General features: G+C 48.2%; 3 protein-coding genes and 1 long non-coding RNA gene across 4 annotated transcripts in view; 2 read left to right on the top strand and 2 right to left on the bottom strand.

Annotated features, from left to right (window-relative positions):
• Window positions 1-2,000, top strand: part of LOC140422526 (uncharacterized) — a 9,768-nt gene extending 7,768 nt beyond the window's left edge. Inside the window, exon 2 of the mRNA XM_072507549.1 lies at window positions 1-2,000. This exon is cut by the window's left edge and continues 268 nt beyond it. Within this exon, the coding sequence (XP_072363650.1) occupies window positions 33-911 (879 nt within the window). The 5' untranslated portion in view covers window positions 1-32 and the 3' untranslated portion in view covers window positions 912-2,000.
• A 21,680-nt stretch (window positions 2,001-23,680) lies between these two features.
• On the bottom strand, window positions 23,681-27,466 carry LOC140422529 (uncharacterized). Its single transcript, XM_072507552.1, has one exon. The coding sequence runs from the start codon at window positions 26,337-26,339 to the stop codon at window positions 25,497-25,499; it is 843 nt and encodes a 280-aa protein (XP_072363653.1). The 5' UTR covers window positions 26,340-27,466; the 3' UTR covers window positions 23,681-25,496.
• Window positions 27,467-30,465: 2,999 nt separating this feature from the next.
• On the top strand, window positions 30,466-38,503 carry LOC140422555 (uncharacterized). The gene is made up of 2 exons (XR_011947521.1): window positions 30,466-30,759; window positions 34,361-38,503. It is a non-coding gene; the product is annotated as an uncharacterized lncRNA (long non-coding RNA).
• A 21,795-nt stretch (window positions 38,504-60,298) lies between these two features.
• LOC140422540 (uncharacterized) lies at window positions 60,299-68,596 on the bottom strand. Its single transcript, XM_072507566.1, has 2 exons — window positions 68,300-68,596; window positions 60,299-66,090 (listed from the first exon to the last, which is right to left on the bottom strand). The coding sequence occupies exon 2, from the start codon at window positions 65,498-65,500 to the stop codon at window positions 64,871-64,873; it is 630 nt and encodes a 209-aa protein (XP_072363667.1). The 5' UTR covers window positions 65,501-66,090; window positions 68,300-68,596; the 3' UTR covers window positions 60,299-64,870.
• Between the last annotated feature and the right edge of the window lie 3,493 nt (window positions 68,597-72,089).

Raw genomic sequence — 72,089 nt, 5'->3', positions numbered from 1 at the left:
ACATCACACCATTCACATCGGGGAGAGACCGTATGTCTGACCTGGAGAGACACAAGGGCACCCGCACCATGGAGAAACCGTGGAAATGTGGGGACTGTGGGAAGGGATTCACTCAGTCATCCATCCTGCTGAGACACAGTGTCACTCACTCCAATGAGAGACCCTTTAAATGCTCTGACTGTGGGAGTTCCTTTAAAAGCTCTCAGGTACTGATGGTACACCAGCGCATTCACACTGAGGAGAGACCGTTCGGCTGCTCTCACTGCACAAAGAGGTTTCAAAGGTCATCCCACCTGCGGGTACACCATCGAGTCCACACTGAGGAGAAACCGTTCAGCTGCTGTCACTGCACAAAGAGCTTTCGAACCTCTTCCCACCTGCGGACACACCAGCGAGTTCACACTGGGGAGAGGCCATTCACTTGCTCTCAGTGTCAGCAGGGATTCACTGATTCATCCAGCCTGCGGAGACACCAGCGAGTTCACACTGGGGAGAAGCCATTCACCTGCTCCGTGTGTGGGAAGGGATTCTCTCGGTCATCCCACCTGCTGAGACACCAGCGAGTTCACACTGGGGAGAGGCCGTACAACTGCTTTCAGTGTGGGAAGGGATTCATGGATTCATCCGGCCTGCAGACGCACCAGCGAGTTCACACTGGGGAGAGACCATTCACCTGTTCTCAGTGTGGGAAGGGATTCATGGATTCATGCGGCCTGCAGAGGCACCAGCGAGTTCACACCGGGGAGAGGCCATTCAGGTGCACCGTGTGTGCAAGGGGATTCTCTCGGTCATCCAACTTACTGAGACACCAGCAAGTTCACACCGGGGAGAGGCCATTCGGGTGCGCCGTGTGTGCAAGGGGATTCTCTCGGTCATCCCACTTACTGAGACACCAGCGAGTTCACAAGTGATGACAGGGGTTGGATTCTGCTGTTATTGCTGCTGTTAATCACATCCAGGACTGAACCATGTTCATTCTGACACTTGGTGAAGTGGGAGGGTCGGAGGGTACCTTTCTGCTGGACTGGCCGGTCTCACAACTTTGCTTCCTGTGGCTGATGCTCTTTGACCCTGGGAGAGCACATTTCCACTAAAATGATCCACAGAAGCTGATGAAGGACGTTTATTTTATCCTGGATAGTACATAGTGTTTTTCTTACCACTACAGGTAAATCTAAAATAAATACATAATATTGCCAGATGGCGAACGACTAAAACATCCACAAAGCATGATGGGAAAAGTAACCAATCTGCACAAGACTGTGAAAACAGCTGTAATTGCAGAACCGGCCTGTTGAGTTCGCAGGGTGTGATAAGATGTACTCAACATGAAACTGCTGCAGCTGTGATGACTGCTCGGCAAGGACAGAGAAGAAGAACAAGAATACCAGATGTGTCCCGTTTTTGCATCTGGTAATGTACAAACTGATGGCCTCAGACCATGGGTGTACGTGACTAAGAACATTTTGATGCTCAAAGAAACTGGATGAAAAGATGGAGGCCAGGAGCCTCCACAGCAAAGACCTGCAGGAACATCCAATTTATTAGTGAACCCTCGGGCTGGGAGTCCGAGAAGAAGACGACCCATCGAAGGGAGACTGATCACCTCACCTTGCAACGTGTAGTACTTTCTGCTTTTAAAAATAATTTCGAATACCCAATTCATTTTTTCCAATTAAGGGGCAATTTAGCATGGCCAATCCACCTACCCTGCACATCTTTGAGTTGTGGGGGCGAAATCCACGCAAACACAGGGAGACTGTGCAAACTCCACATGGACAGTGACCCAGAGCCAGGATCGAACCTGGGACCTCGGCACCGTGTGGCAGCAGTGCTAACCACTGCGCCACCATGAAGCCCGCAACATGTAGTACTTGAGTCCAAGCCGTGAGTCTTCTGATTCATTTAAACCAGTAATTAGTACTTCAGCAAGTGGAATAAAGATCAGTTCCGTGTTCATCTTGTGTTTTAAGCATCAATAAAGAATGAATTGTCAGAAATATTTTTGTTTAAGTGTTTCTTTGTCCGTCATGTCAGTTTATAGCCTAGCCTGAGGATCAACATTTGGCGTCCCTGGGCGATCACCTTAATATCAAACTGTGTCCGAATTAATGATCCCAGATTGGGAAAGGGTACTCTGGGATTACCTAAATGACAAAAGGCTTAAATGGTTTGAATATGCTGAGAAGACAAGGACCCAGGTCTTTGAGGGTCCAGGACCCTCTGGACAGGAGCACGAGGAAGAGGCTAGAAGGGGAAAGCGAAATGCGCCTCCAGGTGAGAAAGACTCCAGTGAAAGCTAGTTGGATGGATGTGAGAATTGTATGAGAAGGAGGTAGAGAATGCAAGATTGTAGCAGTTGACGCTGCAAAACAGGAAACTGACACACGGCGTGTTCGAGCCTTAGAAACTGAACAGAGGATTGAAATGCAGGCATTACAGATGAGCCAATTTCTGACACTCGGCGCAATTCGACCAAAATGTTTCTAAAAGAGGTGGTGACGTAATGATGTACAACTCAAAACTTTTACTCTGCCCATTTTTCAAACGAGCAGGGAATTAACCCTTGCCTGTTAACAGCTGAAGATGTATTTACATTTTTGCAGGAATTGGGAATTATAAATTTTATGTTTGAATTGTCAGATATGTTCCAATTAATTAACCCATTTTGCCCCAAACAGAATGAGTCTTTTGTGTTTTACTTTACAGGTAACTGCAAATGGAACAGGATTCGCAGTAGCTTCAAGAGTTTGACAATTTATTCATAGATTTTTAATTTTGCAGCAATAGTCGGCCAATTTAAAATTGAGTGAAAGGAGGGGCAGGCATTTAGTGAGAAGTTGTAAAAGGCGGAATAGATGGAGAACATGAGGTCGCATTTACCAGTCTTAGGTCCGAGCAACAGAGCCGGCATTCGGTTTGCCAGATTTTACTTGCCCCCTTCCAGATACATGACCATAATAATGGGAATTATTACATTGCTGTACTGACCCAACAATATGCGGATGATTTTTTTAAAAATTAGTTTTTTCCAATTAAGGGGCAACTTAGCGTGACCAATCTACCTACCTGCACATCTTTGGGTCGTGGGGGTGAAACCCATGCAGATACGGGGAGAATGTGCAAACTCCACACAGATAGTGACCCGAGGCCAGGGTCAAACCTGGATCCTCAGCGGCGTAAGCAGTAGTGCTAACCACTGCACCACCGTGCCGCCCCAATATGATGATTATATGTGACTTGTAGTCTATTGCTGCAAGAGGCAATCGGCAGTTGCTGTTCGATATAGGAAATCCATATAGAACACCCCTTAGTGCAGATTCTGATCGTGGGAAGATTGAAAAATGATCTCAGATGGTTGAAGGGCTGAAGGGTGTTAAGTAATGGATTAAGAGACATTCCAATTAGTTGTCTCATTTATGTTAAGTATCCAATAATTGACACTGACATGTAAAGAGGCTTCAGGTGGCCTTTGTGTCAGGTGATGTGATGATAGAGTTTTGTGCAGACTCTATTAAAGTAAAATAAAGGTGTTTGTGAAAAGGAGCAGAACTTTTGACTATTTATACAACAGCAGCTAAATGTCTAACAAATGGTAGCAGAGGATGGTTGCTGTGCAAATGTGAAGGGTTGAAAGATACACCTTTTCCAGACAAAACCAAGGAGTGAGTGGGAAGAAAAAAAAACAACATATGGCTGAACCTAGGATAAAGATGGCCGGATATGTCTATCCCCCTTATTTTCTGAAAGGGGATCGTACGACCAATGAAGAAGGGCAGTAGTTTTGTGGACGAAGGTAACTGCTTTGGGAAAGAGAAAACAAGGTATGGCATTGGCTCTTTCTTTACCATATGACATTAAAATCCGAAGCAAAGTGTTTCCTGAGCTGGAATTGGCAGAGTTAGACTCAGAAGAAGGTCTAGAGACTCTATTACGTTATATGGATAAGATTTATAAAAAGGATGACTTGTTAAGTGCGTATGAAGCATGGTCTGATTTTGATATGTTCTGGAAAATAGAGGATATCTCCATTGGAGACTATATAATGGAATTTGGCAGACTAAAGTAAAGGCTGCAGAAACACAACCCGGAATTTCCACAGTCTGTGTTGGCCTTTAAATTACTTGACTGTGCTAGAGTGAGCAACATGGATAGGCTCCTGGTTTTGACAGTTCAGTTGCGGATAAGGATACCTTATTCAATCAGAATGCTGAAGCTTTAAAAATGTTTCTGGGGAAACATTAGATTCCGATGGTTCTGATGACCCAAATAGGTCAGTCTGCAATAAAGCAGAATATGGAAGATACGGAACTAACAGGATGGTGAAATCGTACGGCTGCGAACAGGTTCCAAGACTATAGAAGGAGATCGGGACCCGGAAATTATGAAGACAGAAACACAGTTCGAACCTACAATAGGAAGATGAACCCCAGAAATGCACGCGTATGATAAATCAATGTTTTCAATGTGATTCGCAATACCATTATGCTTTCAACTGTCCAACACGTTATAATAGATTGTTTGAAGCGACACATGACACGGAAGAGTCAGAAGAGGAAAAAGATAGGAACCAGAAAGAAGGCATTGTCTTATTAACAAGCAGTTTTATGAGGGTAATGAGGGTGTTGGTTGCAGAATCCTTCAATTGTGCTGTATTGGACAGTGGCTGCACATCTTCTGTGTGTGGAATTGACTGGTTAAAATGTTACCTGGACTCCTTGAATGCTGAAAATCGTAATAAGGTTAAGGAATTTGAAAGTGCCAAAGTTTCGGGTTTGGGGATGATAATACTCTGAAGTTGCTGAAAAGAGCGGTGATCCCTTGCAATATTGCCAGAGTGAATCATTTCATGAGCACGGATGTTGTATCAAGTGAGATACCTTTGCTTCTGAGCAGCCGTCGATGAAGAAAGCACACATGAAACTGGCTAGGGAACAGGATAAGGCAACAGTTTTTGGAAAGACGGTGGACTTACAATTTACACAGTCAGGGCACTATTTTATTCCATTACTGACAAATAATATTTCAAGTATAGTTGTTCAGGATGTGTTAATGGCAGTTGAAAATGTGACTTTAGCTGCAAAAAAGCTTCTTGTATTAAAACTGCATAGGCAATTTGCACATCCGTCTCCTCGGAGGCTGAAAATTTTATTAAAGGATGCAGGGGTAAGGGATGAAGACTATACTAAGCTGATAGAACAGATTAGTGAAGTTTGTAGGAAGTACAGAAGGACACCAGCACGACCGATAGTAACCCTACCTTTGGCCAGGGATTTTAATGACATTGTGGCCATGGACCTTAAGATCTGGGATAAAGCCAATAAGATAGTTATTTTGCATTTTGTCGATTTAGCAACCAGATTTAGTCAATCAACGGTTGTACAAAGTAAAGAAAAAAGAGTAATTCTGGATCAAGTCGTGGAAAAATGGATAGGGACAGGAATGGGCCCACCGGCAAAATTCCTTTCGGACAATGGGGGAGAATTTGCTAATGATGACTTTAGGGATATGTGAAAACGTGAATATCACAGTTATGAATACGGCTGCAGAAAGCCCATTTAGTAATGGTGTGTGTGAAAGAAACCATAGATGACATGCTCCAGAAAATTTTGGCAGATAGACCAAACTGCAAGCTAACTTCAGCTTTAGCATGGGCAGTACATACAATTAATTCATTGCAGATGGTTGGGGGCTATAGTCCCATCAATTGGTGTTTGGTAGAAATCCTAAAATTCCATCTATTTTGGATGACCAGCCTCCAGCTTGGGAAGGGACTACAATTAGCTCTGCCTTTGCTGAGCATTTAAATGCATTACATAGCAGTAGAAACGTTTTTTTGGAAGCAGATGTTTCTGAAAGAATTCGCAGAGCTTGAAGGCATAATGTACGGCCATCAAATACCATTTTTCAACAAGGAGACATAGTATACCATAAGAGAGACAATTTTAATGAATGGAAAGGCCCAGGGAAGATCATAGGCATGGATGGCAAAACAATTATTTTGCAACATGGCAATCAAACTGTTAGGGTCCATTCATCAAGGATAATGGGTACAGATTACAAGTTTTCAAATTTAGACTGAGCAGACAGACATGACGAGGAACCAGGGGCATCTGGTATGCATGTGTTACAGAACAATGAGGACCAGTTAATTGATATAGACAGGGTTTCTGTAGAGGAACGCAACACTTCTGATGAATTAGAACAGGCCATTTTTCCGAAAGGACAATTGCCAAAAGTTGGTACAAAAGTGACATACTTGCCTGAAGGGTCTAGTCAATGAAAGGATGCAACTGTTATTAGTGGAGCAGGGAAGGCCACTGGAAAGTATAAACACTAGTTGAATGTACAGCATTCAGGGAGGGAGTCAAGACAATGGATTGGGAACATGAAGTTCAAAAATAGAGGGCACAGAAACGCAGTGCCAGTTCAGATAGTACATCGGATAGTGTACAGTTCCCCAGGAAAAGGTCCAGAACAATTGAAAGGACATCCCACAGCAGAAGGAAAGATCAAGCAGTAGCAGTACAGAACAAGATGCCAGGAAGGAGAGTAGTTTATCAAGGTCTTGGAACATGAGTAAGACTACGAATACCAATAGGAGTAGAAGCCCACATGCACGTGATTTTGGTGGCTTCCATTAAATTAGATGAAAAAGTTATCAAAGATGCCAAACAGCAAGAACTGCATCGTTGGAGTGAATTTGGGGTATACACGGAAGTACCGGATAGGGGACAAAGAGCTCTATCCCACAGATGGATTTGTACGGAAAAGGTTCTTCTGGATGGAACTTATAAGGCAAAGGTCAGGCTTGTGGCAAGGGGATTTGAAGGAAACTTGGATGATCATGATTTAAGGATAGAATCACATACGGCAGGAAAGGTTATTTTAAAGATCTTCTTGGCTCTATTAGCCACAAAGGCAAGGGAATGCAAATCTATAGATATAAAAGCTGCCGTTTTGCAGGGGCATCAGCTCCAGAGAGACATTTGTCTCCGTCCTCCTAAAGAGGCAGCTAACACAGAGGGGTACTCTGGAAGTTGAACAAATGTGTATATAGATTAAATAATGCATCTAGAGTCTGGCATTTTTCGTTAAGGTCAGATTTGTTAAAGTTAGATTGTTACCAGTTGAAAGCAGATCCGGCAATGATTTACTGGCACTACAAAGGAAATTTTTCTGGCATCTTTATATGATGCATGTCGATGATTTTTTGTGGGGTGGGACTAGTGATTTTGAAGCTATTGTAATCTCTGGTTTGAGGAAAGAATTCAGGGTTGGAAGGCAGGCTTCCAGTGCATTTAAATATATTGGACTGGAAATTGGACAGACTACGTTAGGGGCAACTTTACGTCAGCAATCTTATTTAGAAAGCATCAGCGCAATAGCAATTAGTCGTGGCCGGGTTTCACAAAAAGACACAATTCGTACAGACTGGTCCGGAATGACGAGAGCGATTCAAAATCACACCATGCAGTTCAAAATCACACCATGCAGCACCATGCAGCCCTATCAGCCCTGATACACTCGCGAGTTTGGCATCCGGGAGAAGAGGACGACTTTGAGTCTGACTCCCAAAACGGGAACCCCTTTGCGACCCTGTTCGCAACCGATAACTGAGGTGTCCAGATGATGTTTTAAAAGGAACCGCTTGGGAGAAACGGTGTCCTTTCTGATGGAACCTGGAACGTGTTTTATGATGTTTGTAGTGTATTGTTAAATGTTGTATGTCAGACCGGAATTTTTTTTTCCACGGCCCCACGCCACTGGCAGTCAGAGAAACTAGTTTGGCCAGATGCTAGTTCAGAGGAACTAGTTTGTCCGTAGACACTTGTAAATGTCCCAGACGCCAGTTCAGCGGAACTCGTCTGTCGACAGATACACAGATCCCCGTTCATAACTGCTCTTCTGGTTCGAGGGAAGAACCACTATGGCAGCCCCCCACGATGACTACATTTCTTGCCCGTTCTTGTCGGTTGCTCAGGCAGTGGAGAAACGGCATTGGGACCCGCCCTGCCTGGGAACCCCCCACCTCTGGTCAGCTACGCTCAGGTAGGGCACACACGGCATTGGTCGCCGTCCTACCCGGGGAATCTATCCAACTCTTACCTGTCGCGGCTCATATGCACCTCATTTTGGAAAATTTGGTTCAAAAGGTTTTGTTTTGTTTCAGGTAACCCTTAGGTTGCCAACCCTCTGCTATTTACATCCTGAAACATTTAGATGGTAAACCACACAGTCTGTGAGACGGTTCGCACTGGTCCATTATCTGTATGTGTGTCTTGTCCTGAAATTCGGTTTTTGAAGAAAAGAAAATGAGGGAGTCACACATAGTGACCAATTATAAAGGGAGTAATTGGCACTAAAGGACAGACAGGCTGTCGTACGAGATATTAACACAAGGTAGTAACAGACACTATGCTTGATCACACAGAACTCCAGAAGCTCCAGGACCGGGGACGAGAAGTGAAAGAAGAAGAACCATGAGGACATCCTCCGCGTGGCTCATCGTTATAATGGACATTTGGTTGCGCGCGAACGCGAACCCCCTGACCTCACCTCCCCCAGCCGTTAATGATTCACTTCCCCACAGTGCCCAGTCACAAGCGACACACCATCTTGGTGTGACAGGTTTATAACCTGGTACTCCCTGTCCTACTTGATAGAATCCCTTTTGGTATTGGCGATATTCTGCTGCATCGTGCAGACTATTCGTCTGAGGAAATGGAGAAGGAAAGCTGACCGCGCTCGCACACCGGTATATAGAATAAGATCCCCTATTTTCGGATACGACCAGACCCCCGACCCCCGCGATCTATAATAAAGAGCATTCATTTGCGTTTTGTTGTAAATCAAGAAATGTTCATGAGCAATTGTACAATCCTGAGCTTGACTGCCAAGCCAGGAAAATGTGTATAAAATTGCTATGATTTTGTTTGTATGGTTTAGGAAGTTAGTGTGATGAAATATTTGAGTGAGTGTAGTTTATTAAGGATAGTTAGAGGTTCCCATTTTCTTGTTTTGTAATGCATGTCCCTGTTTGACACAGCGCCCCTCAGAATATCAGTTAAAATTTTCTTGCATAGTTATGGTCAGTGTAGAGGCCATCGAAGAGTGCTCGCCGGGTCAGGGAATGGAAAGCAACGCAGTTATGTGATCCTTCACGCTTCGCGTTAGGATCACAAGGAGGGTGTGTAGCCACCTGAGTTGGCCAAGTCCCGATTTTAAAAAGGCGAACGGCAAAGGCTGAAGGAAAATTTAGCCAACACAGGCAGAAACCAGCAGGTGCAGGTTTGCTGTGTATTTAACTCTACAAAGGCCCAGACAGCGTTGATACTAGCAGCCATCTGCATAATAATATAGCAACCATCTACATACTAATAAGCAATCCCCGGGAACAATAGCAACATTTGGGACAAACAAAACCAAGCCAGACTCCCCGACGCCAGCAGGAGCCAACACAAAAGAGGTTAACGGACACCTCAAGACTGCCCATCGATCAGGGAACCTCTCCACTATTGGAGAAATCGAACCAAGCGATTGGAACGAAGTCCAATCACCTAGAACCAGGCACAGGGTCTGCCCCGAAAGGTAGGAAGCCCCTGGGGACTATAAAGGTAAGCCCCCAAGTTCAAATCGTTCTTCTTGACTGGGTCACCCAGCAACGCGAACCAAAATTGACCGTGACCTGTTCAACTGCCGCCGAGAGATCATAAGTCTTAAGTCAACACTCGCTACGAGATAGGCGCTCCTAGCTATCAATCCGTACCAGCTTCGAATCTCGCAGACTCAGAACCCGAACAAAAGGTCATTTGTTCCCCTGACCTGGTGGGCCAGTCCGAAGTTAAGTACAGGCCTGTTAGTCGTAGAAGTAGCTTAGACGTAGAATTTGCGCATGAGTAGCGATTACTGTGTATAATAAATGTGCTTTGATTTAAATCTTACTAATCGGTGTATTGAGTTATTGGTCATTACTCGAACTTGAACCTCGTGGCAGTATCATAAAGATACCTGGCGACTCGAGAGCAAAGGTTACAAAACAGAGCCAAGTGAACCAATCAAAAGTTAGCAACAGTGGGTGGGAGGGTTGGGGGGAGGGGGGCTGTGTGTGTTAATGGTGGCTACGGGTGATTCCTGATTCCTTTTTGTCATTTGTGTGAACATGCGGGCTAATCTTTGGGATTTGGTGGGAGGATGGGATCATTGTTATTGATATGGGGATTGACATATTTGTTACTGATTATTGTTTATTGTTGGTGGGTGTAAATTAGGGAGAAAATGTGAAAAAGGAGGGGAATAAAGAAATATTTTTTTTTTAATTAAAAAATCCGTCTCCCAATTACTTTAAATCTATTCCTCCAGATACTGAGCTCTCTGCTGTGGGACATATTCGCTCTCTCTGGGCCCCTCAGTATTACACACAGCTCAATTTAATCTCCTTTCAGCCTCCCCTGTTCCAATGGAAATAATTCCAGTCTCTCCAACCTTTCCTCATCGTTGTAATTCTCTGCCCTGGGTACCATCATTTTTTCGGTGATGAATCCAAAAGAATGACTCGACACTCGGGTCTGTTCCAATCTTTGAACAGTTTATTGATTTAACACCGATGGGGAGCGAGTCACTGGGCTCACCATGCGCTTCTCCACTGAACAAAGAAAATCATCAATATTTATAGTTACTCAGCCCACCCCGGCTGCACACAATCCAATCCTCACGGTTTTGGATTATACATATTACATATTGATCCAATGAAATTAGACACTAGAATCGTAGAATTTACAGAGCAGAAGGAGGCCATTCGGCCCATTGAGTCTGCACCAGCCCTTGGAAAGAGCACCCTACTTAAGCCCATGCCTCCACCCTATCTCCGTATCCAATAACCCCACCTAACCTTTTTCGACACTAAGGGGCAATTTAGCCTGGGCAATCCACCTAACCTTCGCATCTTTGGACTGTGGGTGGAAACTGGAGCACCCAAAGGAAACCCACGCAGACACGGGAAGAACGTGCAGACTCCGCACAGTGACCCAAGCCGGGAATCGAACCTGGGACACTGGAGCTGTGAAGCAACCATGCTACCCACTAGGCACCTACTAGGCACGATGGAGCTACATGGTCAGCTCATGAACAGGTTGAGGACTCCCTCATGATGTTTTCCAGACCCCTTATCGACCATCCTTGGGTCTTCACAAGCCCGAGTCTCCCTTATCTTAACCTTGTTTATGCCTGGTATCGCAGTCAGCATTACTCAGGGGCAGCTGCCTGTGGGCGGAGGATGATAAAGGAGGCCCTACTGAGCGACTTGTTCTCTGTGTCTCTGGAACTGGCGTGCTTCAAGAATGTAGTCAAGTCAGCTTGTCAGCTCAACCCCGTGATGCCTCATATATACTCAATTTTAGCTGGGATCATACGTTACTAGTGGCTTCATAGAAAAAAATATGCCTGTAGTTATTGCAGGGGAGTCCGACTTGGGCTCACTCCAACGATCATAAATCCCCTCTGCAGCCCCTCTCATGTGATCACATCCGCCTGCAATGTGGTGACCAGAACTGTCCGCAGTGCTCTGGCTGTGGTCAAACTGGTGTTTGATACAGTTCCAGCACAATCTCCCTACTCTTTCGAACATAGAACATAGAACGATACAGCGCAGTACAGGCCCTTCGGCCCACGATGTTGCACCGAAACAAAAGCCATCTAACCTACACTATGCCATTATCATCCATATGTTTATCCAATAAACTTTTAAATGCCCTCAATGTTGGCGAGTTCACTACTGTAGCAGGTAGGGCATTCCACGGCCTCACTACTCTTTGCGTAAAGAACCTACCTCTGTCCTATATCTATTACCCTTCAGTTTAAAGCTATGTCCCCTCGTGCCAGTCATTTCCATCCGCGGGAGAAGGCTCTCACTGTCCACCCTATCCAACCCCCTGATCATTTTGTATGCCTCTATTAAGTCTCCTCTTAACCTTCTTCTCTCACCTACGTCGCTGAGGACCTGGGTTCGAATCCCGGCCCTGGGTCACTGTCCTTGAGGAGTTTGCACATTCTCTCCGTGTCTCCGTGGGTTCCCCCCACAACCCAAAAGATGTGCAAGGTAGGTGGATTGGTGACGCTAAATTGCCCCTTAATTGGAAAAAATAATTTCTTATATTCTATTTCTTATATTCTAAGTCCTTGGTTATTAAAGGAAATTAACCCGTCTGCCTTCCTAACCACTTATCAACCTGTGCTGCTACTTTCAGGGACCTGTAGACAGACACTCCCAAGGTCTCTCTGTTCCTCTACAATTCTCACTATCCTGCCATTTATTGTGGATTCCCTTTGCCTTGTTAGCCTTTCCCAAATTCACCACCACTCTTCTCCAGGTTGAACTGCATTGGCCACTTTTCTGCCCACCTGACCAGTCCATTGATATCTTCCTGCAGACTACAGCTTTCTTCATCACTATCAAACCCACGGCCAATTTGTGAATCATGTGCAACCTCCTGAATCATGACCCCTACTTTTTTTTAAATTTAGAGTACCCAATTATTTTTTCCAATTAAGGGGTAATTTAGCGTCGCCAATCCACCTACCTTGCACATTTTTTGGGTTGTGGGGGGGAACCCACGGAGACACAGGGAGAATGTGCAAACTCCACAAGGACAGTGACCCAGGGCCGGGATTCAAACCCAGGTCCTCAGCGCCGTAGGCAACAATGCTAACCACTGTACCACCGTGCTGCCCATGACCCCTACTTTTAAGTATAAATCACTGATAAACACCATGAACACTGCAGGACCAGATACTGTTACTGCTGGACCCAAACGATAACAGCCTTCCATTCACAAAAACATCCACCCACCCTGGACGAATTGTACAGTTATAAATAACAATGAAACAGAACACCTGGAGGCCTTGTTCATCGTGGACGTGGACTTCAACAAGGCCAACCTCAAGAGTGTACTGCCAAAATTCCATCAGCACATCTCCTGACCCACCAGGGGCGACAATGCTCTCGACCACTGCTACACAAAAATCAAAGGTGCCTACCATTCCATCCCCCGACCGCACTTCGGAAAATCGGACCATAAGACATAAGAACATAAGAATTAGGAGCAGGAGTAGGCCATCTGGCCCCTCGAGCCTGCTCCGCCATTCAATGAGATCATGGCTGATCTTTTGTGGACTCAGCTCCACTTTCCGGCCCGAACACCATAACCCTTAATCCCTTTATTCTTCAAAAAACTATCTATCTTTATCTTAAAAACATTTAATGAAGGAGCCCCTTCTGCTTCACTGGGAAAGGAATTCCATAGATTCGCAACCCTTTGGTTGAAGAAGTTCCTCCTAAACTCAGTCCTAAATCTACTTCCCCTTATTTTGAGGCTATGCCCCCTAGTTCTGCTTTCACCCGCTAGTGGAAACAACCTGGCCGCATCTATCCTATCTATTCCCTTCATAATTTTATATGTTTCTATAAGATCCTCCCTCATTCTTCAAAATTCCAACGAGTACAGTCCCAGTCTACTCAACCTCTCCTCGTAATCCAACCCCTTCAACTCTGGGATTAACCTAGTGAATCTCCTCTGCACAACCTCCAGTGCCAGTACGTCCTTTCTCAAGTAAGGAGACCAAAACTGAACACAATACTCCAGGTGCAGCCTCACTAACACCTTATACAATTGCAGCATAACCACCCTAGTCTTAAACTCCATCCCTCTAGCAATGAAGGACAAAATTCTATATGCCTTCTTAATCATCTGTTGCACCTGTAAACCTACTTTTTGCGACTTATGCACTAGCACACCCAGGTCTCTCTGCACAGCAGCATGTTTTAATATTTTATCATTTAAATAATAATCCCTTTTGCTGTTATGCCGACCAAAATGGATGACCTCACACTTGTCAACATTGTATTCCATCTGCCAGATTCTAGCCCATTCGTTAGCCTATCCAAATCCCTCTGCAGACTTTCAGTATCCTCTGCACTCTTCCAGTATCCTCTGCACTTTTTGCTTTACCACTCATCTCAGTGTCATCTGCAAACTTGGACACATTGCCCTTGGTCCCCAACTCCAAATCATCTATGTAAATTGTGAACAATTGTGGGCCCAACACTGATCCCTGAGGGACACCACTAGCTACTGATTGCCAACCAGAGAAACACCCATTAATCCCCACTCTTTGCTTTCTATTAATTAACCAATCCTCTATCCATGCTACTACTTTCCCCTTAATGCCATGCATCTTTATTTTATGCAACAACCTTTTGTGTGGCACCTTCTCAAAGGCTTTCTGGAAATCCAGATATACCACATCCATTGGCTCCCCGTTATCTATCGCACTGGTAATGTCCTCAAAAAATTCCACTAAATTAGTTAGGCACGACCTGCCCTTTATGAACCCATGCTGCATCTGCTCAATGGGACAATTTCCATCCAGATGCCTCGCTATTTCTTCCTTGATGATAAGATTCTAGCATCTTCCCTACTACCGAAGTTAAGCTCACTGGCCTATAATTAGCCGCTTTCTGCCTACCTCCTTTTTAAAACAGTGGTGTCACGTTTGCTAATTTCCAATCCGCCGGGACCACCCCAGAGTCTAGTGAATTTTGGTAAATTATCACTGGTGCATTTGCAATTTCCCTACCCATCTCTTTTAGCACTCTGGGATGCATTCCATCTTGGCCAGGAAACTTGTCTACCTTTAGCCCCATTAGCTTGCCCATCACTACCTCCTTAGTGATAACAATCCTCTCAAGGTCTTCACCTGTCATAGCCTCATTTTTATCAGTCACTGGCATGTTATTTGTGTCTTCCACTGTGAAGACCGACCCAAAAAACCTGTTCAGTTCTTCAGCCATTTCCTCATCTCTCATTATTAAATCCCCCTTCTCATCCTCTAAAGGACCAATATTTACAAAGAACAAAAACAAAGAACAAAGAAAAGTACAGCACAGGAACTGGCCCTTCGGCCCTCCAAGCCCATGCCGACCATGCTGCCCGACTAAACTACAATCTTCTACACTTCCTGGGTCCGTATCCCTCTATTCCCATCCTATTCATGTATTTGTCAAGATGCCCCTTAAATGTCACTATCGTCCCTGCTTCCACCACCTCCTCCGGAAGCGAGTTCCAGGCACCCACTACCCTCTGTGTACAAAACTTGCCTCGTACATCTACTCTAAGCCTTGCCCCTCTCACCTTAAACCTATGCCCCCTAGTAATTGACCCCTCTACCCTGGGGAAAAACCTCTGATTATCCACTCTGTCTATGCCCCTCATAATTTTGTAGACCTCTATCAGGTCGCCCCTCAACCTCCTTCATTCCAGTGAGAACAAAACCAACTTTATTCAACCGCTCCTCATAGCAAATGCCCTTCATACCAGGCAACATCCTGGTAAATCTCTTCTGCACCCTCTCTAAAGCCTCCACATCCTTCTGGTAGTGTGGCGACCAGAATTGAACACTATACTCCAAGTGTGGCCTAACTACGGTTCTATACAGCTGCAACATGACTTGCCAATTCTTATACTCAATGCCCCGGCCAATGAAGGCAAGCATGCCGTATGCCTTCTTGACTACCTTCTCCACCTGTGTTGCCCATTTCAGTGACCTGTGGACCTGTACTCCGAGATCTCTTTGACTTTCAATACTCTTGAGGGTTCTACCATTCACTGTATATTCCCTACCTGCATTAGACCTTTCAAAATGCATTACCTCACATTTGTCCGGATTAAACTCCATCTGCCAGCTCTCCGCCCAAGTCTCCAAACAATCTAAATCCTGCGCTATCCTCTGACAGTCCTCATTGCTATCCGCAATTCCACCAAGCTTTGTGTCGTCTGCAAACTTACTAATCAGACCAGTTACATTTTCCTCCAAATCATTTATCTATACTACAAACAGCAAAGGTCCCAGCACTGATCCCTGTGGAACACCACTGGTCACAGCCCTCCAATTAGAAATGCATCCTTCCATTGCTACTCTCTGCCTTCTATGACCTAGCCAGTTCTGTAGCCACCTTGCCAGCTCACCCCTGATCCCGTGTGACTTCACCTTTTGTACTCGTCTACCATTAGGGACCTTGTCAAAGGCCTTACTGAAGTCCATATAGACAACATCCACTGCCCTACCTGCATCAATCATCTTAGTGACCTCCTCGAAAAACTCTATCAAGTTAGTGAGACACGACCTCCCCTTCACAAAACTATGCTGCCTCTCATTAATACATCCATTTGCTTCCAAATGGGAGTAGATCCTGTCTCGAAGAATTCTCTCCAGTAATTTCCCTACCACTGAAGTAAGGCTCACCGGCCTGTAGTTCCCTGGATTATCCTTGCTACCCTTCTTAAACAGAGGAACAACATTGGCTATTCTCCAGTCCTCCGGGACATCCCCTGAAGACAGTGAGGATCCAAAGATTTCTGTCAAGGCCTCAGCAATTTCCTCTCCAGCCTCCTTCAGTATTCTGGGGTAGATCCCATCAGGCCCTGGGGACTTATCTACCTTAATATTTTTTAAGACACCCAACACCTCGACTTTTTGGATCTCAATGTGACCCAGGCTATCTACACACCCTTCTCCAGACTCAACATCTACCAATTTCTTCTCTTTGGTGAATACTGATGCAAAGTATTCATTTAGTACCTCGCCCATTTCCTCTGGCTCCACACATAGATTCCCTTGCCTATCCTTCAGTGGGCCAACCCTTTGCCTGGCTACCCTCTTGCTTTTTATGTACATGTAAAAAGCCTTGGGATTTTCCTTAACCCTATTTGCCAATGACTTTTCGTGACCCCTTCTAGCCCTCCTGACTCCTTGCTGAAGTTCCTTCCTACTTTCCTTATATTCCACACAGGCTTTGTCTGTTCCCAGCCTTTTAGCCCTGACAAAATGCCTCCTTTTTCTTTTTGACGAGGCCTACAATATCTCTTGTTATCCAAGGTTCCCGAAAATTGCCGTATTTATCCTTCTTCTCACAGGAACATGCCGGTCCTGAATTCCTTTCAACTGACACTTGAAAGCCTCCCACATGTGAGATGTTGATTTGCCCTCAAACATCCGCCCCCAATCTATGTTCTTCCATTCCCGCCTAATATTGTTATAATTAGCCTTCCCCCAATTTAGCACATTCATCCTAGGACCACTCTTATCCTTGTCCACCAGTACTTTAAAACTTACTGAATTGTGGTCACTGTTACCGAAATGCTCCCCTACTGAAACATCTACCACCTGGCCGGGCTCATTCCCCAATACCAGGTCCAGTACCGCCCCTTCCCTAGCTGGACTGTCTACATATTGTTTTGAGAAGCCCTCCTGGATGCTCCTTACAAACTCCGCCCCGTCTAAGCCCCTGGTACTAAGTGAGTCCCAGTCAATATTGGGGAAGTTGAAGTCTCCCATCACCACAACCCTGTTGTTTTTACTCTGTTCCAAAATCTGTCAACCTATCTGCTCCTCTATCTCCCGCTGGCTGTTGGGAGGCCTGTAGTAAACCCCCAACATTGTGACTGCACCCTTCTTATTCCTGATCTCTACCCATTTAGCCTCACTGCCCTCTGAGGTGTCCTCCCGCAGTACAGCTGTGATATTCTCCCTAACCAGTAGCGCAACTCCACCTCCCCTTTTACATCACCCTCTATCCCACCTGAAACATCTAAGTCCTGGAACGTTTAGCTGCCAATCCTGCCCTTCCCACAACCAGGTCTCTGTAATGGCAACAACATCATAGTTCCAAGTACTAATCCAAGCTCTAAGTTCATCTGCCTTACCCGTAATACTTCTTGCATTAAAACATATGCACTTCAGGCCACCAGACCCGCTGTGTTCAGCAACTTCTCCCTGTCTGCTCTGCTTCAGAGCCCCACTGTCCCTATTCCCTAGTTCCCCCTCAATGCTCTCACCTTCTGACCTATTGCTACCGTGCCCACCCCCCTGTCATACTAGTTTAAACCCTCCCGTGTGACACTAGCAAACCTTGCGGCCAGGATATTTATGCCTCTCCGGTTTAGATGCAACCCGTCCTTCTTATATAGGTCACACCAGCCCCAGAAGAGCTCCCAGTGGTCCAGATAACGGAAACCCTCCCTCCTACACCAGCTGTTTAGCCACGTGTTTAGCTGCTATATCTTCCTATTTCTAGCCTCACTGGCACGTGGCACAGGGAGTAATCGCGAGATTACAACCCTCGAGGTCCTGTCTTTTAACTTTCTGCCTAGCTCCCTGAACTCCTGCTGCAGGACCTCATGCCCCTTCCTGCCTATGTCGTTAGTACCAATATGTACAACGACCTCTGCCTGTTTGCCCTCCCCCTTCAGGATGCCCTCTACCCGTTCGGAGACATCCTGGACCCTGGCACCAGGGAGGCAACATACCATCCTGGAGTCTCTTTCATGTTCACAGAAGCGCCTATCTGTGCCCCTGACTATTGAGTCCCCTATTACTATTGCTCCTCTGCGCTTTGACCCTCCCTTCTGAACATCAGAGCCAGCCGTGGTACCACTGCTCTGGCTGCTGCTGTTTTCCCCTGATAGGCTACCCCCCCCCCGACAGTATCCAAAGGGGTATACCTGTTCGAGAGGGGGACAACCACAGGGGATTCCTGCACTGACTGCCTGCCCTTTCTGGTGGTCACTCATTTCTCTGCCTGCACCTTGGGTGTGACCACATTTATATAACTGCTATCTATGACACTTTCCGCCACCTGCATGCTCCTAAGTGCATCCAATTGCTGCTCCAACCGAACCATGCGGTCTATGAGGAGCTCCAGTTGGGTGCACTTTCTGCAGATGAAGCCACCCGGGACGCTGGAAGCCTCCTGGACCTGCCACATCTCACAGTCAGAGCACTGCACCCCTCTAACTGACATTGCGTCAATTCATTAAAATTAAAAGTTTAAAATTTTTTTAAAATATATTTTTTAATTTTTTTAAAGTTACTGTTAACTATCTGTTTCCTAGCACTAGATTTCTAATATAAATGCGAAAGCTAAATATAGTACTCTCCGATCTCTGGCTTAGATACCCCTCTAAATTATAATTAAGTAATTATGTTTAATTCGTTACCAATGCTAAATTTTTTTAATTTAGTGTAGATCCCCAACCAGCCACTCAGGTCACAGCTTTTCTGTGCTGTCACTTCAGTTTCCCCCCGACACACACAATTTGAAAAAGGTATAAAAGTAAAAGTGAGTAAAAATCAATTACTTACCTTCTTACCTTCTGAGGGTCTTAGATGTTCTCAGGTTCTCCCCCTGACAGAGACTGCTCCTCCTCCTCCGAACGGCTCCTGAAACTAGGCCGCGATCTTTTAAAATCTCCGCTCCGACTCGCAGCTCCCGCGCTTTTTAAATCTCCCACGCTTTTTAAACCTCCCGGCTCTCTTACCTTCACCACTCTTTTTTGTTTTATATATTTGTAGAAACTTTTACTATCTGTTTTTATATTCTGAGCAAGTTTACTCTCATAATCTATTTTACTCTTCTTTTATAGCTTTTTTGGTAGCGTTCTGTTGCCCCCTAAAGATGTCCCAGTCCTCTAGTCTCCCACTAATATTTGCCACTTTGTATGCTTTTTCCTTCAATTTGATACTCTCCCTTATTTCCTTAGATATCCACGGTCCCTCTTTCTACCGTCCTTCCTTTTTGTTGGTAGAAACTTTTGCTGAGCACTGTGAAAAATTGCTTGGAAGGTTCTCCACTGTTCCTCAACTGTTTCACCATAAAGTCTTTGCTCCCAGTCTACCTTCGCTCGTTCTTCTCTCATCCCATTGTAATCTCCTTTGTTTAAGCACCAAACACTAGTTCTTGATTTTACCTTCTCACCCTCCATCTGTATTTTAAATTCCACCATATTGTGATCGCTCCTTCTGAGAGGATCCCTAACTATGAGATCGTGAATCAATCCTGTCTCATTCCACAGGACCAGATCTAGGACCGCTTGTTCCCTCGTAGGTTCCATTACATACTGTTCTAGGAAACTATCACGGATACATTCTATAAACTCCTCCTCAAGGCTGCCTTGACCGACCTGGTTAAACCAATCGACATGTAGATTAAAATCCTCCATGATAACTGCTGTACCATTTCTACATGCATCCGTTATTTCTTTGTTTATTGCCTGCCCCACCATAATGTTACTATTTGGTGGCCTATAGACTACTCCTATCAGTGACTTTTTCGCCTTACTCTTCTTGATTTCCATCCAAGTGGATTCAACCTTATCCTCCATAGCACCTATGTCATCCGTTACTATTGCCCGGATGTCATCCTTAAATAACAGAACTACACCACCTCCCTTACCATCCACTCTGTCCTTCCGAATAGTTTGATACACTTGGATATTTAACTCCCAGTCGTGACCATCCTTTAACCATGTTTCAGTAATGGCCACTAAATCATAGTCATTCACGATGATTTGCGCCATCAACTCATTTACCTTATTCCGAATACTACAAGAATTCAGATAAAGTACACTTATGTTTGCTTTTTTACATCTGTTCTGAATCTTCACACCTCGATCAGTAACCTCTCCTAAGTTATATTTGCTCTTAACTTTTCTCCTAATTTTGCTTGTCGTTGAACCCATATCTTCATGTAACAACCTGCTGCGTCGCTTACCATTAATGTTTTAACTTCCCATTTTATCCCTTTTAGTATTCCTGGTCCTATTCACTGAGCTCCCCTCAGTCACTGTACCTTGTACTGTCGCCCTTTTTGATTTTTGGCTATGGCTTCTCTGCCTTACACTTTCCCCTTTACTGCCATTTCCTTCTGTCCCTGTTTTACTACCTTCCAACTTCCTGCATCGATTCCCATACCCCTGCCACATTAGTGTAAACATTCCCCAACAGCTCTAGCAAACACCCCCCCCCCCCCCCCCCCTAGGACATCAGTTCCAGTCCTGCCCAGGTGCAGACCGTCCGGTTTGTACTGGTCCCACCTCCCTCAGAACCGGTTCCAATGCCCCAGGAATTCGAATCCCTCCCTCTTGCACCATCTCTCGAGCCACGCATTCATCCTATGTATCCTGACATTCCTACTCTGACTATCTCATGGCACTGGTAGCAATCCTGAGATTACTACCTTTGAGGTCCTACTTTTTAGTTTAACTCCTAACTCCCTGAATTCAGCTTGTAGGACCTCATCCCGTTTTTTACCTGTATCGTTGGTGCCTATGTGCACCATGACTGCTGGCTGTTCACCTTCTCCCCCCCCCCCCCCCCCCCAGAATGTCCTGCAGCCGCTCCGAGGCATCCTTGACCCTTGCACCAGGGAGGCAACATACCATCCTGGAGTCTCGATTGAGTCTGCAGAACCGCCTGTCTATTCCCCTTACGAGTCCCCTATCACTATAGCCCTGCCATTCTTCTTCCTGCCCAGCTGTGCAGCAGAGCCAGCCATGGTGCCATGAACCTGGCTGCAGCTGCTTTCCCCTGGTGAGTCATCTCCCTCAACAGTATCCAAAGCGGTATATCTGTTTTGCAGGGAGATGACTGCAGGGGACACCTGCACTGCCTTCCTACTCTTGCTCTGTCTTTTGGTCGCCCATTTTCTATGTCCCTCAGTACCTTTCACCTGCGGTGTGACCAACTCACTGAACGTGCTATCCACAACGTCCTCAGCATCACGGATGCTCCAAAGTGAGTCCATCCGCAGCTCCAGAGCCATCAAGCAGTCTAACAGGAGCTGCAACTGGACACACTTCTTGCACGCCAGGGAGCCAGGGACAGTGAACGTGACCCTGAGCACCCACATCGCACACAAGGAGCATGACACGGGTCTGAGATTTCCTGCCATGTCTTAAACCTTAGGTAAACTTATACAACTACAATTCCAAAAAACGAAAGAAAAAATAAATAAATTAGACAATGAAAAGAAAAACTACTTGCCAGTCACTTACCAGGATAAAAAGCACCTCCTCCCCACCCAGCTTTAAATTCCCACCTAGATTCAAATTCCCAAACTCACTCTTTGCTGTCTCACTTTGGCTGTGTCTTCTCTGGCTCACTGGGAGAACTCACTGGGAGTGAGTTACAAGTTGCTCTTTTTAAATTGGCCTGAGATGACTCCCCCCCCCCCCCCCCACCTGCTTTTAGATCAAATTAGATTAAAGTGACTGACACTTAACTGCCAACCAGTTATGTGAGTGGGTGGGGCAGCCCTTGTTAACCTACACTGCACAATTCTACACTGCAGCCCTTGTTAACCTACACTGCACAATTCTAGATTAATTTAAATTAATATAAACTCCTGAAATTTAAAAGGAGCTGTCTTACCAATTTGATTGGATTCAATTCCCACCGAGATTCAAATTCACAAACTCACTCTTTGCTGTCTCACTCTGGCTGTGTCTTCTCTGGCTCACTGAGACGATGCTCCTTCTCCTGGCATGCAAGTAGAAACTTAAGCAGCAGAATCTGGTTAAGACGGTCGCAAAGTGCTGGTCCAAGGCAACAGAACAGTTCCTATGTGACTGCTTGGAGTCAGTGGGCTGGCCCATATTTAAGAACTCAGCGACCAACCTAAACGAGTGTGCCACCACCGTCACAGACTTTATCAGCAAATGTGTAGACGATTGCGAGCCAAAGAAAGTAGTACGTACGTTCCCTAACCGGAAACCATGGCTTAATCGGAGGATTGACTCCCTACTGAAAGCCATGTCTGAGGAATTCAAGTCAGGCATCCCTGACAAGAAATCCAGTTATGACCTCGCAAAGTCATCAGGGGTGCCAAGTGACAATATCAGACCAAGCTAGAATCACAGATTAACGTTAGTCTCTTGTCGGTTGTGGCAATGCTTAAACAACATAACCGGCTACAAAGTGAACTAACTTCACTTCATTCACAGATTAACACAGCAAACACTGTATTTGAATACATGTTATTAACTGATCGAATTGCATGAATTAAGGGTCAGATTAACTGTAGCAAAATAACCCAGTATCAGATAGGTCTGTTTATTGATAATAATGTTTTATTGTCACAAGTATGAAGTTACTGTGAAAAGCCCCGAGTCGCCACATTCCGGCGCCTGTTCGGGTAAGCTGGTACGGGAATTGAACCCGCGCTGCTGGCCTTGTTCTGCATTACAAACCAGCTGTCTAGCCCACTGGGCTAAACCAGCCTCTAATACAGAAGAGTTGCACCCAATGCCAATATTACAGGTCTCTGAGGCTGTTGGACGCCTAGTTTCACTGTACAGTTGACAAATCCACAGCTTCAGTGAACCCTTCTACTCAGCGTCTGTTTCTAAACCCTCATCACAACATATTACCTGGTTAGCTATTTATATATGGTCATCATGGCAGGACAGCTCACACAAAGCTCAACCAGAAACTACGGTTCTTCTTTCTACTGATTCCAGCTCCTACAAGGGGGTCACATCCTTTTCCCTGATTGGTTGGAGGTCCATTTCCCAATCAGTCCTCCAGAACCGTCCTGTCTCTCTATCAGTGCGACGCCCATGACAGCTTCCCAACGGAGCCTCTGATGTTCAGCTAAATTCAGCCCTCAGCATTGTCACCTGGCTCTCATTGACATTAGCAATAGAGAGAGACCGAAAGGTGCCCGAGGCTCAAGTGGGAATTTGAACCTTGTGGCTCTAAACTAACTGTTAGGATCTCTGTAAAGATCAGTAACTTGAAAAAAGAAATTCTAAACCCAGGGAACAAATTTAAGAGGCACAAGACAAACTTCAGGTTTTATGATTTTTACTGCAACAAGCAAGCTAGAAGCAACAATAACAAAACACAACTTTTGTAGGGAACATATCCCTTAATCAAAAATAGAACGTTTCCCGTTTACTTTTAACACAACAAAAATCACCCTCCATGGTTACGTCCCTGAAGTTGTCACTCAATTCTCCTGGAACCAGTTCAATCTGATTCTTCGTTCCTGGGTTTACTTCCATTCTGTTCCTTTCCCTGGCTGGAAACTTTTAACTTCAGAACTGTCTTTTGCAGTGAAGGTTCTCCTCGAGATTCTGCCTCCCACTGAAGTTAGGCGAATCTGTCAGCCTTGCTTTAAAGCCTCATGAATTAAGTCTTTCCAATTGAGTGTGTGTGGTCCCACAAACAGTCCTGCAAGATGAATAGAATTTCAGCCTCTCTCAACTCCCTCTCACAGGTCCTGATCTGTCTACAAAATCCAGGGGTAACTTTCAGGTGAACGGCCCAATCCAATCCTACAATGACATCGGAAGCATTGTTCCCCTATCAAAGTACATCTCCATGGTAACGTGCATCAAATGGGCCTTGTATTCAGGTAGACATTTTGATTAACTGTCATTTAGAGTCTAAACGTCATTCTATCTTGAAATTAAGTATATAATTAAATGAAAGCCATTTACAAATTCTGATGTTTTAACACTTCCTGGGGCAGTGACAATCAAATGTCCAGCCACTATCAGCACAGATGCCTTTGCCCTTGTTTTCATTGTCTCCCCAGACAAATAACCCGGATTCAGTTTAATCTTTAACCATCAAGCAACCCAGGTTTGATATATCAGCAGATTTCAGAGCAAATCACATGACCTCTGCCTTAATTCCCCCATTTTACCCCAAATTGCCCCAAAACCTAACAATCTCATAAAATATTGTAAGATTGATGCCCATTACAGGCACATAGAACATACAGTGCAGAAGGAGGCCATTTGGCCCATCGAGTCTGCAGCGACCCATTTAAGCCCTCACTCCACCCTATCCCCGTAACCCAATAACCCCTCCTAACCTTTTTTGGACACGAAGGGCAATTAGGCGTGGCCAATCCACCTAACCTACACATCTTTGGATTGTGGGAGGAAACCGGAGCACCCGGAGGAAACCCACGCACACATGGGAGAACGTGCAGACTCCGCACAGACAGTGACCCAGCGGGGAATCGTACCTGGGACCCTGGTGGTGTAAAGCCAGAGTGCTAACCACTATGCTACCGTCTGCCTTACTATGTTTATGATATTTGTCAGTCAAATCCATGTCATTTATTCTGAAGGTTTTATTGTTAGATTTAGGCACTGGGACCTGAGGAGAAAAGTAAAACCCTATTGTCCGAATGCCAACATCGAGGGACTACTGCACTGTCAGAGATGCCATCTTATCACTGAGTTCGCTTTTTCCTTTTTTTTTTTAAATTTAGAGAACCCAATTTTGTTTTCCAATTAAAGGGCAACTTAGCATGGCCAATCCACCTACTCTGCACATCTTTGGGTTGTGGGGGTGAGACCCACACAGACACGTGTGAATGTCGCAAACTCCACATGGAGAGTGACCCGGGCCCGGGATTGAACCCGGGTGCTCGGCGCCGTGAGGCAGCAGTGCTAACCACTGCGCCACCGTGCCTCATTATCACGGAGTTCACAAGCAGAGGGTCCATCTGCCCTCTCAGGTGGATGCAAAAAAAATGGTACGGCGAATACTTCCAGCATTCCCTCTTCATCAACTGTCAGAATGAACATGGTTCCGCCCTGGATGTGATTAACAGCAGCAATAACAGCAGAATCCAACCCCTGTCATCACTTGTGAGCTCGCTGATGCCTTAGCAGGTTGGACACCTGAGTGAATCCCTTCCCACACTGAGAGCAAGTGAACGGTCTTTCCCCAGTGTGAATTCTCTGGTGTTTCTGTAGAGTGGATAACTGAGTAAATCCCTTCCCACATTCAGGGCAGTTGAACGGCCTCTCCCCAGTGTGAATTCGCTGGTGTGTCAGTAGATGGGATGAATTTATGAATTCCTTCCCACACTCTGAACAGGTGTACGGTCTCTTCCCAGTGTGAATTCGCTGGTGTGTCTGCAGGTGGGATGACAGAATAAACCCTTTCCCACACTCAGAGCAGATGTATGGCCTCTCCCTGCTGTGAACACGCTGGTGTGTAAGCAGGTTAGAAGACTGACTGAATCCCTTCCCGCACTCAGAGCAGGTGAAGGGCCGCTCCCCGGTGTGAACTCGCTGGTGCATCTGCAGGTTGTATAACTGAGTGAATCCTTTCCCACACTCAGAACAGGAGAACGACCTCTCTCCAGTGTGAACTCGCTGGTGTGCCAGGAGTATGGATGACTGAGTAAATCCTTTCCCACAAACAGAGCAGGTGAACGGCCTCTCCCCAGTGTGAACTCGCTGGTGTAACAGGAGGGTGGATGAATTAATAAATCCTTTCCCACACTGGTAGCAGGTGAAAGGCCTCTCCCCAGTGTGAACTCGCTGGTGTTTCAGCAGGTTGGATGACTGAGTGAATTCTTTCCCACACACAGTGCATGTGAATGGGATCTTCCTGTTGTGAATTCTTTGATTATTCCGCAGGGTGGACGAATCACTGAATCCCTCCCGAAACTCGGAGCTGGTGAACGGCCCTTCCATTGCGTGAGTTCATTAATGTATTTCCGGATGGGATGAACCACTGAATCCCTTCCCACACCTGGAGCAGGTGAATGGCCTCTCCCCGGCGTGAACACGTTGATGAGTTTCCAGCACAGATGGATCTGAATTCCTTCTCAATCCACACATGTCCAAGGTTTCTCCATTGTGCGGGTGTCCATGTGTCCCTGCAGGTTTAATGATCCACTGAAGCCTCGTCCACACACAGAACACAGGTAGGGACTTTCCCCGCTGTGAATGGTCTGGTAATTTTTCTGGCTGTCGCTGGTCAAAGCTCTTTCCAGCCAATTCACTGGAACACTCTCACTCAGTTGTCCGTGTATCTCGGTACTTTTCTAGTCACACTGAAGTTTATAATCTTTTGAAGAAAAACAACAGGCAAACATTCAGCCTTCAAGATTCAATGGCCGATGATATTCAGGTCCAGAAGGATCAAGTGATTCGGCCAGGTCCTGAAGTGACATTTGGTTTGAAATTTCTGTCTGTAAATCTCCATCTGATATCCTGTAAAAGGAATTTACAAAAGTCATCACTGTCAATACAGGATTTTAAAAAATCAGAAAAGACAATTCTAGTGTCTATGGAAATTTTTTTCCTCTCTCATTCTCCAAAAGCTGCAAATCTCCATCCCACACACTCTCCCTCCATTCTCACTCTGCTGTATCTAATATCCACCCTCCCAATTCTCCTGAAGGTGCTGATTCAGGCTGATTGACAGATCCCTGCTCACTGCTTCCTGTCCTGGACACAGAGGCCTGAAAATCTTCATGCAGACTGCCAGACAGATATATGTCCAGATTACTGAACTAAAAATGTATGTAACATACAGACTGGATTCACTTCCTTTCCCTTCAGTTGCTGCAAGTCACCAATTGAAGGTCAGAATGAGATAAGAAATGGAAAGGGGGAGATGTTGATTTGCTCCCAGATGTTGCCCAGAGGAGGAAGTTTCAGTCTGAAACTCATTGGCCAACCACCACATCGTGACGTCACAATGGAGCCCTCCCTGAATTAGCCAATAAGATTCACTCTGCTCCGCGATGACGTCTCCGGGCTCGAGTGCGCAGACCCGGCGCGGACAGGGCAGACCCGGCGCGCCCCAGCCCCCTGTTCCCCCTCTCTCTGCACAACCTCGAGACAGGGTTTCCAGGCAACCGGCTGCGGCCAGAGCGAGCAGCCGATTGGTGATCTCCCCCCGGACTGCGCTGACCTTCCTGCTGAGGTGTTGACCAATGAGAGGAGCGGGGATACCCGAAGGACGCTGGTCCTCCAGCCAATCAGAGCGCGGGCCTTGTGTGAATGACGATTGAGCTTCACGCAGACTGAAACTTCCTCCTGTCTCCAACATCTGTGAGTAAAACACTTTCCTTTCTCCCCCCTTTCCATTTCTCATTCTCACCTTCAATTGGTCACTTGCAGCAACTGAAGGGAAAGGAAGTGAATCCAGGGAGGGTGCAGACTCTGCAAAGCTTGGCCCAGGTCTCTCTCTCTCTCTCTCTTAAAGACATTGACATCCTTTGCTCCCTCAGCTTGACACATTTATTTGTCTGGCTAAAAGGATGGTCTCTTTCCCAATGTTCACAATTAAAGGGGTGGTTTCCCCAGGAGATGGCTGACATTTAAGGGGACCGTAAATTAATATCGGACAGAGATATTGTTTTGTTATCTATAGAGATGGTAATCTGTGCTACTCAACTCAGTTACAGTAGACGCTCTGGAAGAAGGAAGAAGGCTAGAAGTCGTCCAGAAGTTTGATAGAAGGTTTATTGAGCAACACAACTTAAATAACTGCTTGAGCTCTTACTTAAAGAACTGCACTAGTAAAAAAAAAAACTAGCTCACTGGGCTGAATCGCTGGCTTTTAAAGCAGTCCAAGGCAGGCCAGCTGCACGGTTCGATTCCCGTACCAGCCTCCCCGAACAGGCGCCGGAATGTGGCGACTAGGGGCTTTTCACAGTAACTTCATTGAAGCCTACTCGTGACAATAAGCGATTTTCATTTCATGTTTCAAAGGTTACAACATTTCTATGCTCTGCAACTAGGCCTGACCACACCAGCAGCCCTGAGCTAAATTTCTGTTCCTGTTCTCCTCACAGCCAAAGAGAGGGAAGGGATGTCTGCGTCTCACTTTTATACACGCCAGTGCTGCCCCCTGGTGGTCTTTCCATTACCCATCAGCCCCTTCTGCACATACCCAAGTAAGGATCACTACAGATATGTCTAGTGTTTGTATATGGTACACATTAAATATATTATTGACAGTTCTATAATAAAGTACATTTATTATTTCTAGTTTTGTGAGATAGGACCGTAGCTACGCAATATATCCCATCATATGGTCATTACAGTTCAGAAACAGTATATTCGATAACTCGAGTCCATATCAACTCTCTGTAGAACAATCCAGTCAGCCCATCCCCTCTCTATCCCTGTTCCACTGCAAGTTTATTTCATTCAGATAACCATTCAGTTTCATTCCGAAATTATTGATTGTTTCATTTCCACCATCTCTTCCTCACATTCCCCTGCGTCTCTGAATAAGTAATGCAGTCTGTATTGCACACATTTCTTTAATCCAATAATCAGCTGCGAGCCTACATGAAAATTTTCAGGTCCTTATTTACTGGACAGGAAGCAGTGATCCTGTATCTGTCAATCAGCCTGAATCAGCTCCTTCAGGAGAATTGGGAGGGTTAATATTAGATGCAGCAGAGTGAGAATGGAGGGAGAGTGTGTGGGATGGAGATTTACAGCATTTGGGGAATGAGAGAGGAAAAAAGGTTCCATAGAAATAAGAATTGTCCGTTCTGAATTTTTATTTTGTACTGTCAATCATGATTTTGTAAACATCTTTTCCAGAATCTTGGAAAGGGAGGATTTTCATACAGAAATCTCGCACCAAACATCACATCAACATCTGACAGTCATTCGATTCATTGGGACCTCAGTCTCATAAGCCTTTGAATCTAGGAGGAGAATTGTTTGCCTGTTTTGTCTTCTCCAGAAGTTTTTAAACATCAGTGTGACTGGAAAAGCACTAAAACGCACACACCCGAGTGAGAGCGTTCCTGAGTACTGACTGTGGAAAGAGCTTTAGTTTCACATTCTGCCCCAGTCACAGCTGGGTAAGACCATACACGTGTCATGAGTGTCACCAAGGTTTGAACTGATTGTTGAACCTGGAGCAGTACGAGGACACCCGCACATGCAGAAACCATGGAAATGTGGGGACTGTGGGAAGGGATTCCTCAGCCCGTCAGCACTGGAAACTCATCGACGCAGTCACACGGGGGAGAGGCCATTCACCTGCATTAAATGTTGGAAAGAATTCACTCAGTTATCCCACCTGAAGACACACCAGCGAGTTCACACTGGGGAGAGGCTGTTCACTTGCTTTGAGTGCGGAAAGAGATTCAGTAAATCAACCGCCCTGCAGAAGCACCAGCGAGTTCACACTGGAGGGAGGCCTTTCATCTGCTCTGAGTGTGGGAAGGGATTCACTCGGTTTTCCAGTAGTCAGATCCACCGGAGGGATCACATGAGGGAATGGACGTTCACTTGCTCCGAGTGTGGGAAGGGATTCAGTGATGCATCCACCGTGCGCAGACACTGGTGGGTTCACACTGCAGAGAGGCCGTTCACCTGCTTAGAGTGTGGGAAGGGATTCACTCAGTCATCCAGCCTGGTGAGACACCAGCGAGTTCACACTGGGGAGAGGCCATTCACCTGCCCTCAGTGTGGCAAGGGATTCACTCAGTCGTCTCATGTATTGAGACACCATGTCACTCACACGAATGAGAGACCCTTTAAATGCTCTGACTGTGAGAATGCTTTCAAGAGCTCTGTGGAACTGATGTCCCACCAGCGCAGTCACACTGAGGAGAGACCATTCGGCTGTTCTCACTGCACAAAGAGGTTTAGAACATCGTCCAACCTGCGGAGACACCAGCGAGTTCACACCGGGGAGAGGCCATTCACCTGCTCTGACTGTGGGAAGGGATTCACTCAGTCATCCCACCTGCTGAGACATCAGAGAATTCACAAGGTTTTACAGGGGTTGGATTCTGCTGTTATTGCTGCTGTTAACCACATCCAGGACTGAACCATGTTCATTCTGACACTTGGTGAAGTGAGAGGGTCGGAGGGTTTCTTTCTGCTGGACTGGCCGGTCTCACAACTTTGCTTCCAGTGGGCTGTTGCTCTTTGACCCTGGGAGAGCACATTTCCACTGAAATGATCCACAAAAGCTGATGCAGAACATTTATTTTATGCTGGATAGTAAATAGTGTTTTTCCCCCACTACAGGCAGATTGAAAATAAATACATTTGTCTCTTTGAGAAGAATGCATCATCCAAGGTTAAAGAAGGAAGTTAAGGAATTAAATTGAAAGAATCTGAAAAGGTTAGTGTTCGCTTAAAGCTTGGATAGATTTTAAGAAGTAGCAAAAAATGACCAAAAAGATAATAAAGAAGCAAAGAGTAGAGTATGAGGGGAAACTAGCTCGGAATATAAAAATTGTCAAGGTTTCTACAAGTATTTTTTGTTACAATCAGGTATTTCAAGACTGAACTCTTTTACGGAATGGAAGGATGTGGCATGATTTGTACATTTGGGATTTTTACAAGTGGGCTCACATTAACAATGCAATGAAGTTCCTGTGAAAAGCCCGTCGTCAACACATTCCGGCGCCTGTTCGGGTACACAGAGGGAGAATCCAAAGCCGGTACAGGAATTGAACCTTGTTCTGCATTACAAACCAGCTGTCTAGCCCACTGAGCTAAACCAGCCCTGTATGGTTGTAAGTTCAGTTTGGAAGTGTGGAAGGGGAATTGTTTGCCTGGAAGTGGAAGTGTCAACAAGCCGGCTTCGCCCAAAACCACTCACCTGAGCTGCATGGTTCTTGAGGAAGATCTGGATGAAGGTTTTGAACTGCAATCACTTTAATTGATGGGAGAAAACCTGGAAAGGGAAAAAAAACCTTCAGTCATGAATACGGTAGCACGAGTGGATAGCACTGTGGCTTCATAGCGCCAGAGTCCCAGGTTCGATTCCCCGCTGGGTCACTGTCTGTGCGGAGTCTGCACGTCCTCCCCGTGTCTGCGTGGGTTTGCTCCGAGTGCTCCGGTTTCCTCCCACAGTCCAAAGATGTGCGGGTTAGGTGGATTGGCCACGCTAAATTGCCCTTCGTGTCCAAAAAGGTTAGGCGGGGTTATTGGGTTATGGGGATAGGGTGGAAGTGAGGGCTTAAGTGGGTCGGTACAGACTTGATGGGCCGAATGGCCTCCTTCTGCACTGTATGTTCTAAAAAAACAAAAAAATACTAGTTTTGAAGGCTGTCTCGTTGGGGAATAAGCTGAGGAAGGAAGGCTACCCCTACTGGCTCTCTTTATCTCTCTGCCTTGCCTAGAATTGTGTGTGGCTATCACCCTGCAGTCAGGGAACTCTCAGTGTGACTGGTCTGTATTTGGACTTGCAAAGCTGAGACCAATTGCCGATAAATCCCAGATGTATACCTGGACCAGCTTTGCACGGGAAATTTCAGGTCGACAGCCTCGGGACCCTGCAAACTTTATCCTTTGTTTTATAACACCCATGTTCTAAAGCCAATCCCTGCCGAGAGACTCTATCCATCTGTTGTTTGTTTATCTGTGTGTGCTCTGGGAGTAATTCGTCTGGAAAAGATAGATAGTTCCCAATTACAACTGTCTGTTAATGAATACTTGCAACTTGTTAAAAGTAGTTTGTTTATAGAAAGCAGCCTTGGTAAAGACTTTTATTTTGAGGATCGGGAGACAAAGTGAACAGTTTGCCATTTTGGTGAGTAAATTGAACTTTGAAATGAATGGTACGACCTGCGGAGTTGTGGGGCAAGATCATACACACACTCCTCCCATCCTGGTCGTAACAATTTGAAGAGGAAAGAGTAACTAAAGCTAACATTTGTCCTGTGGGAAGAGAGTCTGGGGAATTGACAGAGGAAAACAAAGAAATGGCAGAGGTTTTAAACAGGTATTTTGTGTCTATCGTCTGGGGAGCAGACAACAAGAAATTCACAAAGATAATTGAAAATCAAGAGGTGATAGGGAGGGAGGAACATAGAACAATCACCAGGGAAAAATACCAGGAAATCTATTAGACCTAAAGGCCGACAAGTTCCCAGGACCGGGTGGCCTGCATCTGAGGGTTTTAAAAGAAATGGCACACAGAGTAGATTCATTGGTGAAAATCTCCCCAAATTCCTCAGATTCTGGCAGGGTCCCAGTGGATTGGAAAATAGAGAATGTAACACCTCTATTCAGGAAAGGAGAGAGGCAGAAAGCAGGAAACCATAGACCAGTTAGCCTTAGAACATAAAACATAGAACATACAGTGCAGAAGGAGGCCATTCGGCCCATCGAGTCTGCACCGACCCACTTAAGCCCTCACTTCCACCTTATCCCCGTAACCCAATAACCCCTCTTAACCTTTTTGGTCACTAAGGGTATTTTATCATGGCCAATCCACCTAACAGCGCGTCTTTGGGTTGTGGGAGGAAACCGGAGCACCCGGAGGAAACCCACGCAACACTGGGAGAACTTGCAGACTCCGCACAGACATTGACCCAGCGGGGAGTCGAACCTGGGACCCTAGCGCTGTGAAGCCACAGTGCTATCCACTTGCGCTAGTGTGCTACCCTTGCGTGTGTGATAGGGAAAGCCGTAGAATCTATTATTAAGGAGGTTACAGCAGAAAATCACAATGTGATCAGGCAGAGTCAACATGGCTTTGTGAAAGGGACATTGTGTCTAACTAATCTGTTAGAGTTTTTTCATGCAGTAACATTCATGGTGGATAAAGGGAAGCTGGTAGATGTGGTGTACTTCAATTTCCAAAAGGCATTTGATACAGTGTCACATCAAAGGTTACTGTACAAGACAAGAGCTCATGGTGCAGAGGGGGTGACAGATGAGCACGGAGAATAGGGATACATAGGTCTTTTTCTGATTTTCAAGCTGTAACTACAAGAGAGCCACAGGGATCAATGCTGACCCCTCAACTATTTACAATCTGTATCAATGAGTTAAAATCCATAGAATCCCTACAGAGCAGATGGAGGCAATTCGGCCCATCGAGCCTACCCCGACCCTCCAAAAGAACACCCCACCTAAGCCATTCCCCCACCCTATCCCTGTAACCTTTTAACCCACCTAACCTGCACAACTTTGGACACTAAAGGGCAATTTATCATGGCCAACCCACCTAACCTGCACATTGTTGGACTGTGGGAAGGAACCGGAGCACCTGGTGGTAACCCACTGATGAGATCTACCATGCGGAATTAGTGAGGTCTTGCAACACTAAAATTCAGTAGAAATTGGAGTTAAACTTCTCAGATGCAAACAAGAATCTTTATTGCCTCTATTTGATTACAATTAGGAGAAACTTAAATCTATTCTCAGTAAAGTCCGGCTAGCAAAAGGACTTAAAGAGAAGTAACTTATACACAATTTAACTTTCAAAATAATACAGAAATGGTTTCTTGCTTACGGCAAAACAGCTTGCATTTACTTCAAGAGTTAGAGTTGAAAAGTGAAAATATGTTCTGAATGTTTCATGTCTGAATATTTGTGTATGTTACGGAATGCGATTCTGTGCTATTATCAAGACTAGTTTCTACTGGTTTTCTGCTGACTTTGCTTTATCCACATTATGAACAATGGTGCCTTCATGTTGCTATGGTGCCTGCTTCGTCCTTGGTCTGATTACTGGTACAGCTCATTTCTTAATGTCAAACTGTCTTTGAAAATATGTTCATTAGAACAATAGCTTTTTCAACTTGCTCAGTGAAAATGTTGTTTTAATCTCCAATTAGTTTATGCATGTGTCAGGCTTTTTGGGTCTCTGTTGAAGCTGCGTGTTTTATCATGGCCTGAGGTTATGAGTGCTGAAATCCTCATTTTAAAATGGGTATTAAAACTGGGTCTTAATATTTACACTAAAATAGCCTTCTTTTACCCATCAGATCTATCAGGAAATAGTCGATTACTATCGCCCACGCAGACACAGGGGGAACATGCAAACTCCACGCAGTCACCCAAGGCCGGAATTGAACCCGGGTTCCTGGCGCTGTGAGGCAGCAGTGCTAACCACTGTTGAGTGAAGAGATCAATAATATGGAAGCTAAAATGAGCAATGACACCAAGATAGGGAGAAAAGTACATCGTCTAGAGCAGATAGAAAGCCTGGAAAGCGATATGGTTTGTTCTTCCTGCACGAATGAGCTCAGATCGTCAGTGTAGGAAAAGATGGTGCCTATCTCTAAAATCCCCACCGCAGCCTGCAGACCATCCCTGCAACACCTTGACTGACCGATTAGTGGGTCATTGAGGCCCGTCTCCACACCCCACCTCATAAGGGAAGGGCACTCCCTGGCCCGATCCACTGCACGGTCAAAATGCCACCTGGGCACCAGAGTGGCATCCAGGTGGCAGTGGCACAATGCCTGGGTGACATCGGGTGTGCCAGGGTACCACCCTTCCCAGAACCCGATCACCCAGGGGCTCCCGATCGCCTGAGAGACCCGCCCAAAGTGCCGACACGCCTGTTTCACCTTTAAAAAATATATATATATTGTATTCCAAACATATTCAAAAATACAAAAACAGAAATAAATAACCTGGGGAACATTCTCCCAACTCAGTTTTACAGTTTTCCCCTTTTCCACCCCCCCCCCCCCCCCCCCCGACGACGAACAATTCCTCGAACATGGTCACGAACAATCTTCACCGTACCTCGAAGCCCTCCGCTGAGCCCCTCAATTCAAACGTAATCTTCTCCAACCGGAGGAAGTCGTACAGATCCCCTAAACAGGCCGCCATCCCCGGCGGCGTTGTCGACCACGGTGGTTCCAGCAAAATTATTCGCTGGCCCACCAGAGAGGCGAAGGCCACCGCATCGGCCTCCCTCCCCTCCCTCAGCCCCGGCATTTCCAATACACCAAAAATTGACACTAAAGGGTCCGGACTGGCCTCTACCCTCCACTACCCCCACTGTCTTCGATAACATCCTGAACACTCCCGCCCACTATCTCTCTAACTTCTCACAGCCCCAGAACAGATGTGCGTGGTTTGCTGGTCCTCGCCCACACCCCTCACACTCGTCTGTCATCCCCTGGAAGATCCCACTCATCCTCAGCTGAGTCATGTGTTCCTGTGTACCACCTTAAACTGTATCAAACTCATCCTCGCACACGAGGAGGTTGAATTCACCCTACGCAGCGCCTCTCTCAACACTCCCCTACATAACTCCCCCCCCCCCAACTCCTCCTCCCATTTCCCCTTGATCCTCGCCACTTGTGTTTCCCCCGCTCCCCCAGCCACCCGTATACGTCCCCAATCCTACCCTCCCCTTCCACGTCCGGAAGCAGCAGCCATTCCAATAGGGCAGACTTCGGCAGCCTGGGAAACCCTTTCCACACCTTCCAAAGTGCAAAGTCCCTCACTGGTGACTAGGGGCTTTTCACAGTAACTTCATACTTGTGACAATAAAAGATTATTATTAAATTCACTTCCCATCGGGAGCTCTACCCTCTCCCGTAGCTCTTCCAGACTTGCGGAACTGTCCTCCAACTTGTGGTAGTCACCACTGTTGTATTATATTGCATACACTGCACTGCATACGAGGGTATTATGGTAAAGTCTCTGTACTACAGGTACGGGGGTCGATCCCTGCCTGCTGGCTCCGCCCAGTAGGCGGAGTATAAATGTGTGTGCTCCCCGAACGGCAGCCATTTCAGCAGCAACTGTAGGAGGCCACACATCTCTGTGTAATAAAGCCTCGATTACATTCTACTCTCGTCTCGTCGTAATTGATAGTGCATCACAACTATAAATCCCTCGCCCTCCCCAGCTCCACCTCCTGTACATACCATCCATCACCCCTGGTTTGAACCCGTGGTTCCCACACAACGATGTTATTGCCGATATCTGCTCTGTCCTCCTCAGCTTGTTCCGCACCCAAATCGTGGGCTCTCCATATATCTCCTCGGTGCCAGCGGTAGGCACTGAGGCTGGACGCCCTACAGGACTCTTCCTCCATCCTCACACATTCTAACCCCGCTCCTTCCCATCACCACCTCACCTTCTCCATATTTGCTCCCCAATAATAGTGCAGTAGGTTCGGTAACACCAACCCCCCACTTTCTGCCTCTGCCTCTGTAACAGGGCCCTCTTTACCCTTGGCACATTCCCCACCCATATAAACTCCGAAATCACTGCTTCCAGCTTCTGGAAAAAGGCCTTCGGATTGAAGATCGGGAGTGTCTGGAATACAAATAAGAACCTTGGCAGAACATTCATTTTGGACCCCACTTGGAGCCCCCCCCCACCCCGCCTCCCCCAACTATCCCTGGCTACCCTAAATGGCAACTCCCCCAAAATTAGCTCCCCGACCCGCCTCGTTCACCAGGAACACCTCGCTTTTCCCCACATTCAACCTATAGCTCGAGAAAGCCCAGAACCTCTCTGATCAAGCTCATAATCCTCTCCTCACTCTCCAGCGGGTCTGACACAAAAAACAGACCACAGGTCGTCCGCATATAGCGACACCTGGTGCAGCCTACTCCCCCTACTAATCCCCTGCCACTCTACTGACCCCCTAAGGGCCATCGCCAAGGGCTCTATGGCCAACACAAACAGCAGCGGCAACAGTGGACACCCCTGCCTCGGTCCCCAGTGCAACCCGAAACTCCGTGAGCCCATCTCATTGGTCTGTACACTCGCCACCGGGCCATGTACAGCAGACGCACCCATACCACAAACCCGAACCGTCCAAAAACCTTGAACGGGTACCACCACTCCACCCTATCGAATGCCTTCTCCGCGCCCATCGACACGACCACCTCTGGTACCAGTCCTCTTAACGGGGTCATGATCACATTCAATAGTCGCCTTATATTACTCGAGTGTTGCCTGCCCTTTACGATGCCCTTTGGTCCTCCGCAACCACCCCCAGGACACATCCTTCCATCCTCCCCGCCACTAGCTTGGGCCGTGTTAAACATTGAAATGGGCCTTTCTAACCCACGTGCTAACGGGTCCTTCGTTTTCTTTGGTATTAGCGAAATCAGCGCCTGTGTCATTGTCTCGGGCAGCTCCCCTTCTCCAGCGCCTCGCCAAACGCCCCCAGTAGGTGGTGGTGTCGATGAATGTGGAGAAGGCATTTGATGGGTGATGTGGCGGTACCTGTTCAAGGTCCTTGGTCGATGCAGGTTTGGGCCAAGGTGTGGCGCCAGCTCCGCCACAAACCCTTGATACCTCTCCATTTTAGTTCAATACCACGTAATTCTTAATCACCGCCAGTACCTCATCGCGGAACCCCCTGTCCGCTAACAGCCTCGGGTCCAGCCTCCATCCCAGCCTCTGCCCCCGCCCCGAGCGAAGTCGGACCTCCAGCCAGTGCAGCGCGTGATCCAAGATTGCAATTCCTGCGTACTCTACCCCCGCCACCCACCCCCACCCCTCCAAATACCACGGCTCACGACAACAAAATTGATTCTGGAATATACATTATACACGTGCGAGAAGAAAGAGTACTCCCTCTCCCCCGGGTTCTTAAACCTCCACGGGTCCACCAGTCCCATCCTTTCCATAAACCCTCCCAACTCCTTCGCTATTTGCAGCCTTCCCATCGACCTGGGGCTCGAGCTGCCCACCTCGGCTCCAGCACACAGTTAAAATCTCCTCCCATAATCAACTGATGCGTGGCTGTGGTAAACCACTGTATTGTATTGTACTGTTGTATTGCTACATGCCTGGGCTTGTCCCTGCTGGCTCCGAACCACTGTAGTCTATAAGCCCATAAGACATAGGAGTGGAAGTGAGGCCATTCGGCCCATCGAGTCCACTCCACCATTCAATCATGGCTGATTTCAACTCCATTTACCCGCTCTCTCTCCATAGCCATAATTCCTTGAGAAATCAAGAATATAATATGTGTATTGTGGTAAACTGCTACTGTATTATATGTAATGTGGTAAACCACTGCCTGCTGGCTCCGCCTCCCCTCGGGCTCGGTATAAAGATGGCTGGTCTCCGCCACTGCCTCAGTTCGGGATCCGAGGCCAGGAGGCTTTCTGTTTAGTTTATTAAAGCCTCAGTTACGTTCACTACTCGTTTCGTGTTTGTTGATGGCACATCAATTTAATAAACTAAACATCCAGGATGAATTCATCGCTCAAGCCTGATCGCCTCTAGCTGGACCCACTGTCAGCCGACGCCACTGCAACATTCGAGCACTGGCTAAGCTGCTTCGAAGCTTACCTCGGATCCTCCACCGAAGACTTCACCGACCTCCAGAAGCAGCAGATCCTCAACGCACGGGTGAGCCTGCAAGTTTTCCTTCTCATCAGGGACGCCCCCTCATAAACGGAGGCGATAATGTTGCTGAAGGGACAATATATAAAGTCTGTAAACGAGGTGTATGCTAGGTGTATTCTTGCCATGAGGCGACGATGCCCTGGAGAATCACTAGCCGAATTCCTACGTGCCTTGCGGGTACTCGGGCGGAACTATGCTTTCCAGGTGGTATCAGCTACCCAACATCCGGAGCTGTTGATCAGGGACACCTGTGTCGCGGCCATGAAATCGAACTACATCCGCTAGCAATTGCTAGAAGGGGGTACACTCGGCCTCCCAGTGACAGTGCAGCTCTCAAACTCGCTGGAGGTGGCCTTCCAGAACATGGAGGCCTACACCTCCGACCTAGCGGCACCTCGTGGGCGCCGCCATCATCCGACTCGAGTGCGGTGCAGGCCTGTGCCGTGCAGCAGCCCGCCAACGCCGGAGGCCTGCAGTGCTATTTTTGCGGCCAGGGTAAGCATCCCAGACAACGCTGCCCTGCACGGAACGCGACTTGCAACGGGTGTGGGAGGAAGGGCCACTTTGCGAAAGCCTGCCAGGCCCGATCTCTCCCTAAAACTCCTAGGCCCAGCAGCGCTGCCTGTCGGGGCCGCCCCCAGCTCCGCGCCACCTGCCACGTGCGACCCATGGGGGCCGCCATCTTGGGACCACTCCGCAGCCTCCCGGTGGTCCTGCTCACCCGATCGTACGCTGGCTGCCGCTACCTCCGACCGGCCCACCCATCACCCTCCGAAGCTCGCCTCCATCACGCTCGACCAGTCCCGGCCTCATCACCTCGCAAAATCTATGATGACCGTCCGGATCAACGGGCACGAGACGGCCTGCCTTTTCGACTCCAGGAGGACAGATAGTTTCATACACCCAGATACGGTAAGGTGCTGCTCCCTGCTAATCTTACCCGCGACCCAGAAAATCTCCCTGGTTTCCGGATCACATTCAGTAGAAATCCGGGGGTACTGTGTCGCGACCCTTACTGTTCAAGGCGTAGAGTACACTAACTTCAAGCTCTACGTCCTTCCCAATCTCTGCGCTGCCCTATTACTGGGGCCCGACTTCCAGTGCCATCTCCCAAGCCTTAATTTAAAGTTCGGTGGGACCCCCCCCCCTCACCGTCTGTAGCCTCGCGACCCTTAAGGTCGCCCCACCCTCGCTCCTCGCTAACTTCACCCCGGACTGTAAGCCCGTCGCCACTAGGAGCATACGATACAGTGCCCGGGATAGGGCCTTTATCAGGTCGGAGGTCCAGCGACTCCTACAAGAGGGGATCATTGAGGCTTGTACCAGCCCCTGGAGAGCCCAAGTGGTGGTCGTCAAGACTGGGGAGAAGAACCGGATGGTCATCGACTACAGTCAGACCATCAACCGGTACACGCAGCTCGATGCGTACCCCCTCCCCCGCATATCTGACATGGTCAACCAGATTGCAGAATCGAGTCTTCTCCACAGTTGGACTTGAAATCCGCGTACCACCAGCTCCCTATCCGCCCGGAGGACCGACAATACACTGCCTTCGAGGCAGAATGCCGCCTCTACCACTTCCTCAGGGTCCCCTTCGGCGTCACCAATGGGGTTTCGGTCTTCCAACGAGAAATGGACCAAATGGTTGACCAGTACGGGCTGCGGGCCACGTTCCCGTACTTAGATAATGTCACCATCTGCGGCCATGACCAGCAGGACCGTGACGAAAACCTCCGGCACTTCCTCCACACCGCAAAACTCCTGAACCTCACCTACAATAAGGAAAAATGCGTTTTCCGCCCAACCCGCCTAACCCTCCTCGGCTAAGTTGTGGAAAATGGAGTCCTAGGGCCCGACCCCGACCGCATGCGCTCCCTCCTGGAATTCCCCCAATCCCCCACTGCCCCAAGGCCCTGAAGAGATGCCTGGGGTTCTTTTCTTACTATGCCCAGTGGGTCCCTAATTATGCGGACAAGGCCCGTCCACTTATTAAATCCACCGTTTTTCCCCTGACAGCTGAAGCCCGCCTGGCCTTCAATCGCATCAAGGCAGATATTGCCAAAGCCGCAGTGCACGCTGTGGACCAGTCCATTCCGTTCCAGCTGGAGAGCGATACGTCGGACTTTGCTCTGGCCGCTACCCTCAACCAGGCGGGCAGGCCCGTGGCTTCCTTCTCCCGTACCCTCCATGCCTCCCAAATTCGACACTCCTCCATCGAAAAGGAAGTCCAAGCCATTGTAGAAGCTGTGCGACATTGGAGGCATTACCTGGCCGGCAGGCGATTCACTCTCCTCACTGACCAACGGTCGGTTGCGATCATATTCAATAACACACAGCGGGGCAAGATCAAGAATGACAAGATTCTGAGGTGGAGGATCGAGCTCTCCACCGACAACTACGCGATCTTGTACCGACCTGGGAAGCTCAATGAGCCCCCAGGTGCCCTATCCCGCGGTACATGTGCCAGCGTACAAGTAGACCGACTTTGAATCCTCCACAATGACTTCTGTCACCCGGGAGTCACCCATTTTTTTCAATTTGTCAAGGCTCACAACCTGCCTTACTCCATCGAGGAGGTCAGGACCGTGACCAGGGACTGCAAGGTCTGCGCGGAGTGCAAACCGCACTTCTATCGGCCAGACAGAGTACTCCTGGTAAAGGCCTCTCGCCCCTTTGAGCACCTCAGCAGCGACTTCAAAGGGCCCCTCCCCTCCACTGACCGCAACGTGTACTTCCTCAACATTGTTGACGAATACTCAAGATTCCCCTTTGCCATCCCATGCCCTGACATGACCTCTGCCACCGTCATCAAGGCCCCCCACAGCATCTTCACCTTGTTCGGGTTCCCCGCCTACATCCATAGCGATCGGGCTTCCTCCTTCATGAGCGACGAGTTGCGTCAGTTCCTGCTCAGCAAGGGCATCGCCTCGAGCAGGACGACCAGCTACAACCCCCGGGGCAACGGACAGGTGGAGAGGGAGACCGCGACGGTCTGGAAGGCCGTCCTACTGGCTCTACGGTCTAGAAGTCTCCCAATCTACCGCTGGCTGGAGGTCCTCCCCAATGCGCTCCACTCCATCCGGTCACTCCTGTGTCCTGCCACCAATGAGACCCCTCACAAACGAATGTTTGCCTTCCCCAGGATGTCCACCTCCGGAGTCTCTCTCCCGTCCTGGCTGACAGTCCCAGGGCCCGTCCTCCTCCGGAAGCATGCGAGGAGTCAGAAATCAGATCCCCTCGTCGAGAAGGTCCCGCTCCTCCATGCCAATCCACAATATGCCTACGTGGCACATCAGGACGGGCGGCAGGACACAGTCTCCCTTTGGGATTTGGCACCTGCAGGTTCCCCAGCGACCATCACCACCACCCCCGACCCTACACCGTCTCCCTCCACCACTACCCGGCTACTTCAAGGTCTGGCACCCGCAGGCCGACCGGCGACTATCACCACCAACCCCACCCACACATTGCCCCCCGCCTCCACCGACTCAACATCTGGGTGAAGAAGAGGACAACACGCTCCCGGAGGCGCAGGTCTCGACACCGGTGCCCACACCACAGCCGGGAGTGAGGTGATCAAGGCGGAAGATCAAGGCCCCGACAGACTTGATCTTTAAGTCCACTTCACCCCCGCTGGACTCTTTTTTTAACGGGGGGGTGGCTGTGGTAAACCACTGTATTGTACTGTTGTATTGCTACATGCCTGGGCTTGTCCCTGCTGGCTCCGAACCACTGTAGTATATAATATGTGTATTTAGGTAAACTGCCACTGTTTTATATGTAATGTGATAAACCACTGCCTGCTGGCGCCACCTCCCCTCGGGCTCGGTATAAAGGTGGCTGGTCTCTGCCACTGTCCCAGTTCGGGATCCGAGGCCAGGGGGCTTTCTGTTTCGTTTATTAAAGCCTCAGTTACATTCACTACTCGTCTCATGTTCATCGATGGCCCATTAGTGGCCAAGTCCGGAATCGCTCCCAACAACCCCCTCACGAACCCCACATTGTCCCAATTCGGTGCGTATACATTCACCAACATCACGGGGCGTCCCCACCAACACCTCGCTCACCATCACATATCTCCCACCCGGGTCCTTCACTTCCTTCGTGCTCACAAACCCCGACTTTTTACTCAACAGAATGCCCCCCCCCCCCCCCCGGTGACTTTGGATCAAACCGCGAGTGAAATACCTGGCCCACCCATTCATTTCTCAGCTTGGCCTGGTCCTTCACCCGGAGGTGAGTCTCCTGCAGAAAGACCACCCCAACCTTCAAACCCCTCAAGTAAGCAAGGACCTGTGATCTCTTCACCGGCCCATTCAGCCCCGCACGTTCCATGTTAAAACCTTACCGGAGGCTTGCACCTCCACTCACTTCTACTGTCCGCCATCCTCCCCTACTGATTCGGTCCCCTTTAATTTCACCCTAAACCGGGGCCATCCAAGATGGCCCCCTTCGAGGGCAGCACGGTAGCACACGTGGCTAGCACTGTGGCTTCACATCGCCAGGGTCCCAGGTTCGATTCCCCGCTGGGTCACTGTCTGTGCGGAGTCTGCACGTTCTCCCCGTGTTGCGTGGGTTTCCTCCGGGTGCTCCGGTTTCCTCCCACAGTCCAAAGACGTGCAGGTCAGGTGGATTGGCCATGATAAATCGCCCTTAGTGTCCAAAAAAGGTTAGGAGGGGTTATTGGGTTATGGGGATAGGGTGGAAGTGAGGGCTTAAGTGGGTCGGTGCAGACTCGATGGGCCGAATGGCCTCCTTCTGCACTGCATGTTCTATGTTCTTCTCCAACCCTGCTACGTTGCATCCACCCCCCCCCCCGCACCCTCGCGGCCATCTCCCCCACCTCACTTCACCAGCGTTACCTGCCCGAAGACTCCTCCTATCCATCCCACCCTTCACCCTTTCCTCTTGTCCTGTGTAAGCAGCTCCCTGTGGACCTCCCCCTTCCCCACCCAAACAAAGACACATCCAAAACCACAGATCACCTCCTCAAAAAAATAAACACCACCACAGGAAGGGGGAGAGCAGTTGCCCCCGTACAAACTTATTACCCCACAACAAATAGTCATCACAATGAAATGGCCCCCACCCGAGAAGAAATAAACCCACCCCTGCATCTGCCCCCACACTACCCACGTCCTCCGAACTCCGCTGTGTTAACTCCTCCGTCTCTCATCAAGGTTCAGTACTCCCTGCCTTCAAAATTCACCCACAGTTTAGCTAGGTACAGCACCCCAAACCTGATTTGCCATCGATAAGGAGCCACCTTGGCCCTGTCAAACCCAGCTTTCGTCAGCTCAGCTCCAATTTATATAAGGTCCTGGTATATTCGGACCTTATTCCCCTCCCAATCACAGTTCTGTTTCTCCCTGGCCCACTGCAAGATCTTTTCCTTCTCCACAAACTTGTGCAGCCTGTCAATCCCCGCCTGCGGCAGCTCCCCTGCTCTTGGCTTCTGCCTCAGAGACCTGTGCGCTCCATCCACCTCCGGAGCCTTGTCCAGAATCTCCTCCTCCACCAGCCCCGCCAGCATCCTCGAGACGAATCTCGTAGCACTCGCGCCTGCCACACCTTCAGGCAGGCCGACGATACATAGATTCTGCCTTCTAGATCTGTTCTGCTCTTCCACCTTTGCCCTTCGCAACTTGCAAATGTCCCCCACCTCCTCCTCCAACGTCGCCACCCGACCACTGTAGTCCAGCATCACCCTCTCCACCTCCCGGATCTGCAACCCCTGTGCATCCAAGCACTACTCAACCCAGCTTTTCAGGGGTGCAACCGCTCCTTCGATGCCCTTCGATTGGTCGCCCTGCATCTCCTTTCTTTGTTGGCAGAACTCATCTTTGATAAATGTCATCAAGTGTTCCATCTGGGATTTTCCAACTTGCAACGACCCTTCCCACTCCGCAATCTTTCCAATTGTTGCTACGCCACAGGTCTCCTCCAGTTCCTTGGCCAGGTCTTTAACCTTCTTCTGCCGGGTCTGATAGCCAGCAGACATGCCACTCTCGGGGGGGGGAACTTCTCCTCCACACCTTCAACCACACTTCCCAGTCAAAGTTTTCCTGTTTTCGGGTAAAAAGTGCTCAAACCCACGCCTTCGAGCCGGAGCTGCCTTGTGTGTAACCACTCACTCCATGGCTGCCGTCGGAAGTCCCACGCCTGTTCCACCTTTGTGGCAACCAGTGCCAAATGGCACCTGGTCAGGGTCTCTGAGGCTGATGTGGACAGGTTTAATGAGTGGGCAGAAATCTGGCAGATGGAGCATAACGTGGGTGATTTTAATACGCACATTGACTGGATTAATCAAATTGATAAGGGTAGCCTCGAGGGAGAATTCATAGTATGCATGGGGGATTGTTTCTTAGAGCAAGAAGTCATGGCGCCAACCAGGGAGCAGGCTATTTTAGATTTAGTATTATGTAATGAAGAAGGGTTGATAAATAGTCTTGTGGTGAAGGATCCTCTTGGAAGGAGTGATCACAGCATGCAAGAATTTCAAATTCAGATTAAGAAAACCGAGTGCCATACCAGAGTTTTAGCGTTGGGCAGAGGCAATTATATAGGCCTGAGGAAAGAGTTGGCCCAAGAGACTGGGGACAGATAATTGAGGGTAGGACAGTTGAGGAACAATGGTAGATATTCATGGAGATATTAAATACCATTCAAAGTACATTCCTGGGAGGGAGCGGAATTGTAAAAGGGAGAAAAACATTCCATGGCTAAACAAAGAAGTCCAGGAGGACATAAAGGCAAAAATAGGGCATACCATACTGCAAATGGGATTGGTAAACTGGACAAAGAACAAAGAAAATTACAGCACAAAAACAGGCCCTTTGGCCCTCCCAGCCTGCGCCGATCCAGATCCTTTATCTAAACCTGTCGCCTATTTTCCAAGGATCTACTTCCCTCTGTTCCCCGCCCGTTCATATATCTGTCCAGATGCATCATGATGCTATCGTGCCCGCCTCTACCACCTCCGCTGGCAAAGCGTTCCAGGCACCCACCACCCTCTGCATAAAAAACTTTCCACGCACATCTCCCTTAAACCTTCCCCCTCTCACCTTTAAATCGTGACCCCTTGTAATTGACACCCCCACTCTTGGAAAAAGCTTGTTGCTATTCACCCTGTCCATACCTCTCATAATTTTGTAGACCTCAATCAGGTCCCCCCTCAACCTCCGTCTTTCCAACAAAAACAATCCTAATCTACTCAAATAGATCCTGTCTCGAAGAATTCTCTCCAGTAATTTCCCTGCCACTGACGTAAGGCTCACAGGCCTGTAGTTCCCTGGATTATCATTGCTACCCTTCTTAAACAGAGGAACAACATTGACTATTCTCCAGTCCTCCGGGACATCACCTGAAGACAGTGAGGATTCAAAGATTTCTGTCAAGGCCCTCAGCAAGAATCTCACCCAAATGTGAGGTAATGCATTTTGGAAGGTCTAATGCATGTAGGGAATATACAGTGAATGGTAGAACCCTCAAAAGTATTGAAAGTCAGAGAGATCTAGGTGTACAAGTCCACAGGTCACTGAAAGGGGCAACACAGGTGGAGAAGGTAGTCAAGAAGGCATATGGCATGCTTGCCTTCATTGGCCGGGGAATTGAGTATAAGAATTGACAAGTCATGTTGCATCTGTATAGAACCTTAGTTAGGCCACACTTGGAATATAGTGTTCAATTCTGGTCGCCACACTACCAGAAGGATGTGGAGGCTTTAGAGAGGGTGCAGAAGAGATTTACCAGAATGTTGCCTGGTATGGAGGGCATTCGCTATGAGGAGCGGTTGAATAAACTCGGTTTGTTCTCACTGGAACGACGGAGGTTGAGGGGCGACCTGATAGAGGTCTACAAAATTATGAGGGGCATAGACAGAGTGGATAGTCAGAGGCTTTTCCCCAGGGTAGAGGGGTCAATTGCTAGGGGGCATAGGTTTAAGGTGCGAGTGGCAAGGTTTTTACACAGAGGGTAGTGGGTGCCTGGAACTCGCTACCGGAGGAGGTGGTGGAAGCAGGGACGATAGTGACATTTAAGGGGCACCTTGACAAATACATGAATAGGATGGGAATAGAGGGATACGGACCCTGGAAGTATAGAAGATTGAAGTTTAGTCGGGCCGCATGGTCGGCACAGGCTAGGAGGACCGAAGGGCCTGTTCCTGTGCTGTACTTTTCTTTGTTCTTTGTTCTTTGAGTACTTTGCATCGGTATTTACCGAGGAGAGGGACATGACGGATGTTGAGGTTAGGGATGGATGTTTAAATACTCTAGGTCAAGTCGGCATAAGGAAGGGGGAAATTTGGGGTATTCTAAAAGGCATTAAGGTGGACAAGTCCCCAGGTCCGGATGGGATCTATCCCAGGTTACTGAGGGAAGCGAGGGACTAAATAGCTGGGGCCTTAACAGGTATCTTTACAGCATCCCTGAGCACGGGGGAGGTCCTGGCGGACTGGAGAATTGCTAATGTTGTCCCTTTGTTTAAGAAGGGTAGCAGGGATAATCCAGGGAATTATAGACCTGTGAGCTTGACATCAGTGGTAGGCAAACTGTTGGAGAAGATACTGAGGGATAGGATCTATTCACATTTGGAAGGAAATAGACTTATCAGTGATAGGCAGCATGATTTTGTGCAGGGAAGATCATGTCTTAAAAACCTAAAAGAATTCATTGAGGAAGTGACAAAGTTAATTGATGAGGGAAGGGCTGTAGATGTGATATATATGGACTTCAGTATGGCGTTTGATAAAGTTTCCCATGGCAGGTTGATGGAAAAAGTGAAGTCTTATGGGGTTCAGGGTGCACTAGCTAGATGAATAAAGAACTGGCTGGGCAACAGGAGACAGAGAGTAGTGGTGGAAGGGAGTGTCTGAAAATGGAGAAAGGTGACTAGTGGTGTTCCACAGGGATCCGTGCTCGGATCACTGTTGTTTGTGATATACATAAATGACCTGGACGAAGGTATAGGTGGTCTGATTAGCAAGTTTGCAGATGATACTAAGATTGGTGGAGTTGCAGGTAGATGGACTCCACGCATAAATTCCCTCTTTTGTCTTTGAGTGGGCCAATCCTTTCTCTAGTTACCCTCTTGCTCCTTATATACGAATAAAAGGCTTTGGGATTTTCCTTAACTCCGTAAGTCAAAGATATTTAATGACCCCTTTTAGCCCTCTTTATTGCGCGTTTGAGATTTGTCCTACTTTCCCGATATTCCTTCAAAGCTTCATCAGTTTTAAGTCGCCTAGATCTTATGTATGCGTCCTTTTTCATCTTAGCTAGTCTCTCAATTCCACCCGTCATCCACGGTTCCCTAATCTTGCCATTTCTATCCCTGGAGGATTGGGAAAACTTAAATATTCAGCAAAAGGCTACTAAAAATAAAATCAAAAGAGCTAAGGAACCTGGCAGAAAACATAAACACTGATATCAAAAGTTTGAGAAGTATATAAAGAGGAAGAGAATAGTTAAAGTAAATGTTCACCGTTTAGAGGATGGTACTGGTGAGGTAATAATAGGGAACACAGAGATGGTGGAGGCACCGAACCAATATTTTGCTTCTGTCTTCGCAGTCGACGCTACCACCAAGAAAGCACAACAGCGCCTATACTTCCTCAGGAAACTAAGGAAATTCAGCATGTCCACATTGACTCTTACCAACTTTTACAGATGCACCATAGAAAGCATCCTATCCGGCTGCATCATAGCCTGATATGGCAACTGCTCGGCCCAGGACCGCAAGAAACTTCAGAGAGTCGGGAACACCGCCCAGTCCATCACACGAACCTGCCTCCCATCCATTGACTCCATCTACACCTCCCGCTGCCTGGGGAGAGCGGGCAGTATAATCAAAGATCCCTCCCACCCGGCTTACTCACTCTTCCAACTTCTTCCATCGGGCAGGAGATACAGAAGTCTGAGAACATGCACGAACAGACTCAAAAACAGCTTCTTCCCCACTGTCACCAGACTCCTAAATGACCCTCTTATGGACTGATTTCATTAACACGACACCCTGTATGCTTCATCCGATGCCAGTGCTTATGTAGTTACATTGTATATGTTGTGTTGCCCTATTATGTATTTTCTTTTATTCCCTTTTCTTCTCATGTACTTAATGATCAGTTGAGCTGCTCGCAGAAAAATACTTTTCACTGTACCTCGGTACACATGACAATAAACAAATCCAATCCAATCCAGTAGAAGATAATAAAAATGTTCCCCAAACTACAGTTAATGTGGAGGAACCTTGTGCAATATCCATCACTGGGAATAGGGTATTGAATAAACTGATGGGATTAATGGCAGATAAGTCTCTGGGGCCTGATGGCCAGCACCCGAGTGTATCAAGCGAGGTGGCAACGGAGATAGTGGATGCATTGGTTATGATATTTCAGAATTTCCTGGATTCTGTAAGGGTCTGGGGGGATTGGAAACACGCTAATGTGATGCCCCTATTCAAAAAGGGAGAGAGGCAAAAGAGTAGGAAAAAAATAGACAGGTTAGTTAAACCTCTGTGGTGGGGAAGTTGCTGGAATCAATCATTAAGGAGGAGATGACTGGACATTTGAAAAGACCAAACTCAATCCACCAATGTCAGCGTGGTTTCATGAGGGGTAAGTCATGCTTGACCAACTTGCTCGAGTTCTTTGAGGAGGTAAACAGCAAGGTGGATTATGGGGAACCTGTAGATGTGGTATATCTACCACATCTTGACCTTGGGTAGCACGGTGGCATTGTGGATAGTACAATTGCTTCACAGCTCCAAGGTCCCAGGTTCGATTCCGGCTTGGGTCACTGTCTGTGCTGAGTCTGCACATCCTCCCCGTGTGTGCGCGGGTTTCCTCCGGGTGCTCCGGTTTCCTCCCACAGTCCAAAGATGTGCAGGTTCGGTGGATTGGTCATGATAAATTGCCCTTAGTGTCTAAAATTGCCCTTAGTGTTGGGTGGGGTTACTGGGTTATGGGGATACGGTGGAGGTGTTGACCTTGGGTAGGGTGCTCTTTCCAAGAGCCGGTGCAGACTCGATGGGCCGAATGGCCTCCTTCTGCACTGTAAATTCTATGATAATCTATGATATCTAGACTTCCAGAATACATTTGACAAGATGCCGCATAAAAGACTGATCCAGAAGGTGAGATCGCAGGGGAGTGGGGGGGAGAGTACGAGATTGGATTGAGGATTAGCTGACTGACAGAAAGCAGAGAATCGGGATAAATGGTCCCTTCATTTCATTTTCATTCTCTGGCTGGTGAATTGTAACTCGTGTGGTGCCGCAGGGGTCAGTCCTCGAACCTCAACTGTTTACAATTTATATAGTGGATAGCACTGTGGCTTCACAGCGCCAGGGTCCCAGGTTCGATTCCCCGCTGGGTCACTGTCTGTGCGGAGTCTATACGTTCTCCCCGTGTCTGCATGGGTTTCCTCCGGGTGCTCCGGTTTCCTCCCAGAGTCCAAAGACGTGCAGGGTAGGTGGATTGGCCATGATAAATTGCCCTTAGTGACCAAAAAAGGTTAGGAGGGGTTATTGGGTTACGGGGATAGGATGGAAGTGAGGGCTTAAGTGGGTTGGTTCAGACTTGATGGGCCGAATGGCCTCCTGCACTGCATGTTCTATGTTCTACATAAATGACCTGTGAGCAGGGGCAGAGTATAACATAGCAAAATGTGTGCATGATACTAAAATCGGTGGGAAAGCAGGCAATGAAGGGGAGGTACAGATTTCACAGATCGGAGACTTCTGATGATGGGGATTTGCTGAAGCAGTCGCACATCAGGTAGCTCGCCTCCAGAAAATAATAAAATCGGCACCTTTGGACGAATTTAGCCCCAAAATCTGGACTCATTTTACTCACAAACAAGAACGGAAGAGGAAGGGTGCAGTATGCCAGCAAATGGGAGCTCAAGAGGATGCTTCGAAGATCGAAGCGGAGGAAAAGATCAGAAAGAGCGAGCGATTTGGCGAACCCACGAGGCCAGGTGTCCCCGGCCACCCCTGAGAGAGGGAGACCGACCACCGCCTCCATCCCCACCTGGAGCTGAATGGAAGATATTCCTGACGCAGGAATTGACGGCGATGAGAGAGGTGATTAAAGTAGAGGTCAAGGTGGCAGTGACGGAGACGATGGTCGCCATGCAGGCGGTGACAGATGGAATGGGGAAGAAACTGGAAGGTCAGGGGAAGACATCCAAGAACTTGAAAAGGCGTCGACGGACCAGAGTGACAGGATTGTTGGTGACGATCCAAGGGAGCCCGAAGGGGAAGGTCGAGGACCAGGAGAATCGTTTTTTGGCGTCAAAACATCCGAATCGTGGGCCTGCCGGAGGGAATCGAGGGCAGGGACCCGACAGTCTCTGTGGTCCAGATGCTGGGCAACTTAGCCGGGACGGGCCGCTTCCCCAAGCTGCTGGAGATCATCAGAGCACACCGGTTACTCCTACTGAAGGCCAGGGAGCAGCCAAGGGCCACAATTGGCAAACTACACAGCTACCAGGATCGGGAGTATGTCCTGCAGTGGGCAAGGCAGACAAAGGCGAGTAGCTGGGAAGGACACAGGATACGAGTGTTCCAGGGCATTGGGGCAGACCTGGCAAAGCGCAGGGCCGAGTTCAACCAGGCGAAATCTGTCCTGTACAAAAGTGGAGTTAAATTTGGGATGCTATTCTCAGCCAGGCTCTGGGCTACATTCCAAAACAAGGAACATCATTTTAACACCCCGGCAGAGAGGACGAGTTTGTGCAGACGAATGGCCTGGACAAGCGGCAGACAGAGACATAGAATTAACAGTGCAGAAGGAGGCCATTGGCCCATCGAGTCCGCACCACAAAGAACAACCCTCCACAACCTATCCCCACAATCCAATAACCCCACCTAACCTTTTTGAACACTAAGGGGCAATTTATCATGGCCAATCCACCTAACCTGCACATCTTTGAACTGTGGGAGGAAACCGGAGCACCCGGAGGAAACCCACGCACACACGGGGAGGATGTGCAGACTCCGCACAGACAGTGACACAAGCCGGGAATCGAACCTGGGACCCTGGCGCTGTGAAGCAACAGTGCTAACCACTGTGCTGCCCGTGCTAACTACTGTGCTACCCAAGGCAATGTTAAGGAAAAGACAGAGAAAGAAAGGAGAAAGAAAAGTGGTGGACTTGAACAATGTTTGCGTGGGACAGTTACTGCCTCGCTTTGTTCAAAAGCACCAGTTCACAGGAAAAGACGAGGGCAGTGGAGCACATGAGAGGGTGAAGAGGAGAAGAAGGAGCAGCTATTCAGCGGGCATAGGAAAGGGGTAAGAACAACCCCGGCAGGGTAGGGGTGGGTACCACACTAGCGGGGAAAGCTAGCGCTAGGAAGCATGAAAGCAAGGGGAGCCACGATGCACCTCCCGGCGGAGATGTTAAGGGTGGAGGGGGAAACCACAGGGCCAGGGAAGGGGAATGTAAGGGGGGAAATAGGGAAGGGAGGACACAGGTAGGGGAGGGGGAGGTAAAAAGGGAACAAAGGGGGAAGGGGAGCCACGAGGTGAACACAATGAGAAGTGATGCACGATCAATTCAACAAAGACTCGAGTTGGATGCAACTGAGGCTTTATTGCTCTAAGATGTGTGGCCTCCCACAGCAGCTGGCGAAATGGCTGCTGAATGGAGGACACGCATATTTATACTCCGCCTACTGGGCGGAGCCAGCAGGCAGGGACTACCGGCGAACCTGTAGTACAGGTCCTACCTTACATCACCTAATAAAGGTGTAACAGTGGTTTACCACAAGAAGGAAGAGAAGGGCTCTAAATTGGCTTCAGCAGGTAAGGTTTGAGTTGAAGGAACAAGATGGCGCCATAAGCAGCCTCTTTGGAGAGTCCCTGAACAAAGGGAAACCCTACCAGGATTATCACATAGAACATTAGGAGACTCAACGGCCCAGTGAAAGGATCCAGAATCTTCGCCATCTGAGAGGTTTGAAAGCCGACATAGTCTTCCTCCAAGCAAAGCACCCGAGGGAGAAGGACCAACTGCGGGTAAGAAAGGGCTGGATGGGACAGACCTGCCATTCCTGCTATGGGACAAGGGCTAGGTGGGTAGCTATTTTGGTAAGGAAGAGGATGGTGTTTACGGTGCCAAAGACAGTTATAGACCAAGGGGGATGGTACGTCATGGTCAGCAGTGTCCTGGTTGGGACACCGTCTTGGGAAACTTGTACGTGCCCAACTGAGACAGCACTGATTTCATAAAGAAAACCATGGCAGAAATCCCCGACATCGACACACACGACTGATCATGTGGAGGACTTTAACTGCGTACAGCAGGGTTTTTCAAACTCAGGGTCGCGGCCCGCTGGTGGGTCGCAGGCGGGAACGGAAGGGCTGCGGAGCGATGGGTTGTGGCGTTCCTGATCATGGGACAAAGTCCCCAATGGTGGCGAGCGGTTGTGAAGACTTCAGGCCGCGGGCAATCCCTGATTGATTGCGACGTTTGAAGGGGTGGATGGCATGAGGCTGCGCTGTGCGCTGGTCACCGCGCGCGCGCGCAGGGTTGTGGGGACTGGGACTGACAGGCATCCACGTGGGCACGCGATGCTCACGGTGGTGGCCCCAGCTTGGAGCTACGCTCTGGTACTCATCCTCTGCACACTGCTCGGCTCGTCCCCCTCCGTCGATCGGCAGTAAGTGACCTGCGGCTCCGTTGTCAAGCTGTTCAACGGCCGGCACAACGTCCGCTTGCACTCCCACGACATGACGTACCGATCGGGAAGTGGTCAGCAGTCTGTGACCGGGGTGGATGAAGCTATTGGATGGTGAGAGGGAAGCCAGGCCAGGTTTGTCGGCGAGGAATACCGATCAGACAAGGCCAGTCAATACGGCTGACACATGTCAACACTGGAAGAAACCTTTTTAAAAAATAATGTTTTCAAATAAATTTAGAGTATCCAATAATTTTATCCAAATAAGGGGCAATTGTGCGTGGCCAATTCACCTACCCTGCACATCTTTTTGGGTTGTGGGGGCACCCACGCAGAAATGGGGAGAATGTGCAAACTCCATACGGACAGTGACCTGGGTCCGGGATCAAACCCGAGTCCTTAGCGCTGTGAGGCAGCAGTGCTAACCACTGCGCCGCCTTCCCGCCCTAACACTGGAAGAAACCTACAGTCATCACTTTGTGTCGCCACTCACTGGAAACTCGGAATTAAGTGCTGTTGGTGAGAATGGAGAAGGAGATGACTTGGATGTTTGGATAGTGCAATGCAGTGGAAACAGTGAGAAATATTGTGACATTGTGTGTGTTTGACAAATTACTTCATCCAGTATAAAGTCATAGTCTGTAACGTAAAAACAAGATTGTACTTTTTTCTGTACTTGTTTAAATTTGTAAAGAAATGGGTATTTATTTAAACCAAACTTTGTACGTCAATGTCATGTTCAACTGAAATTGTTTAATTTTTACTAATAAAATGTCATAAACTTGGAAAGACCTAGGGCGTCATTCTCCGACCCCCCGCCGGGTTGGAGAATCGCCGGGGGCTGCCGTGAATCCCGCCCACGCCGGTTGCCGAAGTCTCCGGTACCGGATATTCGGCGGGGGCGGGAATCGGGCCGTGCCGGTTGGCGGGCCCCCCCGCTGGATTCTCCGGCCCAGATGGGCCGAAGTCCCGCCGATAGATTGCCTGTCCCGCTGGCGTGGATTAAACCACCTTTTGAACGGCGGGACAAGGCGGCGTGGGCGGGCTCTGGGGTCCTGGGGGGGGCGCGGGGCGATCTGACCCCGGGGGGTGCCCCCACGGTGGCCTGGCCCGCGATCGGGGCCCACCGATCCGCGGGCGGGCCTGTGCCGTGGGGGCACTCTTTCCCTTCCGCCTCCGCCACGGTCTCCACCATGGCGGAGGTGGGAGAGACACCCTCCACTGCGCATGCGCGGGAAACTTTCAGCGGCCGCTGACGCTCCCGTGCATGCGCCGCCCCGACATGTCATTTCCGCGCCAGCTGGCGGGGCAACAAAGGCCGTTTCCGCCAGCTGGCGGGGCGGAAATTCCTCCGGCGCGGCCTAGCCCCTCAATGTTGGGGCTCGGCCCCCAAAGATGCGGAGCATTCCGCACCTTTGGGGCGGCGTGATGCCCGTCTGATTGGCGCCGTTTTGGGCGCCAGTCGGCGGACATCGCGCCGTTTCGGGAGAATTTCGCCCCAGGTGTTGAAAATAAAGTTTCAAAGTGAAAAAAAAAAGAATGCCGACCGCGACCAGCCTTTAAATATGAACAATGGTGCACGCTGACTCCTTGCACCCTTTAGTTCCGTGCTTTGGGCGCAAAATCACGGAGCAGAGAATCCTCCATTTTGTAGCTGCCAGCACGCAAGCAACAGGACTGTGTGAAGAACTGAAGATGGATTATTTTGTAATAAGGAAGAGAGGGCCAGAGACACAAACAGGTCAGGATCGCACAACTGAATCTGCTGGGGAGAGCCTCTCAGTAGAGCCCACGGTAGGACAAAGCAGTGCTGCTGTGAACTGTATACAGAGCCCCAGGGCCTCTGATGAACAACTGTAGCCACCTAAAATGGCTGATTCCCTAGTAATTTGGCCAAAACCTGATTTAAAATGGCTAACCGAAAAGGCTGATGGGAAAAGCAGCCAACAGGACACAAACAGAAAGCTGCAGACAGAATAGCGTATTCGGCTCTGGGGAAATCGGCCCAGATCGAAACTCAAGACTATTAGCAGCACATCAACCCAGACATCTGCAGTTTAATCTGCTATCCCCGGGAACAATTGCAACATATTAGCAATTGAATGCCGGGCCAGACCTGTCGGCGCCTGCAGTGGCCGAAACAAAGACAGGTGAACGACCACCCCCCGATCGAGGAATCGCCCCATTATTGGAGCATATCGAACCCAGTGATTGGGAACAAGTCCAATCACTTGGGACTCAGGGTCAAGGGCCGCCCCGAGAGGCGGGAAGCCCCTTGGCCCTATAAAGTGAGGGGCCAAGTTCAGATCTCTCTCTCTCTCCCTTCTTCACCTGCTCGCAACCTTCGCAAGAACCTTCAACAAAGAACCATAAGTCTGACTCCAGCGATCGCCACCCGATAGAGACTCCTAGCCATCGACCCGTATCAGCCTTTTGAATCCCGCAGGCCAGATCCAATTCGATAAACCATTTGTTTCCCTGATCTGGTGGGCCATCTCCTAAAGTTAAGTATTGGCCAGTAGTGGTAGGTTTTGATATAGATAGTAGGATTATTGTGTAAGTATTGATTGCGGTACATAATAAATGACCGTTGATTTCAATCTTACGAAGCGGTGTGCTGACTTATTGATCATAACTCGAGCTTGAACCACGTGGCGGTATCAGAAAGATACCTGGCGACTCGTGAGCAAAGGTGACATAATCAGAGCTAATAAACAAAGGCTAAAAAGAGCAACACAACTCAGTAAAAAGAAACTGAAATCAGGGACAAAGCAGTATAAAGATGATTTCTTGAGATATGGCTTTTATTGTGCCAATGCAAATCAGGATGCAAAGCCCATGTGTGTTATATACAGGGAAGTACTGGCAAATGTGAGTTTAAAACCAGCAAATCTTCAAAGGCATTTGAAGACTAAGCATGGCAAGTTCGAGGATAAACCTCTTGATTTTCTGAAAGGATGCACTGAAAACTTAAATCGTCAGCTGAAGTCCTCAGCAGAAATGTAGCATTGAATGGCGAAGCAGGTGAGATTGTGAGGACAAAGGAGGCTCACCTGTCACATTGAAGGTAAGTAATAATAGTGTGTCGCGAAGGTCGGCCGGTGCGGGTTGCTAACGTCAGCAGGCATGGGTCACGAAGTTCTGCCGGTTGGTAAAAATAGGTCCCAGGGGAAAATGTTTGAAAAACACTCGAGTACAAGACCCATTGACGGACCGATCAAATGGGGAAAAAGACAAACAAGGCTAGGGAACTGGGAATGTTCATGGAGCAGATGGGGGACATGGACCCATGACAGTTCTTGTATACAGGTGAGAAGGAATTCTCGTTCTCTCACCAATACACAAGGTCTACACTTGCATTGACTTCTTTGTAATGGGGAAATCGGTGCTTCCAGGAATTGTAGAAGCGGAATACTCCGCGATAGTCATCTTCAACCACGCTCCACATTACATGGATGTGAGGTGGGAGACGGGCCAAGCCCAATGCCCCACATGGAGGTTGGACACGACCCTCTTGGCCGACAAGGTCTTCTGCCAGAAAACATCACCGGCCATCGGCAAGTACATCACTAACAACCAGAACGGGGAAGTCTCATGTTCCACGTTCTGGGAGGCACCGAAGGCAGTGATTAGGGGAGAGATTATAGCCTATAAGGCACATAGAGACAGGGAAGAGAGGGCGGCTAGGCAACAACTGATCAACTCCATTCTGGAGGTCAACAGAAGATACTCCGAGGCCTCGACTGTAGAGCTTCTGGCGGAGAGGAAAAAGATACAAATGAACTTTAACCTGCTATACAACAGGAAGGCAGTGCACCAACTCCGCCAGACACGGGGAACCTTTTATGAACACGGAGAGAAGGCAAGCCGCCTGCTGCCTCACCAGTTGAGAAAGCAGGCAGCCACAAGGGAGATCGCCCAACGGGGACTCGGAGATGAAATGGTTCCTTGATGGACTGGACATGCAAGTCGTGTGGGACCAGAGATGGAGGGAGATGGACTGGGAGAGGTCATGGAAAGTATAAACTTCATGCAGGTGAGGAAGGCACCAGGACCAGATGGGTTCCCGGCAGACTTCTACAAATAATTTTCATCAACTCTTGCCCCGCACCTAGGGGAGATGTTTGCAGGCTTGCTAGCGCTAACACGGGCCACCATATCACGGATACCCCAAAAAGACAAAGACCCAATGGAATGCGATAATAGAGACCCATACCGCTGCTTCTCGTAGATGCAAAATTCCTGGCCAAGAGATTGGAGAACTGCGTACCAGAGGTGGTCACAGAGGACCAGATTGGCTTTGTCAAGGGTAGGAAGCTAACTGCGAACATCAAACGGCTGTGATACTGACCTCATCTGGGGAGAGAACACCAGAGATGATCATCTCCCTGGACGCAGAAAAGGCCTTCGACAGAGTTGAACATAAGCATCTCATCGAGGAACTGGAGCGATTTGGGCTGGGGACAGGCTTCGCCTCATGGGTGAAACTCCTGTACAACGCTGCCGAGGCCGAGAGTTCAGACCAACACCACCAGCTCTGAATACTTCCAGTTCCACAGAGGCAGCGGGCGATCGCCCTGGGAGTCGCAGGAGGCTGGAAATGTAAGCGAAGAGGAGGCAGAGAGCACGGTCTCACTCCATGCGGATGTCCAGCTCCTCTACATCTCGGACCTGCAGAATGGCTCGAAAGAAATCCTGAAGCTCCTGGAAGAGATTGGGGCCTTCTCGGGCCACAAACCCAACCTGGGCAAAAGTGAGGTACTCCTGGTGAACCCAAACGGGGGGAGGGACGGAGCTGGAAGGTCTACCATTCCAAGTAGCCCAAAACAAATTTCGCTACCTGGGGATCCAGATAGCCCGGGACTGGACACGGATCCACAAATGGAATCTGACCTGTCTGGTGGAGGAAGTTGAAAAGGACCTACAGAGATGGGATGGACTCTTGCATCCCCTGGCGGGAAGGGTGTAGACGATCAAGATGGCAAGGTTCCTCTTCCTGGATACTGATCTTCATCCCCAAGGCCTTTTTCCAAAGAATAGATAAAATGATTATGACATTTGTATTTATTTTGTTTGTTCATGGGATGTAGGTGTCGCTGGCTGGGCCTGCATTTATTGCCCATTCCTGAGGCATTGAAGAGGCAACCACGTTGATGTGAGTCTGGAGTCACATGTAGGCCAGACCAGGTAAGGATGACAGATTTCCTTCCCTAAAGGACATTAGTAAACTAGATGGGTTTTAACAACAATCGACAATCGGTTTCATACAGCAGGATTTAGATCGTTTGGAGACTTGGGCGGAGAGATGGCAGATGGGGTTTAATCCGGACAAATGTGAGGTAATGCATTTTGGAAGGTCTAATGCAGGTAGGGAATATACAGTGAATGGTAGAACCCGCAAGAGTATTGAAAGTCAGAGAGATCTAGGTGTACAGGTCCACAGGTCACTGAAAGGGGCAACACAGGTGGAGAAGGGAGTCAAGAAGGCATACGGCATGCTTTCCTTCATTGGCCAGTGCATTGAGTATAAGAATTGGTAAGTCATGTTGCAGCTGTATAGAACCTTAGTTAGGCCACACTTGGAGTATAGTGTTCAATTCTGGTCGCCACACTACCAGAAGGATGTGGAGCCTTTAGAGAGGGTGCAGAAGAGATTTACCAGAATGTTGCCTGGTATGGAGGGCATTAGCTATGAGGAGCGGTTGAATAAACTTGGTTTGTTCTCACTGGAACAACGGAGGTTGAGGGGCGACCTGATAGAGGTCTACAAAATTATGAGGGGCATAGACAGAGTGGATAGTCAGAGGCTTTTCCCCAGGGTAGAGGGGTCAATTACTAAGGGACATAGGTTTAAGGTGTGAGGGGCAAGGTTTAGAGGAGATGTACAAGGCAAGTGTTTTACAATGAGGGTAGTGGGTGCCTGGATCTCGCTACCGGAAGAGGTGGTGGAAGCAGGGGCGATAGCGACATTTAAGGGGCAGCTTGACAAATACAAGAATAGGATGGGAATAGAGAGATACGGACCCAGGAAGTGTAGAAGATTGTAGTTTAGTCGGGCAGCATGGTCGGCACCGGCTTGGAGGGCCGAAGGGCCAGTTCCTGTGCTGTACTTTTCTTTGTTCTTTGTTCACCCTTTAATTCCAGATTTTTATTGAATTCAAATTCAAATTCCACCATCTGCCCTGGTGAGATTCAAACCGGGTCCCCAGTTACTCTGGATTATTAGTCCTGTAACAATAGCACCATGCCGCTGCCTCCCCGAGTATGAGGGGGGACGAATCCAAGAATTCTTAAGACAAGACTGCAGAGAAGAAATATGGGAGGCCTGGCCCTCCCAAACTTGTAATACGACCACTGGGCAGCCACAGCCGAGAGAGTGAGGGGATGGGTAAGGGAGTTCCCCGTGTCAATGGGGATTTGCATTGAAGCCACCCCGCGGGAAAACCCAAGGAAGGGGGTGCACTGCCGGTGGGAAAATTCCGGCCAACCTTTTCAAGTTACCCTTTATTGCCATGCCTGGTTACTTCCTCAAAGAACCTTGATAAATTAGTCAATGACCGTCGACTCCCTGAACTCTATTTTCAAACCGCGTGTGTCAAAAGAAAAAGAAAAGAAAATCTCTCCCTCTGGCTCCTTTGCCGGATACCTTAGAGCGACTCACTTTCTGTTCAAGAGCCTGCCAACCCCTCTCACCCACTTTCCCGAAAGTGAATTAATTTGACCAGGAAAAATCCAGCAAATTCAAATATTTGATTGATAAAAACGGGGGCTGGTTTAGCTCAGTGGGCTAGACTGCTGGTTTGTGATGCAGAACCAGGCCAGCAGCGCGGGTCCAATTCCCGTACCAGCTGAGAATTCCGAATTCTCCCTCAGTGTACCCGAACCGGAATGTAGCGACTAGGGGCTTTTCACAGTAACTTCATTCCATTATTAATGTAAGCCTACTTGTGACAATAAAGATTATTTATTTATTTTATTTTTATTCAATTGACGAAACAGAGCATGGTCTAAAAAAACTAACGGAAAATGACTTGAGGATCAAAGACAACCAGAGTAAAAGGATGTTCACAATGTTCTGGACCCAAATGGTTTCTCTTTGGCTCCACTGTACTCTGTTCCTGTGACTCCCCGGTTTGGAAACCGAGGGACTGAACCCAGGGCCGTGCCACCAAATGCCCCGGTCACCCTCGCCCTGATTGGTTGGTGGCCCATTGCCCAGTCAGTCCACTAGAACCTTCCCGCATCTCTCTATCACTGTGACATCATAATTGTCTCAGAACCAGTCCAAAGTGATTATTCATTCCCAAGCGTTTACTTCCATTCTTTTCCTTTCCCAGTCTGGCAGCCTTTATCCCCAGAACTGTCTTTCACAGTGAACGATTGGCGAGCTAACAGAAAACCGAGAGTAGGCATAAATAGGCTATTTTCTGGTTGGCAAGATGTAATGCGTGGTGTGTCACAGGGATCAGTGCTGGGGTCTCAACTATTTAGAACTTATATCAAAAGAACAAAGAAAAGTACAGCACAGGAACAGGCCCTTCAGCCCTCCAAGCCCGTGCCGACCATGCTGCCCTTCTAAACTAAAATCTTCTACACTTCCGGGGTCCGTATCCCTCTATTCCCATCTTATTCATGTATTTGTCAAGATGCCCCTTAAGCGTCACTATCGTCCCTGCTTCCACCACCTCCTCCGGCAGTGAGTTCCAGGCACCCACTACCCTCTGTGTAAAAAAACCTGCCTCGTACATCTCCTCTGAACCTTGCCCCTCGCACCTTAAATCTATGCCCCCTATTAATTGGCCCCTCTACCCTGGGAAAAAGCCTCTGACTATCCAATGACTTGAATGATGGGATCAAAGGTATGGTCACTAAGTTTGCTGACGATGCAGGCAGACAGGAAAAGGAGGTGGTGTTGCACTGATAATAAGGGATGGCATCAGTAATGGCAGATCTCAGATCAGGAATACAAAATGTAGAATCAGTTTGGGTGGAGCTAAGGAACAGCATAGGACAACAAACATTGGTAAGAGTTGTTTATAGACCACCAAACAGTAGTGGTAGTGTGGGGCATGGTATTAATCAGGAGATTAGAGAAGCTTGTAGCAGGAGTCAAACAGTCATGGGTGACTTCAATCTGCACAGAGACTGGATAAACCTAATGAGCATTGAGTGGAGAACAAGCTTCTGGAGTGTGTTAGGGAGGGTTTTCGACAGCGGTAAGTTCAGGAACAAACTAGAGAAGAGGCTGTTTTTGATATAATATTATGGAATGATGATGGGCCAATTAATAATCGTGCTGTGAAAGGACCTTCAGGGATGAGTGGCCACAATATGACAGAATTTTACATTAAGTTTGAATGTGAGGTATTTCAATCTGAAGCCAGGGTGTTAAAATTTGAACGACGGAAATTATGAAGGTGTGAGGGACAAATTGGCTGAACATAGAACACAGAACATACAGTGCAGAAGGAGGCCATTTATCCCATCGGGTCTGCACCGACCCACTTAAGCCCTCACTTCCACCCTATCCCCGTAACCCAATAACCCCTCCTAAACTTTTTTGGTCACTAAAGGCAATTTAACATGGCCAATCCACCTGACCTGCACGTCTTTCGGGACTTGTGGGAGGAAACCGGAGCACCCGGAGGAAACCCACGCAGACACGGGGAGAACGGGCAGACTCCACACAGACAGTGACCCAGCGGGGAATCGAACCTGGGACCCTGGCGATGTGAAGCCACAGTGCTAACCACATATGCTACCGTGCTGCCCCTAAGGTTGAGGTGCATTGGGGAAATTGCATTGAAAGGTGTGACTGGCGCAGTGGGTTATCCCTGCAGCCTCACTGCGCCGAGGTCCCAGGTTCGATGCCGGCTCTGGGTCACTGTCCGTGTGGAGTTTGCGCATTCTCCCCGTGTTTGCGTGGGTTTCGACCCCACAACCCAAAAGATGTGCAAGCTAGGTGGATTGGCCACACTAAATTGCCCCTTAATTGGTAAAAGTGAATTGGGTACTCCAAATTTTTTATTTTTTTTTAAAAAGGTGTGATGGTACACAGGCAATGGATAGACTTTAAACAATTATTGCACAGTTTACATTCCTTCAAGGCACAAGAAACCTTAAATAGTCAATCAACCATGGCTAACAGAGGAAGTTAAGGATGTATAAGGTTGAAAGAAAAGGCCGATAAAGATAAACTGATCCCTGTGGAAACTCACTGGTTACAGGTCACCAATCTGAAAAAGAGCCCCTTATCCCCACTCACTGTTTCCTGCACATTAGCCAATTCTCTATCCGTGCTAACCTCCTACCTCCAACACCATGGGCTGTTGACTGATGATTTAACCTTTCACGAGGTACCTTGTTGAACGCCTTCTGGAAGTCCAAATGCAACACATCTCCTGGTCCTCCTCTATCCACTATGATTGAGATAAATTAGTCAGACACGGTTTCCCTTTCATGAAGCCATGCTGACTCTGCTTGATTAGATTATGATATTCCAAATGTGCTGCTATTACTTCCTTAATAATTGATTCCAACATTTTTTCATCAATAGTTATGTCAGCTATGTAGTTCCCACTTTTCACCCCCTCCCTATTTGAATAGAGGTGTCACATTGGCAGTTTTCCAGTCCTCTGGTACTTCTCCAGAATCCACAGATTTTTAGAAAATTACACTCAATGCATCCAGTATCTCTGTAGCCAATTCTTTTAGGATCCTAGGATGCAAGACATCAGGGCCAGGGGACTTGTCTGCCTTTAGCCCCATTAATCTATCTAATACTACTTTCTGGTGATGGTATTTAATTCCTCACCTATATTCTTTAGCATTAATGGGATGTTTGAAGTCACTTCCACTGATGCAAAATATCTGTTTAACTTCTCTGCCATTTTCTTGTTCCCCATAACTATCTCCCCAGATTTATTTTCTAAGAGGCCTGTGTAGAGTTGAGGTTACAATCAGATCAGCTGTGAACTTATTGAATGGTGGAGCAGGCTCGAGGGGCCGAGTGGCCTACTCCTGCTCCTAATTCGTATGTTATCACATCCTTTATAATAGATTGTAGCATTTTCCCTCCTACTGATGTCAGGCTAATGGGTTTGTGGTTCGGTTTTCTCTCTCTCTCTCTCTCCTTAAATATTGGGGTTACATTTACCACCTTCCAATCTGCAGGAACCATTCCAGAATCTATAGAATTTTGAAAGATGACGACCAATGTATCCACTATCTCTACAGCCGCCTCTTTCAACACTCTGGGATGGAGAGCATCAGCTTTTGGGGATTTATTAACTTTCAACCACATTAATTTCTCCAGTACTGCTTTTTCACTAATACTAATCTCTTTCAGTTCCTCGTGCTCACTGGTCCCTTGGTTCTCTAGTGTTTTGGAGACAATTTCTGTATCTTATTTCGTGAAGACAGTCACACATTGTTTAGTTTCTCTGCCATTTCCTTATTCCCCATTATAAACTCTCCTGTCTCTGCCTGGAATGGACCCACATTGGTCTTTGCTAATCTTTTCCTTTTCACATTCCTATAGGAGCTTTTCCAGTCGGTTTTTATGTTTCTCACCAGTTTGCTCTCATATTCTATTTTCTCTTCAGCAGTTTCTTGGTCCTCCTTTGCTGAATTCTAAAACTAGTTCCCAATCCTCAGGCTCACTACTATTTTGGCCACTTTATGAGCCCCTTCCTTTGATCTAATGGAATCTTTAACTTTTCTTGTTAGCCACGGTTGCATCACTTTTCCTGTTGAATTTTTGTTTCTGAAAGGAGTCTATATTTCATGGACTATGTAATAATTCCTTAAATGGTAGCAATTGCCTATCATCATATCTTTTATCGTAATATCCCAGTCTACCACAGACAACTTGCCCCTCATACCTTGGCAGTTTCCTTCCATGAAAAACACTCAAATAAATTAAACAAAACAATAATGGAACCACCACAGCCCATCTTCATGGCAATGTGGCATGCTTTGGGGAGTTCCAAATAGAAACGGGAACTAAATATCTTCCAATGTCCAAACTCTCTTTCTCTCTGTGATCCTCATGAAACCTGGAACCAGTTATTCGCAAGAAGGCTCAAAGATCGTCAGCCCACAGGAGGCAAAGTCGTGAGACCGGCCAGTCCAGCAGAAAGAAACCTTCCGACCTTCACCATTACCTAACTGTCAGAATGTACAAAATGCAGTTCTGGAAGTAATTGAGAACAGAAACAATAACAGCAGAATCCAACACTGTAATCACTTGTGAACTTGGTGGAGTCTCAGCAGGTGTGATGAATCACAAAATTCCTCCCCGCATTGCAAAGCAGATGAGTGGTCTCTCCCCAGTATGAACTCGCCGCCGTCTCCGTAGGTGGAACAGATGATTGAATGTCTTCCTTGCTCAGAGCAGGTGAATGGCCTCTCCCAGGTGTGAACTCACTGTTGTTCCCACAGGGTGTTTGGATAACATAATCCCTTCCCACACTAAGAGCAGGTGAACGGCCTCTCTCCAGCGTGAAATCGCTGGTGCGTCCGCAGATAGGATAACCGAGTGAATGCCTCCCCACACTGAGAGCAGGTGAATGGCCTCTCCCCAGTGTGAACTCGCTGGTGTGTCTGCAGGTGGGATAACTGAATGAATCCCTTCCCACACTGAGAGCAGGTGAACGGCCTCTCCCCAGTGTGAATTCGCTCATGTTTCCGCAGATGGGATAACTGAGTGAATCCCTTCCCACATTGAGAGCAGCTGAACGGCCTCTCCCCAGTGTGAACTCGTTGGTGTGACTTCAGACTGGATAAGACAGTGAACCCCTTCCCACACTGAGAGCAGGTGAACGGTCTCTCCCCAGTGTGAACTCGCTGGTGTGTCCGCAGGCGGGACAACCGAGTGAATCCCTTCTCACACTGAGAGCAGGTGAAGGGCCTCTCCCCAGTGTGAACTCGCTGGTGTGTTTGCAGGTCGGATAACTGAGTGAATCCATTCCCACACACAGAGCAGGTGAACGGCTTCTCCCCAGTGTGAACTCGCTGGTGTCTCCGCAGGCTGGATAAAGTAACGAATCCCTTCTCACACTCAGCGCAGATGAACGGCCTCTCCCCAGTGTGAACTCGCATATGTGCCCAGAGGCTGGATAATTGACTGAATCCCTTCCCACACTGAGAGCAGGTGAACGGCCTCTCCCCAGTGTGAACTCGCTGGTGCGACTGCAGAGTGGATAACTCACTGAATCCCTTCCCACACACAGAGCAGGTGAACGGCCTCTCCCCAGTGTGACTGCGTCGATGAATTTCCAGCTCAGATGGAGCCCTGAATCCCTTCCCACAGTCCCCACATTTCCACGGTTTCTCCAGGGTGCGGGTCTCCTCGTGTCTCTCCAGATTTGACGATCAGTTGAAGCCTAGTGCACACAATGTGTACGGTCTCTCCCCGCTGTGAATGGTGCGATGTTTTTTCAGGCTGTGTAACTGGTTAAAGCTCTTTCCACAGTCAGTGCTCTGGAACACTCTCACTCGGGTGTGTTTGTCTCGGTGCTTTTCCAGTCACACTGATGGTTAAAATCTTTTGAAGCCGACAGAACAGACAAACATTTCTCCTTCTAGATTCAAAGGCCAATGAACTTCAGGTCTTTAGGAATGAAGTGACTCTGTCAGATTGAGACGTGACGTTTGAGATTTCTCTCTGTAATTACTCCTCTTCTAATATCCTGTAAAAACAATTTACAAAAGTCATCACTGTCAGTACACCTTAGAAACTCAGAACGGACATTTCTTGTTTCTCTGGACATTCTTTCCACTCTCATTTAGTGAAAAGCTGTAAATCTCCATCCCACACACTCTCCCTCCAGTCTCACTCTGCTGTATCTAATATTCACCCTCCCAATTCTCCTGAAGGTGCTGATTCAGGTTGATTGACAAATCCAAGCTCACTGCTTCCTGTCCTGGACACAGAGATGATGAGAAATAGCAACTTCGACCCATCGAGCCTGCTCAACCATTCAATGGATCATTGGCCATTGTGCATCGGCAACATTTTTCCACCCCATCTCAGTTTTCTCTCCATTTTCCTGCCTCTTCCCCATAACGCTCAACTCCCTCATCAGTCAGAAATCTGTCTGGGGAGACCACGTGAGGCGGGCGTGGGAGTAGCTGCTTTTCCGCAGGTTCTGGTTCACCTATAATCCATCATTTATCCTGATTGCCCGTCACTCATCTTCCTAATCTTTGAGTTAATATTTGTAGTCATCTCACTGGAAGACTTTGGGATCAGGTTTGATCGGATTATGCTGTAAAAAGTCAAGAAATAAAAGAGTCCATGTGGTTTCAGCGGGAGTGGAACCGACTTTGCAACATGGCGGACTGAACCTCAGGAGGTCTCTCGACCCCGCGCTCTCCGGGGCTCTCTCGGAGGTAGTGAAAATGATGTCTGCCGACATTATCTTTTACATCTGTACTCCGTTCTCAGTCTGATATACTCTGTAAAGTATGTGAGCCCTGTCGCATATACATAGGCTCCAATCTGGCTGATTTGCTCCTCCTGGGCTTTCCATGAGTGAATTCAATCCAATTTATTCACTGAATTGAATTCACTCATGAAACGCCCAGGAGGAACAAATCAGCTAAAAAGTAGCACAGTCGATAGCACTGTTGCTTCACAGCTCCAGGGTCCCAGGTTCAATTCCCGGCTTGGGTCACTGTCTGTGCGGAGTCTGCACATTCTCCCTGTATCTGCAAGGGTTTCGTCCAGGTGCTCCGGTTTCCTCCCACAAGTCCCAAAAGAAGTGCTGCGAGGTGGATTGGACATTCTGAATTCTCCCTCTGTGTACCCGAACAGGCACCGGAATGTGGCGACTAGCGGCTTTTCACTGTAACTTCATTGCAGTGTTAATGTAAGCCTACTTGTGACAATAAAAATTATCATTTTAATTCGAACATGTTATTATTTTTTAATACTTTGTTGTGGTGTGCGACCTGCATTATTATCCTTCTCTTTTTATATAATCTTACCCTCTTTCCCCACTCACTATGTTAACATGTTAGCTAGTTGTTCAGCTGGCTTTGAAAGCAGACCAAGGCAGGCCAGCAGCACGGTTCAATTCCCATAACAGCCTCCCGAACCAGGCGCCGGAATGTGGCGACTAGGGGCTTTTCACAGTAACTTCATTTGAAGCCTACTTGTGACAATAAGCGATTTTCATTTCATTTTTCATTTTCATCTAGAAGCCCTGGTCCCTAAATTATCCTGTTCTGAATTAATTCAGCAAAGTGTTGTTGTATTTATGCGGCAATATCTCTTGTTCCCCTCTGTACCCATTTTCCACCAATTTTTTCTGTTATTCTGTTGCATTCATTGTCAAAAAATGGCAAAAAAAAAAATTACAACTATTTTTAAAAAAATCTGTCCAACTCATCTATGAATATATTCAGTGACCCCCAGACACCACTGGTCCCTGTGGAAGATAAATCCAGAGATTAACAACCCTCTGAGGGAAGAGATGACTGGAAATATATAACGTAGCTACAGCACAATATTACACAACTGGAAATAATAATAAATGTACTTTGTTACAGAACCATCAAGAATATATCTAATCTGTACCATTAACACTAGACATATCTCTGTCTGATATTAATTTACTGTCGCCTTAAATGTCAGCCATCTCCTGGGGAAACCAGCCCTTTAATTGTGAACATTGGGAAAGAGACTATCCTTTTAGCCAGACAAATAAATGTGTCAAGCTGAGGGAGCAAAGGATGTCAATGTCTTTAAGAGAGAGAGAGACCTGGGCCAAGCTTTGCAGAGTCTGCACCCTCCTTGGATTCACTTCCTTTCCCTTCAGTTGCTGCAAGTCACCAATTGAAGGTGAGAATGAGAAAAGAAATGGAAAGGGGGAGAAAAGAAAGTGTTTTACTCACAGATGTTGGAGACAGGAGGAGATTTCAGTCTGTGTGAAGCTTCATTTACACAAAGCCCGCGCTCTGATTGGCTGGCGGACCACAGTCCTTCCGGTCCTTCAACTCATGCTGTTGGCAACACCTCGGGATGACAATCAAGGGGTGGCCGCTCCCCTGCACATGCGCAACTTTTCCTCTCCCTTGGACATGCGCAGTCCCGAGTCGGGGGGGAGGGGAAACCACCGAGCTTCTCGCTCTGGCAGGAGCCGTCAACCAATTGCCTAGAAACTTTGTCTCGAGGATGCATGCAGAGGGGGAAACAATGGGTGGGGGCGGGGCGGGGCTCCCGGAACTGCGCTCCGGGCCTGCGCACTCGAACCCGGAGACGTCACCACGGAGCAGAGTGATTTCTATTGGCTGATTCAGGCAGGGCTCCATTGTGTTGTCACATGAGGAAGTTGGACAATGAGGTTCAGAATGAAGCTTGGTGCAGGTTGGGTTTCCCTGGGCTGCTGCTGTTTGGGCTTGGACACTGTTTCCAGACCTGGAGTTCTGTATGGTGGCTGCCTTTCACCAACTTTGCAGCCTGGTCTGAGGCAAGGGGGAATAAGCCTGCTACCGGTTTGATGAAGGGGAAGAAGAGCCTGCTGATGGAAGTTTCTAACAGGGGAGAGTCCCTGCCAGTTGTTGACATAGAACATAACAGCGCAGTACAGGCCCTTCGGCCCGCGATGTTGCGCCGACCTGTGAAACCACTCTAAAGCCCATCTACACTATTCCCTTATCGATAGAACATTTCAGTGCAGTACAGGCCCTTCGGCCTTGGCTGTGTGCCTATGGCTGCCCTTTTGTGCATTGGACAGGGAGTGAAGCAAGGGTGGATTTTGGTTGGCCTGCAGCCAGGCTGAAGGTGGAGGAGAACCCGCTATGGTAGTCTCTGAACTAGATGGTGTCGGCAGGCCAGATGCCGGTACTGTTGGAGAGGGAGAGAGGCGACACTATTGAATGTGTAACTCGGAGGTTGTATCAGGGTGTATCATGACCTATTGGTGACCCCCTGTGGTGACCCCATGTGTTTGTGGCTATGTGCTGCCCCTTGTTTGGGGGCAGTGCAGGTTGCTGGTGTTTTTGGTTCTTCTTTTGTGCTGATGTTGGTCTCTGTTTAACTGGTGGAGCATTGTATGTTTGTTGTCATGTTATTGTTTTTTGCCTAGCGGCTGTGTGCTTGCTTGTTGCAGCCCCTAATGCTTCTGTGGACTGGGCGTCTGGTCAGGAGGCGGTGCTGGTGAGGGGTGTTCCCTCTCTCTCCTCAGCCATACTCCACGTCTGCGTGTTCTTCCCCTGTGGACTGTGCCGCTCATTCTCACACATGCATAGTTTTGCAGGCATGCACTGACATTCGCATGTATATACTCCCGCAAGGCACAATCTCACAGATGTGCCCACACTGATGTTACACATAAATGCTTTCCCATTCACACGTATTAGGCACCTTTCCACCAATATGGGACTGCTGCTGTAGCCGGGGTGGGGGGAGAGTGGAGAGCATGTGCTGGCGGCTTTGTCTTCTTATTGATTGTTTATTTGTGTTTGTCTTTGGTGTACAATTTTGCATTGCACATTACAATGCACATTTTTGCATTGTGCTAAGTTTTTTTTCTTGTGTGTTTATCCTGTATTTTGCCTTGGTCTCTTAGGTAAGGCAACTGCCTTTCAGGCTGAACTGTGCCTCCTCTTGGGAGGGGAGGGTTGTTCTGTCTCTCGCTCTCTTCCGCCGTGCCCTATGTTGGTGTGTCCTTTTCCGGTGATCTGTGCTGCTCATTCTCTCACGCACACACTCTTACAGGCACATAGAACATACAGTGCAGAAGGAGGCCATTCGACCCATTGAGTCTGCACCGACCCACTTAAGCCCTCACTTCCACCCTATCCCCGTCACCCAATAACCCCTCCTAACCTCTTTGGTCACTAAGGGCAATTTATCATGGCCAATCCACCTAACCTGCATATCTTTGGACTGTGGGAGGAAACCGGAGCACCCGGAGTAAACCCACGCAGACACGGGGAGAACATGCAGACTCCACACAGACAGTGACCCTGCAGGGAATCGAACCTGGGACCCTGGCGCTGTGAAGCCACAGTGCTATCCACTTGTGCTGTTGTGCTCCTGCACGTGTAGGCATTCACTCATACACATGCAGTGTTATTGTTATATTGATATGTTCCATAGAATCTATAGAGTGCAGAGTAAGACCATTCGCCCCGTAAAATCTGCAGCGACTTTCCAAAAGAGCACTCTACCTAAGCCCATTACCTCGGCCCGATCCCTGTAACCTCACCTAACCTGCACATCTTCGGACAACTAAGGGGCAATTTTGTTAGCCTGGCCAATCCACCTAACCTGCATATCTTTGGACTATGGGAGGAAACAGAACATCCGGAGGAAACCCACGCAGACATATATAATGTATATACTAGATATTTATGATTTTCTGGTAAATTACATTTATTAATATTTTTAATATTGTATTGAGTACACTTTCTGCAATTGCGCTCTGGGCTACCAGCTGAGTGATTGCAGGAGGGGACTTTGCAAAATGTTTACTGGGCCAAATGGCATAAACCACGTTCAAGAAGGCAGCTCAACATTCACTTCAAATGTGCATTCAATTTCAGTCTGAAATGATTGATCATCCCTGATTCGGCTCGCATCCTCAGCAGAAAGGTGTGGCAACCCCAATCACCCCAGTCTCAAAGAAGGATGGTTCAGTACGAATACACGGGGATGTCAAAAAGGACCATTAACCCTGTATCTGCTGATCAGTACCCTTTACCACTTAACGAAGATCTTTTTGCAGGCCCCACAGATGGCCAAAACTTTTAGCATAATTGATCTCTCAAATCTATCTGCAAATGAACGTAGCTATTGAGTCTCAACCATTAATAATAATAATCTTTATTGTCACAAGTAGGCTCACATGAACGCTGCAATGAAGTTACTGTGAAAAGCCCCTAGTTGCCACATTCCGGCGCCTGTTCGGGTCACGAGGGAGAATTCAGAATGTCCAAATTACCTAACAGCGCGTCTTTCGGGACTTGTGGGCAGAAACTGGAGCACCCGGAGGAAACCCACGCAGACACGGGGAGAACGTGCAGACTCCGCACAGTCAGTGACCCAAGTCGGGAATCGAACTTGGAACCTTGGAGCTGTGAAGCAACTGTGCTACCCTCACACTGGCACCGACCCCTCACCAATTCCAGGACCGGTGCGGGGCTAGCAGTGGCGCAGGGTGAAACTCCCGGCTCCCGTGCGGAGAATGGCCGGGTCCCTGGTCGTGCATGCGCATGGCGACAACCTGCAGTGGTCGTGCCATCCAACATGGCGTGGCCGTGCGCGGATACGACCCGCCATCTGCAACCCCACAGGCCACCTCCCACACAAGCCGCCCCAGCCCTCGCGGAAGCTCCCCCAGCCAGCGGCATGGATCCCGGCCGGGTGTGGCAGAGCTGGACACTGTCCACAGCCGCCACGCCGGGTTCCCAGCCGCTGAGACCACACGTATCCCGTGTAGTCGGGAACCCGGCCCATCGGGGGCGGAGCATCGCGGGAGGGCCTGCCGATGACGCGCCAACAGCGTTTGAACGGCACACGATGCGATGGTGCCATTTTGGAGGGGGCGGGGTATGGCTGACTGGCGTTAAACCAGCGGCGGGCCCGATTTGGGTGTTGGAGTCGATTCTCCGCCCGATCGCCGATTACGATATCGGCGTCGGATAACAGAGAATCTCGCCCGTGATCTCTGTGTGGGCG

This window comes from Scyliorhinus torazame, chromosome 5 (assembly GCF_047496885.1).
Source record: "Scyliorhinus torazame isolate Kashiwa2021f chromosome 5, sScyTor2.1, whole genome shotgun sequence".
In the NCBI taxonomy this organism is placed as follows: Eukaryota; Metazoa; Chordata; class Chondrichthyes; order Carcharhiniformes; family Scyliorhinidae; genus Scyliorhinus; species Scyliorhinus torazame.
The sequence above is the reverse complement of the archived record's forward strand: the minus strand, read 5'-3'. Positions and strand labels throughout refer to the sequence as shown.

Excerpts from the sequence above, each read along its gene's own strand:
- LOC140422529 (XM_072507552.1), bottom strand. The coding sequence starts at position 26,339 with ATGGAAGGGCCGTTCACCAGCTCCGAGTTTCGGGAGGGATTCAGTGAT.
- LOC140422540 (XM_072507566.1), bottom strand. The coding sequence starts at position 65,500 with ATGCGAGTTCACACTGGGGAGAGGCCGTTCATCTGCGCTGAGTGTGAG.